The following is a 72,089-nucleotide window of genomic DNA, read 5'->3' as shown; positions in this document are numbered from 1 at the left end:
CATTTTTACTGAGAGGACGGACGGTAGCTATTGACAACGGTGATCCCCAACATACAGCTTGCAATAGAAAGGAGTGTGAATGATTGGATGAAGGCAATAGGAAAGAAGAGGTTCAGAAGGAACAATGCGTCTTCATACGCTTATCTGAAATCCCACCAATGAATTATATAAGTATTTCTATCTTATTTTCTGTTTTAATTATATTTTAATTATCAAAATCCCATAACCATTTGAATCCGCCTGACTGAGATTTACAAGGATGACCATAGCTTGCTCCAAATCGACAATCTCCGTGGGATCGACCCTTACTCACGTAAGGTATTACTTGGACAACCCAATGCACTTGCTGGTCAGCTGCACGGAGTTGTGTGAAAAGTCTGCAATCACGATTTCGTGTACCACCTGCTCAGGTCCTCCCTGCTCAGCCTCTGCACGTGCCTCCTCCTCGTGATTGTCCGCCTCCGCATCAGATGGCTCCGATGGTGTGTCAGGACTGCGTCCCAGTCAAATCTCATGAATCTCATATCCTCCTCAGCCTTTTGGTAACTGTCTGGCTGATCTGACTTAGGCTAAAGTTGGAGGATTTCTTCAATGGCTTCCTCAGTAATCAGAATTCGCTTTCCTCTAAGCTGTACTGCATCCAGGGACATTTTGAAGTAGTTACAGTAGAATTCTCTGACCCAGGATGAGTTGACTTCAATCAAGTTTCTTTCCAAGAAGAACCAGCCTCTCTGTTTAATTTGTTCTGAAGTGTATTGTTTGAGTTCTTCTGGAATTTTGAGGGTCCTTTCCAGGTATAGGTTCCTGGAAGTGGCAAAAACTGGATACTTTAGCTCACAGTATCTGTTGGAAAACTTGATAGGGTCTGTGGCAAGTAGTAGCTGATCGGCCTTTTCCTGCGGGGTAAAGTTCTTCTCTCGCCAGGAATCATCGTGGAGAATATCCAAAATAGAGGTAGAGGATTCTCCTCTTTTCCTTTTGCCAGTGGTTGCTTTACCCTTTCCTTTACTTTTAGGGTCAGACATCCTGAAAAGCAGAAATTCTAGGATACAGTTTAAGAATTAAAGCAGGAAAACAGGTAAGCAAATAGGAATATATCAATAGAAGCATAGAGGGGCAAAAGAGGAATAAAGTGGCAATATAAGCATGAATTGAGTTAAATTGATGTAAAATTTTGGATTGTAGGCAAGTTAAAAGTTGAAGAATAGAAATCACAATCTAAAATATATGATGTGCAGAATTGTTGTTAATCAGGAAAAATAGTAATCATGCCTTGAAGTGGTTTGAAAGTGGTTAGTTGAAAGCGAATAGGAAAGTTAGAAAGTTAAAGTAGTTAAGAGTTAAAAATGAAGTTAAAGTAAGTGGCATGGTGTTTTGGTTCCCAATTAACTAAAATTGCACAAATTTGAATAGCAAGTAACTCACGTTCAAGTCAATATTGCATATAATTGATGATCAATCATGGAAAAGAATTGCAAAATTAAAGTGAAATCATCAATAATTTGATTTAATCAAATAAGGGAATCAGAAAGAATAAGAAAGCTAGCTCGTGCATTCATGAATTGCTTTGGTTGAAAACAATTAGTGCAAACTTAAAATTTTCAAAACTAATTCATGAATGGTGGTTTAGTTGAAACAATTTGCTGAAAAAAATTGGGCAGCATTTTGTCTAAAAATTGGACATTCCCGGGTAATAAATAACCGCAAAAATAGTTCATATGATAATAAGGTAGTGCAGAAAAGAGTAACAAATAGTAATTCACATGAATTCAAATTAAACAAACTCAATCTGCATCAAAGAATAGTAAAGAGCAGCATATGAACATCATTAACATCACAGCAAATTCAAATTGCGAAACAGATTAAACAATTAACAAGAACGGCACAGTTATCAAGCCTAAATCCACTAACCACATCCTAGCTACCTAACCACCTAAAATCCACTACGATCATGCATCTCTAACTATCCTAATTCGAACATAATTTGAAAAAAAAATGTAACTAACTAACGGAAAGAGGAATCACTGTTTGGCGGAACCTGGTGTGCAGAGGAACAAGAATTGGGCTCAGGGAGATGGTGGTGGTGTGGTAGTAGCTGTGGTGATGCGGCGGCTGGGAGGAGAAGCGGCGGCAGTCCGTGGAGGCAGGGCGGCGGTTCTGAATGGTTGGGGTGGAAAGGGGTATGGGTGGGAAGGGAAGAAGGGGGGCGAGGAAGGAGGGGGTTTTGGGGGGTGGTGGTCGGCTAGAGGTCCTGGGAGGTGACGGCGCTGGGGTTTTGGGCGGCTCGGTGGTGGTCGTGGAGGGAGGAGGGGAGAGGGGAAGGAAGAAGAATGGGACGGAGGAGGGAGGTGCTGTGAGGGAGACGCGGTGGTAGGGGCACGGCACGGCGGGGGCGGCGTTCCTGGTCGGCGATGGTGGTGGTATGGTGATTGGGGAGTGGAGAAGACAGAGTGCAGAGGGGGATTGGGGGGAAGTGACGCGAAATGGGTTAGGGTTTCGCGTAGGTGGTGTTTAGTGGATTCGAATCCACGCGAATGCGTGGGTCACGCGATCGCATGATTGAGGCGAAAAGGGCTCTGACGCAAATGCGTTATTGACACGATCGCGTCATTGAGAAATAATAAAAGTGACGCGTACGCGTGGGGCACGCATACGCGTCGCTCAGAATTGTGCTAAACGCACAATTCCAGCGTCGTTTTGGCGCAACTCTCTGTTTCTAATTAGGGGGCAATAATATTAACGCGACGCGTATGCGTCGCCCACTCTTTCGCGTGGTGTGCGTGAAGTGAAGGTGATGCGTCTGCGTCACTGACGCGATCGCATGGTTGAGATATAATAAAGGTGACGCGTTCGCGTCACGGACGTGATCGCATGGCCCAAATTGTGCCTAACGCATACCAGCCGCACGATTCCAACCCAACTTTCTGAGCGTTGGATTTTTTTATGCCGATTTGCAATCGACGCCCACGCGTGGCCCATGCGCACGCGTGTGGTGCTTTTTTTTTTATGCAGGATGCGAAATGCAATGCCGATATGCATGTTATGAATAATTTCAGGTTCAATTAAAATAGAATAAAATAAAACTTAAAAACAAACAAAACGAAATAAAATTAAAAGTGAAAAAGGAACGATCATACCATGGTGGGTTGTCTCCCACCTAGCTCTTTTGGTTAAAGTCCTTAAGTTGGACATTCTGGTGAGCTTCTTGTTATGGTGGCTTGTGTTTGAATTCATCCAAAAATCTCTACCACTGTTTGGAATGCCAACAGCCTCCGGGGTCCCAAACTAGGCATGTAAAGCCTTTGAGTAGATAAAAATAGGTGTTCAGGTTCTTGGTGTGTTGAATGTCAGAATAGATTCCAGGATCCCAAACCTTGCTTTTATATCCGCCTTTGTTTCGATTTGCATTTGTCCAGCCGGGCGGTATAGAATTTGTATTCTCACTAAGATGACCAAACATCTTTCGAGACCCATTTAATTGAATTCTGTACCAATCCCTGCACCTTAAATTGAAGTGTGGAACTTCATGGAATCTTGCATACCAGCTCTGAGTGCGAACCATTTCTCTTTTACTCTTAAAGCCGCAAAGAGCTCTAAGCTGGCCATCTGTTTCAAGCAAACCATATTTAAGTGGAAAAGTAAAGATAAAGGCTAAGGATTTTACCCACTTGAAGTTTGTATTAGATGGTAATGGCCTCGGAAAAGGTGTTTCCATGGGTTTCGCAAGCTCTACTCCCTTGTATTCTTCTGTGAATTCTTCCACTTTCTTGCAAACTTCTTTAACTGCAACCACGTCTTGATCAAAGTCTTCGATATCCTCCTCATCACTCACGTCATAACTTGGAGGTTGAGAGAAGTCTACCTCTGCATCATCTTCGTATTCACTTGGGAAAGATTCTTCAGTCTCAAAGAATTCACTTGCGGATGCAAGTTCATTACTAGGAGAACTTGACTTGTGATTATCATTATCAAGGAAAGTCGCTTCTTGAGTTGTTCCGTCCGGTTCTTCATAAGATATCTGATTTGGGGGCTGTGTACCATCCTCCTTAGCATCAATTGCAAATTCCTTGATGGAATTCTCCACAATTCTGGATTCCCATGGAGGTTCAGCATCTCCTAAGTCTACAACCAATTCTTCTTCTTCGATAATTTTAGCTTCCTCCACTTGTTCCAGTACAAAGTCATGCTCCTTACTGTCCATTAGAGTTTCTAGTATCTCCTTCATGCTACGTTCTTCATTAGATTGCCCACAGGAAGCCATGGGGGTTCCTTGAGTGTCCGAACATCGGGAAGGTAATCGATTGATCGCTTGCTCCAGTTGGTGAAGGGTTGCATGAAATTTTTCCACTGTTTCCTTGAGACGCTCCCGTGATTCTTGGGTCGATGGATATGGACATAGTACATAGGGAAGTGGTGGTTCTTGGGGGTAATGGGATTGGAATTGGGGTAGATATGGGTTAGGGTCATATGGAGGTGAATGGTGGTAGGGGGCTTGTGAGTATGGTGGTTCAAAGCTATGCTGATGAGGTGGTTCATAGGCATATGATGGGGCTTGTTGGTAACTACAAGATGGTCCACCATATCTATCATCTTAGTACGCACCTCGGAATGGCTCTTGACCATAGTAATTTGGTGGAGGTTGGTTGTCACGAAGTGGTCCGTCGTAACTATTGTCTTGGCATGCATTGTAGAATGGTCGTTGTCCATGGCATCTTGGAAGGTGTTGTTGCCGAAAGGGTTGATCAGATCCTCGTCGCTCCGTCCATCTCTGATTGTTTTGACCTTGATGCATGTTCCTATTATAATTTCCATTCCCTGCAACAACATTGGAACCAAACTCAAAGCGATGGCGGTGAGAACTCATAATAGCTAATAAAAATTAAAAGCAAAAATAAAAACAAATAAACAGGTAAAAGCAAATATTTACAATAACCAATAATAAGGCACACGTTTGCAATACCCCGGCAACGGCGCCATTTTGACGAACGGGATTTCTGCCAGTAAAGAAATTTTATAAAATTAATCACGTTGTAATTATAGTTTCTAAACCAGCAAAGAATCCTTTCGTACAAAAACTTTGGTTGTCACAAGTAACAAAACCCAATAAAATTTATAACCAAAGTATTTAAACCTCGGGTCGTCTCTCAAGGAATTGCAGGGAGGTGTATTTATTATTGGTTATGGGTTTTTCTGAGAAGATTTTGAGTTTGAGAACAGAAAAATAAATAATTGTAATTTAAAGCGGTGGAAATTAAAAAGAGAATTTATATAATTAATTAAAAAGCCTTGACCGGGGATGTGATTAATTGGAAGTTCTATGCTTGTTGGAATCTTCTCAAGTGTAGTAAAAAGAGGTTGTTGTTTTTCACTTAGTTAACCTTTACTGAGTAAAGGAAAGTTAAGTGATTGAACTGACTCTTATCCACAAATCCTAGTCCTTTTCCTTGGGAAGGTCTAACATTAGTAGATACAGAATTAGCCAACAATGTCCAATTTAACTAAGCACTTGAGCATTCCAACTCAAGTATCTCCTCTTAATCAACCCCTATGTCAAGTGGAAAATCTACTCCATTGACATGGATGCCTGGTGCACGAAATTGTGATCATCAACAATGGCGCCAAAGACTTGGTGCTCTCAAACGTGAATCACACTTTGTCACAATTCTGCACAACTAACCAGCAAGTGCACTGGGTCGTCCAAGTAATACCTTACGTGAGTAAGGGTCGATCCCACGAAGATTGTCGGCTTGAAGCAAGCTATGGTCATCTTGTAAATCTCAGTCAGGCGGATTCAAATAGTTATAGAGAATGGATAATTAAAATATAAATAAAATATATAATAAAGATAGAGATAGAGATACTTATGTAATTCATTGGTAGGAATTTCAGATAAGCGTATAAAGATGCTTTGTTCCTCTTGAACCTCTGCTTTCCTATTGCCTTCTTCCAATCATTCATACTCCTTTCCATGGAAAGCTTTATGTTAGGCATCATCATTGTCAATGGCTACTTCCCGTCCTCTCAGTGAAAATGTTCTACGCACGCAGTCACCGCACGGCTAATCATCTATCGGTTCTCGATCATGTTGAAATAGGATCCATTGATCCTTTTGCGTCTGTCACACGCCCAACACTCGCGAGTTTGAAGCTCGTCACAGTCATCCCTTCCCAGATCCTACTCATAATACCACATACAGGGTTTAGACATTCCGGATCTCAGGAATGGCCGCCAATAATTCTAGCCTATACCACAAAGGTTTCAATCACATATTAGAAACCCAAGAGATACGCATTCAAGCTTGTTTGCATGTAGAACGGAAGTGGTTGTCAGGCACGCGTTCATAGGTGAGAATGGTGATGAGTGTCACATAATCATCACATTCATCATATTCTTGGGTGCGAATGAATATCTTGGAGAAGAAATAGACTTGAGTTGAATAGAAAAACAATAGTACTTGTAGTAATTCATGAAGAACAACAGAGCTCCACACCTTAATCTATGGTGTGTAGAAACTCCACCGTTGAAAATACAAAAGTAATGAAGGTTCATTGGCTTCGGCCCCAGAGGGGGAACCAGAATGACCAAGATGAAAATACAATTGCAAAAGGTCCTATTTATAGAAAACTAGTAGCCTAGGGTTACAGAAATAGGTAATTAATGCAGAAATCTTCTTCCGGGCCCACTTGGTGTGTGCTTGGGCTGAGCATTGAAGCTTCCATGTGTAGAGACTTTTCTTGGAGTTAAACGCCAGCTTTTGTGCCAGTTTGGGCGTTTAACTCCAGCTTTTGCGCCAGTTCTGGCGTTAAACGCCAAAATTCTTTAGCTGACTTGGAACGCCTGTTTGGGCCATCAAATCTCAGGCAAAGTATGGACCATTATATATTGCTGGAAAGCGCAGGATGTCTACTTTCCAACGCAATTTAGAGTGCACCAATTGGGTTTCTATAGCTCTAGAAAATCCACTTCGAGTGCAGGGAGGTCAAAATCCAACAGCATATGCAGTCCTTTTTCAGCCTCTGAATCAGATTTTTGCTCAGGTCCCTCAATTTCAGCCAGAAAATACTTGAAATCACAGAAAAACACACAAACTCATAGTAAAGTCCAGAAGAGTGATTTTTATTTAAAAACTAATAAAAACATAATAAAAACTAACTAAAATTACTAAAAACATACTAAAAATAATGCCAAAAAGCGTATAAATTATCCGCTCATCACAACACCGAACTTAAATTGTTGCTTGTCCCCAAGCAACTAAAAAAAATCAAATGGGATAAAAAGAAGAGAATATACAATAAATTCCAAAAACATCTATGAAGATCAGTATTAATTAGATGAGCGGGGCTCTTAGCTTTTTGCTTCTAAACAGTTTTGGCATCTCATTTTATCCCTTGAAGTTCAGAATGATTGGCTTCTATAGGAACTCAGAATCCAGATAGTGTTATTGATTCTCCTAGTTAAGTATGTTAATTCTTGAACATAGCTACTTTATGAGTCTTGGCCGTGACCCTAAGCATTTTGTTTTCCAGTATTACCACCGGATACATAAATGCCACAGACACATAACTGGGTGAACCTTTTCAGATTGTGACTCATCTTTGCTAGAGTCCCCAATTAGAGGTGTCCAGAGCTCTTAAGCACACTCCTTTTTTTGCTTTGGATCACGACTTTAACCGCTCAGTCTCAAGTTTTCACTTGACACCTTCACGCCACAAGCACATGGTTAGGGACAGCTTGGTTTAGCTGCTTAGGCCAGGATTTTATTCCTGTGGACCCTCCTATCCACTGATGCTCAAAGCCTTGGATCCCCTTTTTTATTTCACCCTTGCCTTTTGGTTTAAAGGGCTATTGGCTTTTTCTGCTTGCTTTTTCTTTTTCTTTCTCTTTTTTTTTCGCATATACTCTTTTTTTTTTCTGCAAGCTTCTCATTGCTTTTTCTTGCTTCAAGAATTAATTTTATGATTTTTCAGATTATCAAATAACATTTCTCCTTTTCCATCATTCTTTCAAGAGCCAACAATTTTAACATTCATGAATCAACATATCAAAAATATGCACTGTTCAAGCATTCATTCAGAAAGACAAAAGTATTGCCACCACATCAGAATAATTAAACTGTTTTAAAATTTGAAATTCATGCACTTCTTTTACTTTTCAATTAAAACACTCTTTATTTAAGAAAGGTGATGGATTTATTTTCATAGCTTTAAGGCATAGACACTTAGACACTAGTGATCATATAATAAAGACACAAACATAAATAGACATAATGCATAATTTTCAAAAAAATAGAAAATAAAGAACAAGGAAATTAATGAACGGGTCCACCTTAGTGCTGGCGGCTTGTAGGGGTGTGCATGGGCCGGGTGAAACCGGGTTTGATGTGACCCAGATCCGGCCCGAAATATATACCGAGCCTATTTGTTAGACCCGAACCCGACCCTAGACCCGATGAAACCTATACACTTTTGGGCCACGATTATACCGAGTAAAAATCGGGCCGTTAACATTATATTACCTTGATACTTGTAAGTTAGCATGTAAAAATATCCAAATTTTCAAGACTCCAACCATTATTTGACATGGTAAAATTCACTTAGAAAAATATAATAAGAACTAACTCTTCTCTAAAATTAAAGTATAACCATAATCAATACTAATATTGCCTAATAACACCAAATATTTAAATCAATACAAATAACACAATATTATGCATTAGTCTAAAGTCTTATGCATTTTAAACATAAAACATTAACTTATAGTCTTATATATAATGACTAATAACACAAAATATTAAGGTTTACAATACTTAAATTTCACATAATAATAGCCATCATCCATCACTAATAACACAAAATATTAATTGTGTATGATGACCCGGCCAATGGGCCGATTTCGGGTGACCCGAGCTATGGCCCAGACCTGACCCAAAATAATGACCGAGTCTACTTTTGAGACCCATACTCAGCCCTAGACCCGATGAAATCACATCAAATTAGCCCCTAAAGTGTTCGGAACCGGGCCGGGTCTTCGGGCCGAGCCGGGCCATGCACACCCCTAGCGGCTTGTTCTTCCTCTTGAAGATCTTATGGAGTGCTTGAGCTCCTCAATGTCTCTTCCTTGGCTTTGTTGCTCCTCTCTCATGGTTCTTTGGTCTTCTCTAATTTCACGGAGGAGGATGGAATGCTCTTGGTGCTCCACCCTTAGTTGTCCCATATTGGAACTTAATTCTCCTAGGGAGGTGTTGATTTGCTCCCAATAGTTTTGTGGAGAAAAATGCATCCCTTGAGGCATCTCAGGGATTTCATGATGAGGGTTTCCTCATGCTCTTGTCCATGAGTGGAATCTCTTGTTTGCTCCATCCTTTTCTTAGTGATGGGCTTGTCCTCATCAATGAGAATGTCTCCCTCTATGTCAATTCCAACTGAATTGCAGAGGTGACAAATGAGGTGAGGGAAGGCTAACCTTGCCAAAGTAGAAGACTTATCTGCCACCTTGTAGAGTTCTTGGGATATAACCTCATGAACTTCTACTTCCTCTCCAAACATGATGCTATGGATCATGATAGCCCGGTCTATAGTAACGTCAGACCGGTTGCTAGTGGGAATGATTGAGCGTTGGATGAACTCCAACCATCCCCTAGCCACGGGCTTGAGGTCATGCCTTCTTAGTTGAACCGGCTTCCCTATTGAATCTCTCTTCCATTGAGCGCCCTCTTCACAAATGTCTATGAGGACTTGGTCCAACCTTTGATCAAAGTTGACCCTTCTAGTGTAGGGGTGTGCATCTCCTTGCATCATGGGCAAGTTGAATGCCAACCTTACATTTTCTGGACTGAAATCTAAGTATTTCCCTCGGACCATTGTAAGCCAATTCTTGGGGTCCGGGTTCACACTTTGATCATGGTTCTTGGTGATCCATGCATTGGCATAGAACTCTTGAACCATTAAGATTCTGACTTGTTGAATGGGGCTGGTGAGAACTTCCCAACCTCTTCTTCAGATCTCATGTCGGATCTCCGGATACTCATTCTTTTTAAGCTTGAAAGGGACCTCGGGGATCACCTTCTTCTTGGCCATAACTTCATAGAAGTGGTCTTGATGCCCCCTTGAGAGGAATCTCTCCATCTTTCATGACTTGGAGGTGGAAGCTTTTGCCTTCCCTTTCCTATTTCTAGAGGTTTCTCCGGCCTTTGGTGCCATTAATGGTTATGGAAAAACAAAAAGCTTTAGCTTTTACCACACCAAACTTAGAAGGTTTGCTCGTCCTCGAGCAAAAGAAGAAAGAAGAGAGTAGAAGAAGAAGAAATAGAGGAGATGGAGGGGCTTAGTGTTCGGCTAAGGGGGAGAAGTAGTGTGTATGTTGAGTGAAAATGAAGGAGTGAAGATGGGTTTATATAGAAGTGGAGAGGGGGGTATGGTTCGGCCATTATGGGTGGGTTTGGGAGGGAAAGTGGTTTGAATTTGAATGGTGGGGTAGGTGGGGTTTTATGAAGGATGGAGGTGAGTGGTGAAGAGAATGGTGGGATTTGATAGGTGAGGGGTTTTTGGGGAAGAGGTATTGAGGTGATTGGTGAATGGGTGAAGAAGAGTGAGAGATGTGGGGTAGGTGAGGATCCTGTGGGGTCCATAGATCCTGAGGTGTCAAGGATTTCTCATCCCTACACCAAGTGGCGTGCAAAACGCCCCTTTCTGCCAATCCTGGCATTAAACGCCAGGCTGCTGCCCATTTCTGGCGTTAAACGCCAGTCTGGTGCCCATTTCTGGCGTTAAATGCCCAAAATGGTGCCAGATTGGGCGTTTAACGCCCATTCTGCTACCCTTACTGGCGTTTAAACGCCGATAAGTTTCTCCTCCACGGTGTTCTGTTTTTAATTCTGTTTTTCAATCTGTTTTTGCTTTTTCAATTATTTTTGTAACTTCACATGATCATCAACCTACAGTAAACATAAAATAACAAAAGAAAAGAGAAATTTAACATAGATAATTAAAGATTGGGTTGCCTCCCAACAAACGCTTCTTTAATGTCAATAGCTTGACAGTGGGCTATCATGGAGCGTCACAGATGTTCAGAACAATGTTGAAACCTCCCAACACCAAACTTAGAGTTTGAATGTGGGGGTTCAACACCAAAACTTAAAGTTTGGTTGTGGCCTCCCAACACCAAACTTAGAGTTTGACTGTGGGGGCTCTGTTTGACTCTGTATTGAGAGAAGCTCTTCATGCTTCCTCTCCATGGTTACAGAGGGATATCCTTGAGCTTTAAACACAAGGGAGCCTTCATTCACTTGAATGATCAATTCTCCTCTGTCAACATCAATCACAGCTTTTGCTGTGGCTAGGAAGGGTCTGCCAAGGATGATGGATTCATCCATACACTTCCCAGTCTCTAGGATTATGAAATTCGCAGGAATGTAGTGGCCTTCAACCTTTACCAAGACATCCTCTACAAGTCCATAAGCCTGTTTCTTTGAATTGTCTGCCATCTCTAGTGAGATTCTAGCAGCTTGTACCTCAATGATCCCCAGCTTCTCCATTACAAAGAGAGGCATGAGGTTTATGCTTGATCGTAGGTCACACAGAGCCTTTTCAAAGGTCATGGTGCCTATGGTACAAGGTATTGAGAATTTTCCAGGATCTTGTCTCTTTTGAGGTAATCTCTGCCTAGTCAAGTCATCCAGTTCTTTGATGAGCAATGGGGGTTCATCCTCCCAAGTCTCATTACCAAATAACTTGGTATTTAGCCTCATGATTGCTCCAAGATACTTAGTAACTTGCTCTTCAGTAACATCTTCATCCTCTTCAGAGGAAGAATACTCATCAGAGCTCATGAATGGTAGGAGAAAATTCAATGAAATCTCTATGGTCTCTGTGTGAGCCTCAGAATCCCATGGTTCCTCATCAGGGAACTCCATGGAGGCCAGTGGACGTCCATTGAGGTCTTCCTCAGTGGAGATCACTGCCTCTTCCTCCTCTCCAGGTTCGGCCATGTGAGACGTGTTTATGGCCTTGCACTCTCTCTTTGGATTCTCTTCTGTATTGCTTGGGAGAGTACTAGGAGGGAGTTCAGTAATTTTCTTACTCAGCTGACCCACTTGTGCCTCCAAATTTCTAATGGAGGACCTTATTTCAGTCATGAAACTTTGAGTGGTTTTAATTAGATCAGAGACAATGGTTGCTAAGTCAGAGTGTCTCTGCTTAGAATTCTCTGTCTGTTGCTGAGAAGATGATGGAAAAGGCTTGCTATTGCTAAACCTATTTCTTCCACCATCATTGTTGTTGAAACCTTGTTGAGGTCTTTGTTGATCCTTCCATGAGAGATTTGGATGATTTCTCCATGAAAGATTATAGGTGTTTCCATAGGATTCTCCGATGTAATTCACCTCTTCCATTGTAGGGTTCTCAGGGTCATAAGCTTCTTCTTCAGAGGAAGCTTCTTTAGTACTGCCTGTTGCTACTTGTATTCTAGACAGACTCTGAGAGATCATATTAACTTGTTGAGTTAATATCTTGTTCTGAGCCAATATGGCATTCAGAGTATCAATCTCAAGAACTCATTTCTTCTGATTTGTCCCATTATTCACAGGATTCCTTTCAGAAGTGTACATGAATTGGTTATTTGCAACCATTTCAATGAGTTCCTGAGCTTCTGCATGCGTCTTCTTCAGATGAAGAGATCCTCCAGCAGAGCAGTCCAATGACATCTTGGACAGTTCAGATAGACCATCATAGAAGATACCTATGATGCTCCATTCTGAAAGCATGTCAGAAGGACACCTTCTGATCAATTGCTTGTATCTTTCCCAAGCTTCATAGAGGGATTCACCTTCCTTCTGTCTGAAGGTTTGGACTTCCACTCTAAGCTTACTCAATTTTTGAGGTGGAAAGAACTTTGCCAAGAAGGCATTGACTAGCTTTTCCCAAGAGTTCAGGCTTTCTTTAGGTTGTTAGTCCAACCATATTCTAGCTCTGTCTCTTACAGCAAAGGGAAAAAGCATAAGTCTATAGACCTCGGGATCAACCCCATTGGTCTTGACAGTGTCACAGATTTGTAAAAATTCTGCTAAGAACTGATGAGGATCTTCCAATGGAAGTCCATGAAACTTGCAATTCTGTTGCATTAGAGAAACTAATTGAGGCTTAAGCTCAAAGTTATTTGCTCCAATGGTAGGGATTGAGATACTTCTCCCATAGAAGTCAGGAGTAGCTGCAGTAAAGTCACCAAGCACCTTCCTTGCATTTTTGCCATTATTGTTGTTTTCGGCTGCCATGTCTTTTTCTTGTTTGAAAAGTTCTGTTAGGTCCTCTATAGAGAGTTGTACTTTAGCTTCTCTTAGCTTTCTCTTCAAGGTCCTTTCAGGTTCAGGATCAGCTTCAACAAGAATGCCTTTGTCCTTGCTTCTGCTCATATGAAAGAGAAGAGAACAAGAAAGTATGGAATCCTCTATGTCACAGTATAGAGATTCTTTGAAGTGTCAGAGGAAAAGAAGAATAGAAGGAGAAGGTAGAAAGAGAAGAATTCGAACTTATCAAGAGGGATAGAGTTCGAATTGTTGATAGTGGAGGAGTGTTAGTCCTTTAAATAGAAGGATGTGAGAAGAGGAGAAGAATTTTCGAAATTAAAGTAAAAGATTTTGAAATAATTAAAAGAAATTTTGAAAATTTGATTGATGATTTTCGAGAATTAAAGTTGAGAAAGAAATTAAGTGATTTTTGAAAAAGATTTTTGAAATTAGAAATCAAAAAGATATGATTGAAAATTATTTTGAAAAAGATGTGATTAAGAAGATATGATTGAAAAGATATGGTTTTAAAAAGATATGATTGAAAGGATATAATTGAAAAACAATTTAAAAATATTTGATTTTAAAATTAATGACTTGGCTTAACAAGAAATTTAAAAGATATGATTCAGATATTAAACCTTTCTTAACAAGAAAGCAACATACTTGAAATTTTTGAATCAAATCATTAATTGTTAGCAAGTATTTTCGAAAATAGTAAAAAAATGGAAAGAAATTTATTTTGAAAAGATATGATTGAAAAGATATGATTTGAAAAAGATTTGATTTTGAAAACTTATGAAAACTTGAAAAAAATTTGAATTAAAAACAAAATCTTCCCTCTTATGTCATCCTGGCGTTAAACGCCCAGAATGGTATCCATTCTGGCGTTTAACGCCCAAAATGCTACCCTTTTGGGCGTTTAATGCCCAGCCAGGTACCCTGGCTGGCGTTTAAATGCCAGTTTTCCTTCTTCACTGGGCGTTTTGAACGCCCATCTTTTTCTGTGTAATTCCTCTGCTGCATGTTCTGAATCTTCAATTCTCTGTATTATTGACTTGAAAAGACATAATTTTGACAAATTTTTGGATTTTTAATGATGAGGAACAATCAAAATGCAATTAAACATGAAAAACTAAGATAAAATACATAATGCATGCAAGGCACCAAACTTAAAAGTTTGTATACTAAGGACTATAACAATTTGAAAAATGCATGTGAGAAACAACTAAACACACAAAACAAGAGAATTTAAAGATCAGAGCAAGGAAATCATCAAGAACATCTTGAAGATCAATGACGAACATAATGCATGTAATTTTCGAAAATTAGAAGAATAAAGATATGCAATTGACACCAAACTTAAAATTAGACACTAGACTCAAACTAGAAACATAGAATATTTTTGAATTTTATGGTTTTATAAAATTTTTTTGTGATTTTTCGAAAATTGAGTGGAAAAGAAAATAAAGGGATTCAAAATTTTTAATAAGAATTACAGGAATCATTGCAATGCTAGTCTAAGACTCCGGTCCATGAATTAGACATGGCTTACTAGCCAGCCAAGCTTTCAAAGAAAGCTCCGGTCCAAAACACTAGACATGGCCAATGGCCAGCCAAGCTTTAGCAGATCATTGCTCACAACAGCAAAATTGATAGAAATCAAAAAGCTCTTGTGATGATAAGTTGAAACCTCGGTCCAAAAGATTAGACATGGCTTCACAGCCAGCCAGACTTCAACAAATTATCATGAAACTCTAGAATTCATTCTTAAAAACTCTGAAGAACAAATAGAAAAATTTTTTGTATTTTTGAAAATTTTTTTTCGAAAATAAAAGGTAAAAAAAAAAGCTTAAACATAAAATAAAATTACCTAATCTAAGCAACAAGATGAGCCGTCAGTTGTCTAAACTCGAACAATCCCCGGCAACGGCGCCAAAAACTTGGTGCACGAAATTGTGATCATCAACAATGGCACCAAAGACTTGGTGCTCTCAAACGTGAATCACACTTTGTCACAATTCCGCACAACTAACCAGCAAGTGCACTGGGTCGTCCAAGTAATACCTTACGTGAGTAAGGGTCGATCCCACAGAGATTGTCGGCTTGAAGCAAGCTATGGTCATCTTGTAAATCTCAGTCAGGCGAATTCAAATGGTTATGGAGAATGGATAATTAAAATATAAATAAAATATATAATAAAGATAGAGATAGAGATACTTATGTAATTCATTGTTAGGAATTTCAAATAAGCATATGAAGATGCTTTGCTCTTCTTGAACCTCTGCTTTCCTATTGCCTTCTTCCAATCATTCATACTCCTTTCCATGGCAAGCTTTATGTTAGGCATCACCATTGTCAATGGCTACTTCCCGTCCTCTCAGTGAAAATGTTCTACGCAAGCAGTCACCGCACGGCTAATCATCTGTCGGTTCTCGATCATGTTGGAATAGGATCCATTGATCCTTTTGCGTCTGTCACACGCCCAACACTCGTGAGTTTGAAGCTCATCACAGTCATCCCTTCCCAGATCCTACTCAGAATACCACAGACAATATTTAGACGTTCCGGATCTCAGGAATGGCCGCCAATAATTCTAGCCTATACCACGAAGGTTCCAATCTCATATTAGAAATCCAAGAGATACGCATTCAAGCTTGTTTGCATGTAGAACGGAAGTGGTTGTCAGGCACGCGTTCATAGGTGAGAATGGTGATGAGTGTCACATTCATCATGTTCTTGGGTGCGAATGAATATCTTGGAGAAGAAATAGACTTGAGTTGAATAGAAAAATAATACTACTTGTATTAATTGCTTAAGAACAGCAGAGCTCCACACCTTAATCTATGGTGTGTAGAAACTCCACCGTTGAAAATATAAAAGTAATGAAGGTTCATTGGCTTCGGCCCCATAGGGGGAACCAGAATGACCAAGACAAAAATACAATAGCAAAAGGTCCTATTTATAGAAAACTAGTAGCCTAGGGTTACAGAAATAGGTAATTAATGCAGAAATCTTCTTCCGGGCCCACTTGGTATGTGCTTGGACTGAGCATTGAAGCTTCCATGTGTAGAGACTTTTCTTGGAGTTAAACGCCAGCTTTTGGGCCAGTTTGGGCGTTTAACTCCAGCTTTTGTGCCAGTTCTGGCGTTAAACGCCAGAATTCTTGAGCTGACTTGGAACATCTGTTTGGGCCATCCAATCTCGGGCAAAGTATAGACTATTATATATTGCTAGAAAGCCCAGGATATCTACTTTTCAACGCAATTGAGAGCGTGCCAATTGGGTTTCTGTAGCTCCATAAAATCCACTTCGAGTGCAGAGAGGTCAGAATCCAACAGCATCTGCAGTCCTTTTTCAGCCTCTGAATCAGATTTTTGCTCAGGTCCCTCAATTTCAGCCAGAAAATACCTGAAATCATAGAAAAATACACAAACTCATAGTAAAGTCCAGAAGAGTTATTTTTATTTAAAAATTAATAAAAACATAATAAAAACTAACTAAAATATACTAAAAATATACTAAAAACAATGCTAAAAAGCGTATAAATTATCTGCTCATCAATGCCAATTTCACATAATAAATGACTAAATAAATACTTGAAGATAATCAAACAAATAATGAGATAAATAAAAAAATATTCTTTGCATCAATAATGTCATAAAAGCTTTCCAATTGTAACTCTGAATAAGGATTAAAGATATAAAAGAGTAAAGATGATAATTGAAATAAAATTGGAAGCGAGTAAATAAACAATAAAATATAAATGGAAAAATATTATGGAATAAGTGAAAATATAAGAATCCTAATTTAAAGGAACATTGAACCTTAGAAGAAGTTTAAATCCTAATCCTAAAACTTAAGAGAGAGGAGAGAGCCTCTCTCTCTCTAAAAACTACATCTAAAACCTAAAATTATGAATTATGATTGTTGTATCAATTGTTCTAATCGTTCTAATTGTTCTAATCATTCTCTTTGATTCCCCCATTTTCTGGCTTATATTCTGTGTTTCTGGCATGGATTTGGGATGAAAAAGGGTCCAGAAATTGCTGAGGGCGTTTTCTACAGATTCCTGCACGTGGCATCCGTCACGCGTGCGCGTGGATCACGCGTTCGCGTGGTCTGGAGTTTTCCTTGTCACGCGTACGCATCAGTCACGCATACGCGTCATTTACATTTTTCTCAAGGCACGCGTTTGCGTCATCCACGCGTACGCGTCGCTGCCCTTTCTTCAAAATTCCATTTTTGTGCTTTCCTTCCATTTTTGTATGTTTCTTTTCTGTCCTCTAAGCCATTCCTGCCGTATGAAGCCTGAAAATACTCAACACACAGATCATGGCATCGAATGGTAATAAAGGACTATTAAAATTAGTATTTTTAAAGCATGGAAACATGTTTTCACATATATTATAAAATTAGGAAGGGAAAGTAAAACCATGCAATTCATATAAATAAGCGGGTGAAGAATTGATAAAAATACTCAATTTTAAGCACAAGATGAATCATAAAATAGGGGTTTATCAAGGATGGAAAGGAAGCATGCAAAAGTGGAAGGAATACAAGAAACTGAAGGAACTGCTAAAGTTGTCCAGCTTGACCTCTTCGCACTTAACTGACCATAACTTGAGCTACAGATATCCAAATGATGCAGTTCTAGTTGCGTTGGAAAGCTAACATCCGAGGCTTCGCAACAATATATAATTTGCCATAGCTGCCTTGAAGATAGGCAACGCGCACACGTGACCTGCCAAAAATTCAATCCACGCATACGCGTGGACGACGCGTACGCGTGACTTTGCAGTGTGCTGGACATATCGCGATTTCTGGGCTATTTTTGACCTAGTTTTCGGCCTAGAAAACACAGATTAGAGGCTATAAAGTAGGGGAATCAATCCATTCATTAAGACAACTTTCATATTCACAATTTTAGGTTTTAGATGTAGTTTTCTAGAGAGAGAGGCCCTCTCCTCTCTCTTAGATTTTAGGATTAGGATTTCTCTTAGTTTATGGTTCATTCCTTCTTAATTCCAGGTTCAATGTTTCTTTACTTTAGTTTCTCTTCTACTTTTAATTATTCTATTACATTAGTTTGTTTATTTTGCCAAATTGGTTCATGGATTCCTATGTTTAATTTGATTTCCTATTTAATATAAATTGAGGTATTTCAGATTTATAATTGCTTTCTTCCATTTATGATATAAATAATTTAGATTTTTTCCCTTTTGGCTTTAGTTGAGTAATTGGTGACACTTGAGTTGTCAAACTCAGCTGTTGATTGAAAATTGGGAATTGCTGATTGATTTGGATCCCTCTAAAGCTAGTCTTTCCATAGGAGTTGACTAGGACTTGAGGAATTGATGAGCGGATAATTTATACGCTTTTTGGCATTGTTTTTAGATAGTTTTTAGTATAATTTAATTAGTTTTTACTATGTTTTTATTAGTTTTTGTTCAAAATTCACATTTCTAGACTTTACTATGAGTTTGTGTGTTTTTCTGTGATTTCAGATATTTTCTGGCTGAAATTGAGGGACCTAAGCAAAAATCTGATTCAGAGGCTGAACAAGAGACTGCAGATGCTGTTGGATTCTGACCTTCCTGCACTCGAAATGGATTTTCTGGAGCTACAGAAACCCAAATGGCGCTCTCTCAATTGCGTTGGAAAGTAGACATCCAGGGATTTCCAGAAATATATAATAGTCCATACTTTGTCCGAGTTTTGATGATGCAAAATGGCATTCAAACGCCAACTTCCTTCCCTATTCTGAAGTTAAATGCCAGAAACAGGTTACAAACCAGAGTTAAACGCCAGAAACAGGCTGCAACCTGGTGTTTAACTCCAAGAGAAGTCTCTACAAGTGTATAGCTCAATGCTCAGCCCAAGCACACACCAAGTGGGCCCCGAAAGTGGATTTCTGCATCATTTACTTATCTCTGTAAACGCTAGTAACTAGTGTATTATAAATAGGACCTTTTACTATTGTATTTTCATCTTTGGATGTTTAGTCCCTAAACCTTTGGGGCTGGCCATTCAGCCATGCCTGGACCTTCATCACTTATGTATTTTCAACGTTAGAGTTTCTACACCCCATAGATTAAGGTGTAGAGCTCTGCTATTCCTTATAAATTAATGCAAAGTACTATTGTTTTTCTATTCAATTCTAGCTTATTCTTATTCTAAGATATTCATTCGCACCTAAGAACATGATGAATGTGATGATTATGTGACACTCATCACCATTCTCACCTATGAACGCGTGTCTGACAACCATTTCCATTCTACATGAAAACAAGCTTGAATGCGTATCTCTTAGCCTCCATTCCGAAAGATCGGAGTCTTCGTGGTATAAGCTAGAATTATTGGCGGCCATTTCTGAGATTCGGAAAGTCTAAACCTTGTCTTTGGTATTCTGAGTAGGATCTAGGAAGGGATGACTGTGACGAGCTTCAAACTCGCGAGTGTTGGGCACAGTGACAAACGCAAAAGGATCAATGGATCCTATTCCAACATGATCGAGAACCGACAGATGATTAGCCGTGCGGTGACAGCGCATTTGGACCATTTTCACTAAGAGGACGGGAAGTAGCCATTGACAACGGTGATGCCAAACATACAGCTTGCCATGGAAAGGAGTAAGAATGATTGAATGAAGGCAGTAGGAAAGTAGAGATCCAGAGGGAGCAAAGCATCCCCATACGCTTATCTGAAATTCTCACCAATGAATTACATAAGTATTTCTATCTTATTTTATATTTTATTTATATTTTAATTATCTTAAATCCCATAACCATTTGAATCTGCCTGACTGAGATTTGCAAGATGACCATAGCTTGCTTCAAGCCGACAATCTCCGTGGGATCGACCCTTACTCACGTAAGGTTTATTACTTGGACGACCCAGTGCACTTGCTGGTTAGTTGTGCGAAGTTGTGAAAAAGAAGTGAGATTACAATTATGCATACCAAGTTGTTAGCGCCATTGAGATCACAATTTCGTGCACCAAGTTTTTGGCGCCGTTGCCGGGGATTATTCGAGTTTGGACAACTGACGGCTCATCTTGTTGCTCAGATTAGGTAATTTTATTTTATTTTTAACCTTTTTATTTCTTATTTTCGAAAATAATACAAAAAAATTTCTTCTTTTTCGTTTTTCCCAAAATAATTTTCGAAAAAAACCAAAAAAATTAATAAAATCATAAAAACCAAAAATTTTGTATTTCTTGTTTGAGTCTTGTGTCAAATTTTTAGTTTGGTGTCAATTGCATGCCTTTAATTTTCTTTAAATTTTCGAAAACTCATGCATTGTTCTTCATGATCTTCAAGTTGTTCTTGATGATCTTCTTTGTTTGATCTTTGCATTTTTATGTTTTGTGTCTTTTCTTGTTTTTCATATGCATTTTTGAATTACTAGTGTCTAAAGTTTAAAAATTTTTAAGTTTGGTGTCTTGCATGCTTTTCTTTTCTTAAAAATTTTCAAAAAATAAGTCTTGAGGTTCATCTTGATCCTCAAAGTGTTCTTGGTGTTCATCTTGACATTCAAAGTGTTCTTGCATGCATCATGTGTTTTGATCTTGAATTTTTTTATTTTGCATCATTTTTATGTTTTTCTCTTCCCTCATTTAAATTCAAAAATCAAAAAATATCTTTTCCTTATTTTTCTCATAATTTTCGAAAATTTGAATTGAGTTAGTCATAAAGTTTTAAAATTCAATTGTTTCTTATTAGTCAAGTCAATTTTCAATTTAAAAATTATATCTTTTTCAAATCTTTTTCAAAAATCAAATCTTTTTCATTTTTTTCCAATATTTTCGAAAATTTTAAATTTTGATTTTCAAAATCTTTTTCTTATCTTTATTTCATATTTTCGAAAATCTCACTTACATTTAATGTTTTAATTCAAAAATTTTTCAGGTTGTTACTTGCCTATTAAGAAAGGTTCAATCTTTAAATTCTAGAATCATATCTTTTAATTTCTTATTAGTCAAGTAATCAACTTTAATTTCAAAAATCAAATCTTTTTAAATTTCTTTTCAAATTTTTTTTCAAATTAAATTTTTAATCATATCTTTTTCAAAATCAATTTCAAAATCCTTTCTAACTTCTTATCTTTTCAAAAATTGATTTTCAAATCTTTTTCAATTAACTACTTGACTTTTTGTTTGATTTTAAAAGTTTTCTAGTTCAATCATATCTTTTTCAAAACTCCTCACTACTTTTCTCTCTCCAATTTTTGAATATCACTAACTTTTTTTTTCAAAATTCTTTTTAATTAACTAATTGTTTTAAATTTCAATTCTATTTTATTTCTTTTTATATTTTCGAATTCTAATTAATTAATTTAATAAAAACAAAAATATTTTCCTTTTATTTTAATTTGAAATTCGAATTCTTCATCTTCTCTCTTCTCCATTCTACTCTCCTATTATTCTCCTCTTCTACTCACATAAAGGAATCTCTATATTGTGACATAGAGGATTCCTCTTCTTTTTATTCTCTTCTTTTTCATATGAGTAGGAACAGGGATAAAGACACTCTTATTGAAGTTGATCCTGAACCTGAAAGGACTCTAAAGAGGAAACTAAGAGAAGTTAAGGCACAACCCTCTGGAGAGGACCTGACAGAAATTTTCAAAAAACAAGGAGACATGGCCGAACCCAATAACAATGGTGGAGATGCAAGGAAGTTACTTGGTGACTTTATTGCACCCTCTTCTGACTTCTATGGAAGAAGCATCTCAATTCCTGCCATTGGAGCAAACAACTTTGAGTTTAAGCCTCAATTAGTTTCTCTAATGCAACAGAATTGCAAGTTTTATGGACTTCCATTAGAAGATCCTCATCAGTTCTTAGCTAAGTTCTTCCAAATCTGTGACACTGTCAAGACCAATGGAGTTGATCCCGAGGTCTACAGGCTTATGCTTTTCCCTTTTGCTGTAAGAGACAGAGCTAGAACATGGTTGGATTCACAACCTAAGGAAAGCCTGAACTCTTGGAAAAAACTGGTCAGTGCTTTCCTGGCCAAATTCTTTCCACCTCAAAAGATGAGCAAGCTTAGAGTGGAAATCCAAATCTTCAGACAGAAGGAAGGTGAGTCCTTCTATGAAGCTTGGGAAAGATATAAGCAATTGATCAAAAGGTGTCCTACTGACATGCTTCCAGAATGGAGCATCATAAGTATATTCTATGATGGTCTGTCTGAGTTGTCAAAAATGTGATTGGACTATTCTGCAGGAGGATCTCTTCATCTGAAAACCCCTGCAGAAGCTCAGGAACTCATTGAAATGGTTGCAAATAACCAGTTCATGTATACTTCTGAAAGAAATCCTGTGAACAATGGGACGCCTCAGAAGAAGGGAGTTCTTAAAATTAATACTCTGAATGCCATATTGGCTCAGAACAAAATATTGACTCAGCAAGTCAATATGATTTCTCAGAGTCTGAATGGATTGCAAGCTGCATCTTACAGTACTAAAGAAGCATCTTCTGAAGAAGAAGCTTATGATCCTGAGAACCCTATAGAAACACCCATGATCCATCATGGAGAAATTATCCAAATTTCTCATGGAAGGACCAACAAAAGCCTCAACAAGGCTTCAATAATAATGGTGGAAGAAATAGGTTTAGCAATAACAAGTCTTTTCCATCATCTTCTCAGCAACAGACAGAGAATCCTGAACAGAGCTATTCTGGCCTGGCAACCATAGTCACTGATCTATCCAAGACCACACTAAGTTTCATGAATGAAACAAGGTCCTCCATTAGAAATTTGGAGGCACAGGTGGGTCAGCTGAGTAAGAAGATTACTAAAACTCCTCCCAGTACTCTCCCAAGCAATACAGAAGAAAATCCCAAGAGAGAGTGCAAGGCCATAACCTTACTTGGTATGGCTGAATGCCCAGAGGAGGAGGAGGACGTGAATCCCAGTGAGGAAGACCTCATGGGACGTCCTTTGGACAGAAAGGAGTTTCCCTTTGAGGAACCAAAGGAATCTAAGGCTCATACAGAGACCATAGAGATTCCATTGAACTTCCTTCTTCCATTCATGAGCACTGATGAATATTCTTCCTCTGAAGAGGATGAAGACATCACTGAAAAGCAAGTTGCTAAGTATCTTAGAGCAATCATGAAGCTGTGATTGATGTTGACAGAGGAGAGTTAGTCCTTTAGTTGAATGAGGACTACCTTGTATTCAAGACTCAAGGTTCTCCTTCTATAACCATGGAGACGAAGCATGAAAAGCTTCTCTCAATCCAGAGTCAAACAAAACCCCCACATTCAAACTCTAAGTTTGGTGTTGGGAGGCCACAGCTGAACTCTAAGTTTGGTGTTGCGAGGCCACAACCAAACTCTAAGTTTGGTGTTGAGAGGCCCCAATCATGCTCTGATTATCTGTGAGGCTTCATGAGAGCTCACTGTCAAGCTATTGACGTTAAAGAAGTGCTTATTGGGAGGCAACCCAATGTTATTTAATTATGTCTATTTATTTTCTATTGTTATTTTATGTTTTCTATAGGTTGATGATCATGTGAAGTCACAAAAACAACTAAAAAATCAAAAAAAGAATAAAAAATAGCATTAAAAATAGCTCACCCTGGAGGAAGAGCTTACTGGCGTTTAAACGCCAGTAAGAAGCATCAGACGGGCGTTTAACGCCGGAAAGAAGCATCAAGCTGGCGTTAAACGCCAGAAACAAGCTACAGACTGGCATTTAACGCCAGAAACAAGCATCAAGTTGGCGTTTAACGCCAAGAAAGGGAGAAAAGCTGGTGTTAAACGCCAGAAACAAGCAGTAATCTAGTGTTAAACGCCAGGATTGCACTCTAAGGGCGTTTACACCCCTAAATGGAGCAGGGATGATAAGTCCTTGACCCCTCAGGATCTGTGGACCCCACAGGATCCCCACCTACCCCACCTTTCTTCTTCTCTCCTCCTCACACATTTCCATAACACTCTTCCCCAAAATAACCTCCACCAATCACCTCCATTACTCCTCCATAATCACCTACAACCCCCTTGGCTGAACCACTCACACCTCTCCATCTCGTCTATTTTCTTCTTCTCTTACTCCCTCTTCTCTTCTTTTGCTCGAGGACGAGCAAACCTTCTAAGTTTGGTGTGGTAAAAGCGTTGCTTTTTGTTTTTCCATAATCATTTATGACACCTAAGGCCAGAGAAACCTCTAGAAAGAGGAAGGGAAGGCAAAAGCTTCCACCTCTAAGTCATGGGAGATGGAGAGATTCATCTCAAAAGCTCATCACTAAGAAAAGGATGGAGCAAATAAGAGAACCCACTTATGGACCTCAACAAGAGCATGAGGAAATTCCTCATCATGAAATCCCTGAGATACGTCAAGGGATGCACTTTCCTCCCCAACACTATTGGGAGCAAATTAACACCTCCCTAGGAGAACTAAGTTCCAACATGGGACAACTAAGGGTGGAGCACCAAGAGCATTCCATCCTCCTTCATGAAATTAGAGAAGACCAAAGAGCCATGAGGGAGGAGCAACAAAGGCAAGGAAGAGACATAGAGAAGCTCAAGCGTTCCATTGGATCTTCAAGAGGAAGAACTAGCCGCCATCACTAAGGTGGACCCGTTCCTTAATCTCCTTGTCTATTTACTTTTCTGTTTTTCGAAAATTATGCTTTATGTTTTATTTATGTTTGTGTTTTATTACATGATCATTATTGTCTAGTGTCTATGCCTTAAAGCTATGAATGTCCTATGAATCCATCACCTTTCTTAAATGAAAAATGTTTTAACCACAAAAGAATAAGAAGTACATGATTTCGAATTCATCCTTGAAATTAGTTTAATTATTTTGATGTGGTGGCAATACTTTTTGTTTTCTGAATGAATGCTTGAATAGTGCATATGTCTTTTGAATTTGTTGTTTATGAATGTTAAAATTGTTGGCTCTTGAAAGAATAAAGAAAAAGGAGAAATGTTATTGATAATCTAAAAAATCATAAAATTGATTCTTGAAGCAAGAAAAAACAGTGAATATAAAGCTTGCAAAAAAAAAGGGCAAAAATAAAAGAAAAAAAGAAAGAAAAAGAAAAAGCAAGCAGAAAAAGCCAAGAGCTCTTTAAACCAAAAGGCAAGAGCAAAAAGCCAGTAACCCTTTAAACTATAAGGCAAGGGTAAAAAGGATCCAAGGCTCTGAGCATTAATGGATAGGAGGGCCCAAAGGAATAAAATCCTGGCCTAAGCGGCTAAACCAAGCTGTCACTAACCATGTGCTTGTGGCGTGAAGGTGTCAAGCCAAAAGCGTGAGACTGAGCGGTTAAAGTCATGGTCCAAAGCAAAAAGAGTGTGCTTAAGAACCCTAGACACCTCTAATTGGGGACTCTAGCAAAGCTGAGTCACAATCTGAAAAGGTTCACCCAGTTATGTGTCTGTGACATTTATGTATCCGGTAGTAATACTGGAAAATAAAGTGCTTAGGGCCACGGCCAAGACTCATAAAGTAGCTGTGTTCAAGAATCAACATACTGAACTAGGAGAATCAATAACACTATCTGAATTCTGAGTTCCTACAGATGCCAATCATTCTGAACTTCAAAGGATAAAGTGAGATGCCAAAACTGTTCAGAGGCAAAAAGCTACTAGTCCCGCTCATCTAATTGGAGCTAAGTTTCATTGATATTTTGGAATTTATAGTATATTCTCTTCTTTTTATCCTATTTGATTTTCAATTGGTTGGGGACAAGCAACAATTTAAGTTTGGTGTTGTGATGAGCGGATAATTTATACGCTTTTTGGCATTGTTTTTAGATAGTTTTTAGTATAATTTAATTAGTTTTTACTATGTTTTTGTTAGTTTTTATTCAAAATTCACATTTATGGACTTTGCTATGAGTTTGTGTATTTTTCTGTGATTTCAGGTATTTTCTGGCTGAAATTGAGGGACCTTAGCAAAAATCTGATTCAAAGGCTGAAAAAGGACTGTAGATGTTGTTGGATTCTGACCTCCCTGCACTCGAAATGGATTTTCTGGAGCTACAAAAACCTAAATGGCGCGCTCTCAATTGCATTGGAAAGCAGACATCCAGGGATTTCCAGCAATATATAATAGTCCATACTTTGTCCGAGTTTTGACGATGCAAACTGGCGTTCAAACGCCAACTTCCTGCCCTATTCTGAAGTTAAACGCCAGAAACAGGTTACAAACCAGAGTTAAACGCCAGAAACAGGCTGCAACCTGGTATTTAACTCCAAGAGAAATCTCTACACGTGTAAAGCTCAATGCTCAGCCCAAGCACACACCAAGTGGGCCCCGGAAGTGGATTTCTGCATCATTTACTTATTTCTGTAAACCCTAGTAACTAGTTCATTATAAATAGGACCTTTTACTATTGTATTTTCATCTTTGGACGTTTAGTCCCTAGACCTTTGGGGCTGGCCATTCGGCCATGCCTGGACCTTCATCACTTATGTATTTTCAACGGTAGAGTTTCTACACCCCATAGATTAAGGTGTGGAGCTCTGCTGTTCCTCATGCAAAGTACTATTGTTTTTCTATTCAATTCAAGCTTATTCTTATTCTAAGATATTCATTCGCACCCAAGAACATGATGAATGTGATGATTATGTGACACTCATCACGATTCTCACCTATGAACGCGTGCCTAACAACCATTTCCGTTCTACATGAAAACAAGCTTGAATGCGTATCTCTTAGCCTCCATTCCGAAAGATCGGAGTCTTCGTGGTATAAGCTTGAATTATTGGCGGCCATTCCTAAGATTCGGAAAGTCTAAACCTTGTCTGTGGTATTCTGAGTAGGATCTGGGAAGGGATGACTGTGACGAGCTTCAAAATCACGAGTGTTGGGCATAGTGACAGACGCAAAAGGATCAATGGATCCTATTCTAACATGATCGAGAACCGACAGATGATTAGCCATGCGGTGACAGCGCATTTGGACTATTTTCACTGAGAGAACGGGAAGTAGCCATTGACAACGGTGATGCCCAACATACAGCTTGCCATGGAAAGGAGTAAGAATGATTGAATGAAGGCAGTAGGAAAGCAGAGATCCAGAGGGAGCAAAGCATCTCCATACGCTTATCTGAAATTCTCACCAATGAATTACATAAGTATTTCTATCTTATTTTATATTTTATTTATATTTTAATTATCTTAAATCCCATAACCATTTGAATCTGCCTGACTGATATTTCCAAGATGACCATAACTTGCTTCAAGCCGATAATCTCCATGGGATTGACCCTTACTCACGTAAGGTTTATTACTTGGACGACCCAGTGCACTTGCTGGTTAGTTGTGCGAAGTTGTGAAAAAGAAGTGAGATTTCAATTGTGCGTACCAAGTTGTTGGCGCCATTGAGATCACAATTTCGTGCACCAGAAATCAAATTGATTAGTCCACTTGACTTTCCTTTATTTAGTAAGGGTTAACTAAGTGGGAGCAATAACAATTCTCATCACACCTGATAAGGATAACTAGGATGGGATTTCCAGTTCTCATACCTTGCCAAGAGTTTTTCTAGTTATTAATTTAATTTCCTGCCAATTTATTTTCCTGTTCCCTATTTCAAAAACCCAAAAATATACCCTTTTTCATAACTAATAATAAATCATACTTCCCTGCAATTCCTTGAGAGACGACCCGAGGTTTAAATACTTCAGTTATAAATTTTATTGGGTTTGCTTAAGTGACAACCAAAACTTTTGTACGAAACGATTCTCTGTTGGTTTAGAAAATATACCTACAATGGGATTATTTTTATAAAATTCTTTACTAGCAAGAATCCGATCGTCAAAAATGGCGCCGTTGCCGGGGAATTGCAAACATGTGCCTTATTATTGGTTATTGTAAATATTTGCTTTTGCTTGTTTATTTGTTTTTGTTTTTGTTTTTAATTTTTTTATTATTAGCTACTATGAATTCTCACCCCTCTGGTTTCAAGTTTGGTTCCAATGTTGTTGTAAGGAATGGAAACTATAATGAAAATAGGCATCAAGGTTGGAAGAATCAAAGATGGGAGGAGCCACAAGGATTTGATCAACCCTCTTGGCAACAACCCCCTCCAATGCACTATAACCAACAACCATTCTATGATGCATACCAAGACAATAGTTATGGTGGACCTTTTTGTGACAGTCAACCTCCACCAAATTACTATGGTTAAGATCCATTCCAGGGTGCATACCAAGATGATGAATATGGTGGACCACCTTGTGGTTACCAACAAGCCCCACCATATGCTTATGAACCCCTTCCTCAACATAACTCTGAACCACCATACTCACAAGCCCCTTTCCACCATTCACCTCCATATGAGCCTAATCCTTATCCACCACACCAACCACCATATGAACCACACCCAAAACCACCACCTCAATATTCACCATCTCCATATCCTTATCAAGATGAACCACCTCCGTATTATGAGCCCTCTCTCCCAACAAATGAACCCTCCTATCCAACCCAACCTCTATTGGATAACAACACACTCATCTCTAACATCATTGGTATCACCTCTACACTCCAAAATCTTATATCCCGCATGAACCAACCCTCTACCTCCAATATTCAACCCTCAAACTCTAGTGCACTTCCTTTTCAACCACATAATGATCTTTTCATCCCATCACCATCCTCCATGGAAGAGCACCTACATCCATCAATCCACGAGCAAGATGGTCTCAATTATGCTATTGATATGGAACAAGAAAGAAGGAATCATCTTTGCGAATCCATACTTCATAAGAAGCTAGAGGAGGCCCTAAAGGTAGCGGCAGGAGAGACCCTTGAAGATGAAAGAATAGTTGAAAGGAGTTATCATAGAAAGGAAGACATCAAGGAGGAGTCTGATTTTGTACTAGAGTAAGTGGAGAAAGCCAAAATTACTGAAGAGGAAGAAGTGGTTGAAGACTTAGGAGATGCTGAACCTCCATGGGAAAGTCAAGTTATAGAGCCTCCTTCAAAGACGTTTGAAATTGATGTTGAAGAGGGTGTACAACCTCCAAGGCATATCATGGCTAAAGACTTTGAAGAGGTAGATCAAGAGATGGAGATTAAAGAAGAAGAAGCACAACCTCCCATGCCCTTGGTAAGCAATGAAGAAGAGACTGAATTGAAAGAAAGCTACCAAGAGGAAAAGGTTGAAATTGAAGAAGCTTGCAAAGAGGTGGAAGTTGTCAAGGAAGAGCTCAAGCGAATGGAGCTTGAAATCACCTTGCCAAAGTTGTTGGAGACCTCTCTGCCTAAGTCACCATTATCCTTCACAACATTCAAGTGGGTAAAATTCATATCCCTTAGCTTTCTCATCCCACTTGAATATGGTTTACTTGAGACAGATGGTCAACTTAGAGCTCTGTGTGGCTTTAAGAGTAAGAGGGAGATGGTTAGTGGTAGGAAATGTCATGCAAGGTTCAATATGGTTACATGCTCCAAATTAAAGTACAAAGGTTGGTATAATTCTCAATTGAATGGGTCTAGGAAGCTGTTTGGATGGCTTAGTGAGAATTTAAATTGCGTGCCACCCGGTTGGAACAATGATGATCACGGCAAAGATGGTTGCAAAAGCAAGGTTTGGAACCCCGGAATTCATTCTAGCAATCAACACTCCCAGAGCAATGTCACTTGCTTTAACTTGCTTGAAGGCTTTGTGCAACTAGTGTGGGATCCTGGAGGCTATTGGAATTACAAACACTGGTGGGGATTCCTGGATGAGTTCAAGCATAAGCCACCATGACAGGGAGCCCACCAAATGTCCAACTTAAGGACCTTAACTAAAAGTGCTAGGTGGGAGATTATCTTCTATTTTTATCCTTAGTTTTATTTTATTATATTTTTATTCTTAGTTTTATTTTGTTTTGTTTTATTTTTAGTTTTATTTTATTCTATGTTTCTTAGTGTTCATTCATAATGTCTGCATCAGCATCTGCATTTTGCATTCTGCATACTGCATATATAAAAAAAAAGGGACGCAACCCACGCGTGCGCGTAGGCCACGCGTGGGCGTCGATAGCACTTTTTGCTATCCCATCCAACGAATAGAAAGTTATGATGGAATCGTGCTGATGGTGTGCTCTGCGCGTAATTCGAGCCACACGTACGCGTCAAGCACGCACACACGTGGAAGGGAAATCGGCATAAATGGGTGCTAACCCGAGAGTTGTGCTGCCCTCGTGCTGGAATGGTGCTATAGGCACAAAATGACCCACGCGTACGTGTCCCTGACGCGTGCGCGTCCTTTTGCATCCAGACCATCCACGCGTATGCGTGGGCGACGCTTACGCGTCGCATGACTGTCTCTATTTTCACGCGTGAGCGTGATGCCCGCGCGCGCGTTGCGTCCCGTTTTCTTCATTCCCTTCTCCATTCTTCTCTCTTTTCTACTTCTTTTTTCCTTCTTTCTTACTTTTTTTTTCTTCATCTCTTTAACTTCTCATCCTTCTTTTCTTTCATTCTATTTTACTTAATTTATTTGCATACTTTCATTCATTGCATTTTAATTTTGTGCATATTTTTATTTTCTTTCCTACGTTCATTATTTTTCCATTGGTGTTAAATGTCCTTATTCAACTGTTGTATCTTTTCTGGTATTATTTTGGTGCTTAGTGACTTGTTTTACACTGTTGGGTGATATTCTTTATCTGTCACTGCCAATGCTAATCTTTTATGATACATGTATTCCTTTTGCATTGATATGAACTTACACTATCTTTCATTACCCACTCCCTCTCCCCCATTGCTGCAATTTTTGCACTATTGTTATGCCATTTGCTTCTGCTTTTTTCTCACTTGCATGTTGTAGCTACCATGTAATTGAGACCCTCATTATTTGGCATTAACTCACCCATACTTTATTTATTTTCTTATCTTTATTTCTGGGTTACTTTTCTTTCCTTTTTCTTTCAGGATGGCCACCAGGAAGGGTACCGGAAGACTTTTACATTGGGCAACAGACAAGTCCTTCTGCACAACTTTTGGAGACAAGAAACAGTTGAAGCCACCGTCCATTTGCACATCTTAGCATGCACCGAGGACAGTGCAATCTTTAAGTGTGGGGAGGTCGATACCGACTTTCGTGGGTTAGTTATTTTCTTCTCAACACCAATGTTTTATTTTCTTTGTTAGTCATTGTTGCATTTGCATGTTTAATTGCATGTTTGCTTGATTTTGTGCATATTTTACCACTACTTGGTTGAAGTAATATTTTCTTTTTCAAGAAACTTTTTATAGCATTTCACTAATTTGAATCAAAATTTTTATTGAACTTGTTTGAAGTAATATTATACTGGAACATGGTTTAGAGCTCGAACACACAAAACTAGTAAGATTTTGAGCCTACTTGATTGGTAGCATTTTATCAACCAATATTTTATTTTTGGTGTGTGTTGTTCTCTCTAAAATTGTGATCTTTGTCTTGCTTGATTCTATATTTTCATGGTTTGATGTATGCATGCACTTATATGATTGAGGCCTTTGTTTCACTGAGCTTACATACCCATATGGCCTTACCCTTTCATTATCATTTGCAAACCAATGTTGAGCCTATTATACCCCTTTGTTCTTTACTTTATCACATTATTAACTCTAAGCGGAAAATAATAATGTCCTTAATTTGAATCCTTGGTTAGCTTAGACTAGTGAGAGTGCTTATAATTTAAGTGTGGGAAAATTGGGTTTGAAAACATTTGGTTTGAGAATTGAGTATGTTAGAATTTTCTGAAAATGTGAAAGAATGTTGAGAATATGTTCATGCGTTCAATACCTTAATCATATGCCTTGAGAAAAGAAAAAGAAATAAAAAATATAAAAAAAAAGAAAAAAAAAAGAAAAGAAAAAGAGCAAATAATAAAAGGGGACAAAATGCCCCAAAGTAAATGGTGATAGCAATGCATATGTACTGTACTAGAATAAGGATGCATGAATATGTGGAAAACATGGTTAATGGATAGTTAGGTTTTGTATTTTTATTACATGGATTGTCCTAAGTTAGGTGGAAAGTTTAAGTTAATTAAGGATTCAGATTTTAGTCCACTTGACCAAATACATTCCTACCTTGACGCTAACCCCATTACAACCCTTAAAAGACCTCTTGATATGTGTATTTATGCATTAAATTTTTGTTGATTGGTAGAAGAAAATCAAGCATTAGAAAGCAAGGTTAGTAGATAATTGAGAGAGTCAAACCTTAAACACTTGAGTGATTAGAGTGTATACACTTCCGGTGAGGGTTCGATGCTCGATTCTTTGTTCCTGGCTTTCATGAGCTACCTTCTTCTTGCAAGTCTATTTGTACTTTATTTTTATGATTTGAATTAGTGAAATCCAGTTCATATTTGTTCTTGAAAGATTTATCTACTTTTCACCAAGTAGGTAAAAGCATTTTGCATTTAGCTGCATTGATATAGATAGGTTGCATTTCATACAATCTACCATTCCTCTTCACTCTTATAGTTTCTCTTGAACTTAGCATGAGGACATGCTAATGTTTAAGTGTGGGGAGATTGATAAACCACTCTTTTATGGTTTATCTTGTGCTCAATTGAGTGGTTTTTATCAAGTTTTTGCACACTTATTCATACTAATTGCATGGTTTTACATTTTCTTTCCTAAATTCTGTGCTATAATTGAAAACATGCTTCTTTGACCTTATATTTGCTAATATTAATCCTCTCTTATTACCATTTGATGCTGTGATATGTGCGTTAAGTGATTTCATGGATTATAAGGCAGGAATAGCGTAGAGGATGGAAAGGAAGCATGCAAAAGTGGAAGGAATACAAGAAACTGAAGAAACTGCTAAAGCTGTCCAGCTTGACCTCTTCGCACTTAACTGACCATAACTTGAGCTACAGAGGTCCAAATGACGCGGTTCTAGTTGCGTTAGAAAGCTAACATCCGGGGATTCACAAAGATATATAATTTACCATAGCTGCTCCAAAGATAGGTGACGCGCATGTGTGGATCACGCGCATGCGTGACCTGGCAAAAATTCAATCCACGCATACGCGTGACTTTGCAGTGTGCTGGACGTATCAGAAATCGCTGGGGGTGATTTCTGGGCCATTTTTGACCCAGTTTTTGACCCAGAAAACACAGATTAGAGGCTATAAAGTGGGGGAATCAATCCATTCATTAAGATAACTTTCATATTCACAATTTTAGGTTTTAGATGTAGTTTTCTAGAGAGAGAGGCCCTCTCCTCTCTCTTAGATTTTAGGATTAGGATTTCTCTTAGTTTATGGTTCATTCCTTCTCAATTCCAGGTTCAATGTTTCTTTACTTTAGTTTCTCTTCTACTTTTAATTATTCTATTACTTTAGTTTGTTTATTTTGCCAAATTGGTTCATGGATTCCTATGTTTAATTTGATTTCCTATTTAATATAAATTGAGGTATTTCAGATTTATGATTGCTTTCTTCCATTTATGATATAAATAATTTATATTTTTACACTTTTGGATTTAGTTGAGTAATTGGTGACACTTGAGTTGTCAAACTCAGCTGTTGATTGAAAATTGGAAATTGCTGATTGATTTGGATCCCTCTAAAGCTAGTCTTTCCATAGGAGTTAACTAGGACTTGAGGAATCAAATTGATTAGTCCACTTGACTTTCCTTTATTTAGTAAGGATTAACTAAGTGGGAGCAATAATAGTTCTCATCACACCTGATAAGGATAACTAGGATGGGGTTTCCAGTTCTCATACTTTGCCAAGAGTTTTTCTAGTTGTTAATTTAATTTCCTGCCAATTTATTTTCCTGTTTCCTATTTCAAAAACCCAAAAATATACCCTTTTCCATAACCAATAATAAATCATATTTCCCTGCAATTCCTTGAGAGACGACCCGAGGTTTAAATACTTCGGTTATAAATTTTATTGGGTTTGCTTAAGTGACAACCAAAACTTTTGTACGAAAGGATTCTCTGTTGGTTTAGAAACTATACCTACAACGGGATTATTTTTATAAAATTATTTACTGACATTAAATCCTCTCATCAGTCGCCACAGATGAAACTTGCATACCTCCCAAGTGTTGAGTGATGGCATTAATCTGCTGAGACATGGCTTTGTTTTGAGTAAGAATGGCATCTAAGGTATCTAACTCCTTGACTCATTTCCTCATGGTTCTTTCTGAAGAGTAAAAATACTGATTATTGGCCACCATCTCTATCAAATCCAAGGCCTCATCAATGGTCTTCAAGTGAAAGGATCCTCCTTCAGAATTATCCAAAGAAAGTATCGAAGCCGAAGTGATCCTATAATAAAAAATATGCAACTATACCTGAAACGTGAGCATCTTTCCTATCTTTTTCTAGTGAATTTGCATTTGAATTGAAAAGTTTAATCAAGATTTAAGTATTTTTGAACCACTATGAATGCTACTTTGAGTTGTGTGCAATGTGATTTATTTCAGGTAGCATTCGGACGGATTTAACAAAATTCGCATAGAGAAAACGGAAGAAAGTAAATGATGCTGTCAACCCTGACCTCCTGTAACTCCAATGAGCATAACTTGAGCTACAGAGGTTCAATTGATGCAGTTCTAATAGCATTAGAAAGTTTCCAACGATATATAATAGTCTATACTTCACATCTGGAATCACTGCCTTGGTGTCGCCAAACTTGGGATTTTCCAAGTTTGGTGCCATAATCATATAATCTTCCAAAGCATTCGGCTAAACTTGAAATTTTCCAATTTTGGCTCCAAGATCACCACACTCTTAAGATTGCATGCGGGCATTGTGGCGCCAAACTTGGCCCAGCTCAAGTTTGGCACCACAACTAATTCTAAGGTGGTCCCCATTCGTCCTTTAGGGCAGCTCGAAGATTTTATTTATGTTTTATTAAACTTTATTTTATTTTACAATAGGAAAATAAATTATTTAGTTTTAGAAAATATATTTTATGTTAATTAGGATTAGATATAAAAGGGAAAAGATTCAGCCCTCCAGGCTCTTCTCTTCTCTCGTACCTCATTCCGCACCTTACAGTTTTTCAGAATTTTTGTTTTCTCTCTGAACCATGAGCAGCTAAACCTCTACTGTTAAGGTTAGGAGATCTGTTTATTCTATAGATTAATACTATTACTTTTTTATTTTAATTCATATATTGATTTTAATTTCAAGAGTTGTTTTCATTCTTCATCTTATGAATCTGGGTGGAACGGAAGTATGACCCCTATTCTAATTGAGTTCTTGTAAAACTTGGAAAAGCAATTTACCTGAACAACAGCTTGAAAATAATTTCTCCTAAATTTCTAATTATCTGGACTTAACGGGATACGTGACATATAATCCTCTTATATTTTGATAATTAGGGTTTCTGTGGCATATAAACTAGAATTGAACTTAACCCTCTAATCGAAATCAAGTGACCAAAGAATTGGCGGTTAATGAAGGTTAGAGGAGACTAAAAAGGTTTAAGGAATTAGGGTTTAGTCACATATAGTTTGCCATGAATTAAATCTTGCATGATTAAAATAGTTAGTAAGAAATATAAATCTGGAAGATAAACAACTCCAAATCCTTAACTGTTTTCTCATATATATTTCACAACCCATTCACTGCTTGCTTTCTAATTCTCTGAATTTACTGTTTAATGTTATTAAACTCTCAAACACCATTTTTTGTTTGTCTGACTAAGTAAATCACTCAACCATTGTTGCTTAATCCATCAATCCTCGTAGGATCGACCCTCACTCACCTGAGGTATTACTTGGTACAACCCGGTGCACTTGCCGGTTAGTTTGTGGACATTCAAATTCCGCACCAAGTTTTTGGCGCCGTTGCCAGGGATTGACTGTGATTGACAACTACCAGTTGTTTGATTGCTTAGATGAGGCATTTTTGCTTTTAGTTTTGCTTGATTTATTTCTATAAATTTTTTAATTTAACCTAGTTTTTTTTCTTAATTTTTGAAATTAAGTTTGGTGTTGCCTTCATTATTTGATTACTTGGATTAGATAATTTTTCTTTTTCAATTAGTTTTCTTTTATTAAAAAATTCTATTTTTATTTTCTTTTTCTTTTCCTTTCCGTTTCATCCCCCCTCCCCTGTTTTCTTTTTTTTTTCTTTTTATTTTATTATTTAGTTTTAATTTTAATTTTCCTTAAAAAAACTAAAACTTTTGTTCTTTTTTTTATTTTTTTTTAATTTTCGTTTTTTTCAATAATTCAATTTATTCTCTATTTTATTTTTTTATTTTGTTTTTCTTTATATGTTATTTTATTTTTGTTTTTTATTTTTATTTTTCTTTATCTTATTTCTTTTGAATATATATATATATAAATGAAAACAAAATTATTTCTGTTCTTTTTTCTTTGCTTTTCTGTTTACCACATGGTGCGTTTAATTTTATTTGGTATTTTGTGCTAAGAAAAAAAAATAATGGAGAGAGATCACATGGGTAACTACTCACACCTAATGAGTGATTCATATTATTGTGGAGGGAGGAACTACCCGAATTTTGGTTGGGAAAGTCAAGACCAAAGAAACTTCAGTGCTCCATGTTCCATCTACTAAGAACCACCGCCTCTCTATCCATATCAAGAACCAACATCTTTCTATTCATATCAAGAGCCACCATCACCCTATTCATACCAAGAACCATCCTCTTTTTACTCTTATCGAGAATCATCATCTCCTTTATATTCATATCAAGAGTCATCAGCTCTTGAGCTTGTCATGAAAGAATGCATATATGATATAAGGATAAGTTTCAAAAATATAAAGAAATATGTGGAGTTGATTATCAAGCCCCAGGAAGAGGAACAAGCAAATTCCTTTCCAAGAGATACAATGCAAGATTCTATGGAAGAACGTGAGGAAATCAATCAAAGGAGTTCATATTCCAGTGAATTAGAGAACTCTCTACCCTCACACATGGAAGAAGATGAAGATGCAAAAACAAAGGAGGAAGATGCACAAACAAAGGAGGAAGATGCACGAACAAAGGAGGAAGCCATGCACACTCCATGCTTGCACATTCCAATAATTCCGGAGGAAGCCATACAAGTCCCTTTAATTCTATGCATGCAAGCTCCTGAGAAGAAAAATCTAAATGCGCTGCCCACATTTGAATTGAAGTCTTTTCCCCCAACACTTGAATATGCTTTCCTTGGTCCTAATGAATCAGAGAGTTGTATGGGAGTTACTTTTTGGTGGGTATCATTTTTCTCCTCATGTCTGGTACGCGGAATCGTGATTACACTTTAATTATGTAAAATTCATTGCTCTTTCTTTCCCTGGAAATGGCGCCAAAAACTTGATGCCAAGACCATGGTTCACAACTCAGTGTAACTAACCAGCAAGTGCACTGGGTCGTCCAAGTAATACCTTACGTGAGTAAGGGTCGAATCCCACGGAGATTGTTGGTATGAAGCAAGCTATGGTCACCTTGCAAATCTCAGTTAGGCAGATATAAATTGATAATGGTGTTTTCGAATTTAATATAATAAAATAGGGATAGAAATACTTATGTAATTCATTGGTAGGAATTTCAGATAAGCGAATGGAGATGCTTTCGTTCCTCTGAACCTCTGCTTTCCTGCTATCTTCATCCAATCAGTCTTACTCCTTTCCATGGCTGGCTTTATGTGATACATCACCACTGTCAATGGCTACTTTCGGTCATCTCTCGGGAAAATGATCCAATGCCCTGTCACGGCACGGCTAATCGTCTGGAGGCATCACCCTTGTCAATGGCTTCATCTTATCCTCTCAGTAAAAATGGTCAACGCACCCTGTCACGGCACGGCTATTCATCTGTCGGTTCTCGATCATGCTGGAATAGGATTTACTATCCTTTTGCGTCTGTCACTAACGCCCCGCAATCGCGAGTTTGGAGCTCGTCACAGTTATTCATTCATTGAATCCTACTCGGAATACCACAGACAAGGTTTAGACCTTCCGGATTCTCTTGAATGCCGCCATCATTCTAGCTTACACCACGAAGATTCTGGTTAGGAGATCTAAGAGATACCCATTTAGTCTCAGGTAGAACGGAAGTGGTTGTCAGGCACGCGTTCATAGGGAATGATGATGATTGTCACGTTCATCACACTCAGATTGAAGTACGAATGAATATCTTAGAAGCGAAACAAGATGAATTGAATAGAAAACAGTAGTACTTTGCATTAATCTTTGAGGAACAGCAGAGCTCCACACCTTAATCTATGGAGTGTAGAAACTCTACCGTTAAAAATACATAAGTGAAAGTCCAGGCATGGCCGAGAGGCCAACCCTCAAACGTGATCTAAGATAGCATACAACTGATCAAAAGATGTCTAATACAATAGTAAAAGGTCCTATTTATAATAAACTAGCTACTAGGGTTTACAGAAGTAAGTAATTGATGCATAAATCCACTTCCGGGGCTCACTTGGTGTGTGTTTGGGCTGAGCTTGAGTGTTGCACGTGTAGAGGTCCTTCTTGGAGTTGAATGCCAGCTTTTGTGCCAGTTTGGGCGTTCAACTCTGGTTTTGGCTCCTTTTCTGGCGCTGGACGCCAGATTTGGGCAGAAAGCTGGCGTTGAACGCCAGTTTACGTCGTCTATTCTTGGCCAAAGTATGGACTATTATATATTGCTGGAAAGCCCTGGATGTCTACTTTCCAAAGCAATTGGAAGCGCGCCATTTTGAGTTCTGTAGCTCCAGAAAATCTACTTTGAGTGCAGGGAGGTCAGAATCCAACAGCATCAGCAGTCCTTCTTCAACCTCTGAATCTGATTTTTGCTCAAGTCCCTCAATTTTAGCCAGAAAATACCTGAAATCACAGAAAAACACACAAACTCATAGTAAAGTCCAGAAATGTGAATTTAACATAAAAACTAATGAAAACATCCCTAAAAGTAACTAGATCCTACTAAAAACATACTAAAAACAATGCCAAAAAGCGTATAAATTATCCGCTCATCACAACACCAAACTTAAATTGTTGCTTGTCCCCAAGCAACTGAAAATCAAATAGGATAAAAAGAAGAGAATATACTATAAATTCCAAACTATCAATGAAACATAGCTCTAATCAGATGAGCGGGACTTGTAGCTTTTTGCCTCTTGAATAGTTTTGGCATCTCACTCTATCCATTGAGGTTCAGAATGATTGGCATCTATAGGAACTAAGAGTTCAGATAGTGTTATTGATTTTCCTAGTTCAGTATGATGATTCTTGAACACAGCTATTTTATGAGTCTTGGCCGTGGCCCTAAGCACTTTGTTTTCCAGTATTACCACCGGATACATAAATGCCACAGACACATAATTAGGTGAACCTTTTCAGATTGTGACTCAGCTTTGCTAAAGTCCCCAATTAGAGATGTCCAGGGTTCTTAAGCACACTCTTTTTTTGCTATGGACCTTGACTTTAACCGCTCAGTCTCAAGTTTTCACTTGACACCTACACGCCACAAGCACATGGTTAGGGACAGCTTGGTTTAGCCGCTTAGGCCAGGATTTTATTCCTTTAGGCCCTCCAATCCACTGATGCTCAAAGCCTTGGGATCCTTTTTATTACCCTTGCCTTTTGGTTTTAAGGGTTACTGGCTTTTTGCTCTTGCCTCTTGGTTTTAAGAGCTTTTGGCTTTTTCTACTTGCTTTTTCTTTTTCTTTCTATTTTTTTCGCCTATATATAGATATATATTTTTTTTGCAAGCTTTGTTCTTTGCTGCTTTTTCTTGCTTCAAGAATCATTTTTATGATTTTTTAGATTATCAAATAACATGTCTCCTAGTCATCATTCTTTCAAGAGCCAACATATTTAACATTCTTAAACAACAACTTCAAAAGACATATGCACTGTTCAAGCATTCATTCAGAAAACAAGAAGCATTGTCACCACATCAATATAATTAAACTAAGTTCAAGGATAAATTCGAAACTCATGTACTTCTTGTTCTTTTGAATTAAAACATTTTTCATTTAAGAGAGGTGATGGATTCATAGGACATTCATAACTTTAAGACATAGTTACTACTTACTAATGATCATGTAATGAAGACACAAACATAGATAAGCACACAACATAGAAAACGAAAAACAGAAGAAGTAAGAACAAGGAATGAATCCACCTTAGTGATGGTGGCGCTTCCTTCTTGAGGAACCAATGATGTCCTTGAGCTCTTCTATGTCTCTTCCTTGTCTTTGTTGCTCCTCCCTCATTGCCTTTTGATCTTCTCTTATTTCATGAAGCATGATGGAGTGCTCTTGATGTTCCACCCTTAGTTGTCCCATATTGGAACTCAATTCTTCTAGGGAGGTGTTGATTTGCTCCTAATAGTTTTGTAGAGGAAAGTGCATTTGAGGCATCTCCGGGATCTCATGGTGATGAGCTTCATACGCCTCTTGAGCTCCATGAATGGGCTCTCTTGCTTGCTCCATCTTTTTCTTAGTGATGGGCTTGTCCTCTTTGATGAGGATATCTCCCTCTATGTCAATCCCAGCCGAATTGCATAGGTGGCATATGAGGTGAGGAAAGGCTAACCTTGCCATAGTGGAGGACTTGTCAGCCACCTTGTAGAGTTCTTGAGGTATAATCTCATGAACTTCCACCTCTTCTCCAATCATGATGCTATGGATCATGATGGCCCGGTCTATAGTAACTTTAGACCGGTTGCTAGTGGGAATGATTGAGCATTGAATAAACTCCAACCATCCTCTAGCTACAGGCTTGAGGTCCAATCTTCTTAGTTGAACCGGCTTGCCTTTGGAGTCAATCTTCTATTGAGCTCCTTCTACACATATATCCATAAGGACTTGGTCCAACTTTTGATTAAAGTTGACCCTTCTAGTGTAGGGGCGTTCATCTCCTTGCATCATGGGCAAGTTAAACGCCAACCTCACATTCTCCGGACTAAAATCTAAGTATTTCCCCCGAACCATTGTAACATAGTTCTTTGGATCTGGGTTCTTACTTTGATCATGGTTCTTGGTGATCCATGCATTAGCATAGAACTCTTGAACCATTAGGATGCCGACTTGTTGGATGGGATTTGTTAGAACTTCCCAACCTCTTCTTTGAATTTCATGTCGGATCTCCGGATACTCATTTCTTTTGAGTTTGAAAGGGACCTCAGGGATCACCTTTTTCTTGGCCACAACATCATAGAAGTGGTCTTGATGGGCTTTGGAGATGAACCTTTCCATCTCCCATGACTCGGATGTGGAAGCTTTTGTCTTCCCTTTCCCCTTTCTAGAGGATTCTCCGGTCTTAGGTGCCATCAATGGTAATGGAAAAACAAAAAGCTTATGCTTTTACCACACCAAACTTAGAATTTTGCTCGCCCTCGAGCAATAAAAGAAAGAATAGATGAAGAAGAAGAAGAAATGGAGGAGAGGGAGAGTGGGAAGTGTTTCGGCCAAGAAGGGTGTAGAGGGGTGTATTGTGTAAATTTGATGAAGAATGGAGGGCTTTATATAGGGGAGGGAGGGGGGAAAGGTTTCGGCCATATGGGTGGGTTTGGGTAGGAAATTGGTTTTGAATTTTTGAAGGTAGGTGGAGTTTATGAGGTAGGTTTATGGGGAAGAGTGGATGGATGTGAGTGGTGAAGAGGTGATGGGGAAGAGAGTTTGAGGTGATTGGTGAAGGGTTTTTGGGGAAGAGTGTTTATGGGGTTGTGTGAAAGAGAGTGGTGAGAAGAAGTGAGTGGAGGTAGGTGGGGATCCTGTGGGGTCCACAGATCCTGAGTGGATCCTGTGGGGTCCACAGATCCTGAGTAGATCCTGTGGGGTCCACAGATCCTGAGGTGTTCAAGGATTTACATCCCTGCACCCATTAGGCATGTAAAAATGCCTTTGCACACAACTCTGGGCGTTCAGCGCCAGGTTGGTGGCCATTTTGGGCGTTCAACGCCCATTTGTGTGCCATTTCTGGCGTTGAACGCCAGAACCATGCCTGTTCTGGCATTCAGCGCCCAGAAGCTGCCCATTTTGGGCGTTCAGCGCCAGAACCATGCTCTGTTCTAGCGCTGAACGCCAAACAGATGCTCCTCCAGGGTGTGATTTTTCTTCTGCTGTTTTTGATTCTGTTTTCAATTTTTCTATTTATTTTGTGACTCCACATGATCATGAACCTATAAAGACATGAAAAACAATGAAAATAAAAATTAGATAAATAAACATTGGGTTGCCTCCCAACAAGCGCTTCTTTAATGTCAATAGCTTGACAGTGGGCTCTTCATGGAGCCTCACAGGTGTGCAGAGCTTTGTTGAGACTCCCCAACACCAAACTTAGAGTTTGACTGTGGGGGCTTTGGTTGACTCTGCTTTGAGAGAAGATTTTCATGCTTCCTCTCCATGGTTGCAGAGAGAGATCCTTGAGTTTTAAACACAAGGGAGTCCTCATTCATTTGGAGGACTAATTCTCCTCTGTCAACATCAATCACAGCTCTTGCTGTGGCCAGGAAAGGTCTTCCTAGGATAATGGATTCATCCTCTTCCTTTCCAGTATCCAGGACTATGAAATCAACAGGGATGTAAAGGCCCTCAACCTTTACTAACACGTCCTCTACTTGTCCATAAGCCTGTTTTCTTGAATTGTCTGCCATCTCTAATGAGATTTTAGCAGCTTGCACCCCATAGATTCCCAGTTTCTCTATTACAGAGAGGGGCATGAGGTTTATTCCTGAACCAAGGTCACACAGAGCCTTAAAGATCATGGTGCCTATAGTACAAGGTATTATGAACTTTCCAGGATCCTGTCTCTTCTGAGGCAATGTCAGTTGATCCAGATCACTTAGTTCATTGATGAACAAGGGAGGTTCAACTTCCCAAGTATCAATGCCAAATAATTTGGCATTTAGCTTCATGATTGCACCAAGAAACTTGGCTGTTTGCTCTTCAGTAACATCCTCATTCTCTTCAGAAGAGGAATACTCATCAGAGCTCATGAATGGAATAAGGAGGTTTAATGGGATCTCTATGGTCTCTAGATGAGTCTCAGAGTCCTTTGGTTCCTCAGAGGGAAGCTCCTTATTGATCACTGGACGTCCCAGGAGGTCTTCCTCCTTGGGATTCACGTCCTTTCCTCTCCTCACAGGTTTGGCCATGGTGCTTATGTCAATGGCCTTGCACTCTCCTTTTGGATTCTCTTCTGTATTGCTTGGGAGAGTACTAGGAGGGATTTCAGTGATCCTTTTACTCAGCTGGCCCATTTGTGCTTCCAGATTTCTAATGGAAGACCTTGTTTCACTCATGAAACTTACAGTGGCCTTAGATAGATCAGAGACTAAGTTTGCTAAATTAGAAGTATTTTGTTCAGAGTTCTCTGTCTGTTGCTGAGTGGATAATGGAAAAGGTTTATTATTGTTAAACCTGTTTCTTCCACCATTATTAAAGCCTTGTTAAGGCTTTTGATCCTTCCATGAGAAATTTGGATGATTTCTCCATGATGAGTTATAGGTGTTTCCATAAGGTTCACCTAAGTAATTCACCTCTGCTATTGCAGGGTTCTCAAGATCATAAGCTTCTTCTTCATAAGAAGCCTCTTGAGTACTGTTGGATGCAGTTTGCATTCCATTCAGACTCTGAGAGATCATATTGACTTGCTGAGTCAATATTTTATTCTGAGCCAATATGGCATTCAGAGTATCAATTTCAAGAACTCCCTTCTTCATAGGCGTCCCATTACTCACAGGATTTCTTACAGAAGTGTACATGAACTGGTTATTAGCAACCATGTCAATGAGTTCTTGAGCTTCTGCAGGCGTTTTCTTTAGGTGAATGGATCCACCTGCAGAAGTGTCCAGTGACATCTTTGATAGCTCAGATAAACCATCATAGAACATATCTAGGATGGTCCATTCTGGAAGCATGTCAGAAGGACACTTTTTGGTCAACTGTTTGTATCTTTTCCAAGCTTCATAGAGGGATTCACCTTCTTTCTGTCTGAAGGTTTGAACATCAGCTCTAAGCTTGCTCAGCTTTTGAGGAGGAAAGTACTTGGCTAAGAAAGCCGTGACCAGCTTATCCCAAGAGTTCAGGCTGTCTTTGGGTTGAGAATCCAACCATAATCTAGCTCTGTCTCTTACAGCAAAAGGGAAAAGCATGAGCCTGTAGACTTCAGGATCTACTCCATTAGTCTTAACAGTATCACATATCTGCAAGAATTCAGTTAAGAACTGAAAAGGATCTTCAGATGGAAGTCCATGAAACTTGCAGTTCTGCTGCATCAGAGAAACTAATTGAGGTTTCAGCTCAAAGTTGTTTGCTCCAATGGCAGGAATGGAGATGCTTCTTCCATGTAAATTGGAATTAGGTGCAGTAAAGTCACCAAGCATCTTCCTTGCATTATTATTATTTTCGGCTGCCATATCCTTTTCCTGTTCGAAAATTTCTGAAAGGTTATCTCTGGATTGTTGTAATTTAGCTTCTCTTAATTTTCTCTTCAGAGTCCTTTCAGGTTCTGGATCTGCTTCAACAAGAATGTTCTTGTCCTTGCTCCTGCTCATATGACAAAGAAGAGGGCACACAAAAATAATAATAATAATAATATGGGTCCTTTATACCACAGTATAGGGATCCCTGTATGAGTAGAAGAAGAGGGGGAGACAAAGAATGTAATATAATGGAAGAAATACAACTGTGAGGAGGGTTGAGATGTGAGATGAGATGTTAGTAGATGAATAAATAAATAAAATAAGATGAGAGAGAAGGAATTTTCGAAAATAATTTTTGAAAAAGAGTTAGTGATTTTTGAAAATAGTTTTTGAAAAATGTTAGTAATTTTCGAAAATTAAAATAATTAATAAATTAAAAAGAAATTTTGAAAAAGGGGGAAGATATTTTCGAAAATGAGAGAGAGAGAGTTAGTTAGCTAGTTTTGAAAAAGTTAAGAAACAAACAAAAAGTTAGTTAGTTAGTTGAAACAAATTTGAAAATCAATTTTGAAAAGATAAGAAGTTAGGAAGTTAGAGAAGATATTTTGAAATCAAATTTTTGAAAAAGATAAGAAGATATTTTTGAAAAGATATGATTGAAATTAGTTTTGAAAAATATTTGATTTTTAAAATCACAATTAATGACTTGATTCACAAGAAATCTCAAGATATGATTCTAGAACTTAAAGTTTGAATCTTTCTTAACAAGCAAGTAACAAACTTGAAATTTTTGAATCAAAACATTAATTGTTATTGTTATTTTCGAAAATTTGGTATAAAAATAAGAAAAAGATTTTTGAAAAATATTTTTGAAATTTTCGAAAATAACTAAGAATTTTGAAAGATTTGATTTTTGAAAAAGATTTTGAAAAAGATAAGAATTTCAAATTGAAAATTTGATTTGACTCATAAGAAACAACTTGATTTTAAAATTTTTTGAAAAAGTCAACTCAAATTTTCGAATTTGATGAGAGAAAAAGGGAAAGATATTTTTTTTATTTTTGAATTTTTATGATGCAAGAGAAAAATTAAAAACATCATTTTCATGTTTTTCTCTTTTATTTTTGAATCAAAACAAGGAATGCATGCAAGAACACTATGAATGTCAAGATGAACACCAAGAATATTATGAAGATCATGATGAACATCAATAACACATTTTTGAAAAATTTTTAATGCAAAGAAAACATGCAAGACACCAAACTTAGAATTCTTTAATGCTTAGACACTAAGAATTCAAGAATGCATATGAAAAACAAGAAAAGACACAAAACATGAAAACATCAAGATCAAACAAGAAGACTTACCAAGAACAACTTGAAGATCATGAAGAACACTATGAATGCATGATATTTTCAAAAAATGCAAGATGCATATGCAAGTGACACCAAACTTATGATATGACTCAAGACTCAAACAAGAAACACAAAATAATTTTTTTTTTTGATTTTCTAATTTTTTTGGATTTTTTTTTTCGAAAATTATATAAAAAAGAAAAAATAAGGATTCCGAAATTTTTAACATGAATTCCAGGAATCTTGCATTCTTAGTCTAAAGCTTCAGTCCAGGAATTAGACATGGCTCACTAGCCAGCCAAGCTTTCAATGAAAGCTCCGGTCCAAAACACTAGACATGGCCAATGGCCAGCCAAGCTTCAGCATGTAATTCAGACATGACATGCCTGACATACCCTACAGTCGTGTAACAGCTGATGGTTGGAAGCCTCAGTCCAAAAGAATTTAGACATGACTTTACAGCCAGCCAGGCTTCACATGCTTCATGAAACACTAGAATTCATTCTTAAAAATTTTGAATCTAAAATTTTTTTCGAAAACAGGTGAGAAAATTTTTGAAATATTTTTTGAAAAACTTCTGAAAATAAAATAAAAAGAAAATTACCTAATCTGAGCAACAAGATGAACCGTTACTTGTCCAAACTCGAACAATCCCCGGCAACGGCGCCAAAAACTTGGTACGCGGAATCGTGATTACACTTTAATTATGTAAAATTCATTGCTCTTTCTTTCCCTGGAAATGGCGCCAAAAACTTGATGCCAAGACCATGGTTCACAACTCCGTGTAACTAACCAGCAACTGCACTGGGTCGTCCAAGTAATACCTTACGTGAGTAAGGGTCGAATCCCACGGAGATTGTTGGTATGAAGCAAGCTATGGTCACCTTGTAAATCTCAGTTAGGCAGATATAAATTGATAATGGTGTTTTCGAATTTAATATAATAAAATAGGGATAGAAATACTTATGTAATTCATTGGTAGGAATTTCAGATAAGCGAATGGAGATGCTTTCGTTCTTCTGAACCTCTGCTTTCCTGCTATCTTCATCCAATCAGTCTTACTCCTTTCCATGGCTGGCTTTATGTGATACATCACCACTGTCAATGGCTACTTTTGGTCATCTCTCGGGAAAATGATCCAATGCCCTGTCACGGCACGGCTAATCGTCTGGAGGCATCACCCTTGTCAATGGCTTCATCTTATCCTCTCAGTGAAAATGGTCAACGCACCCTGTCACGGCACGGCTATTCATCTGTCGGTTCTCGATCATGCTGGAATAGGATTTACTATCCTTTTGCGTCTTTCACTAACGCCCCGCAATCGCGAGTTTGGAGCTCGTCACAGTCATTCATTCATTGAATCCTACTCGGAATACCACAGACAAGGTTTAGACCTTCCGGATTCTCTTGAATGTCGCCATCATTCTAGCTTACACCACGAAGATTCTGGTTAGGAGATCTAAGAGATACCCATTTAGTCTCAGGTAGAACGGAAGTGGTTGTCAGGCACGCGTTCATAGGGAATGATGATGATTGTCACGTTTATCACATTCAGATTGAAGTACGAATGAATATCTTAGAAGCGAAACAAGATGAATTGAATAGAAAATAGTAGTACTTTGCATTAATCTTTGAGGAACAGCAGAGCTCCACACCTTAATCTATGGAGTGTAGAAACTCTACCGTTAAAAATACATAAGTGAAAGTCCAGGCATGGCCGAGAGGCCAACCCTCAAACGTGATCTAAGATAGCATACAACTGATCAAAAGATGTCTAATACAATAGTAAAAGGTCCTATTTATAATAAACTAGCTACTAGGGTTTACAGAAGTAAGTAATTGATGCATAAATCCACTTCCGGGGCTCACTTGGTGTGTGTTTGGGCTGAGCTTGAGTGTTGCACGTGTAGAGGTCCTTCTTGGAGTTGAACGCCAGCTTTTGTGCCAGTTTGGGCGTTCAACTCTGGTTTTGGCTCCTTTTCTGGCGCTGGACGCCAGATTTGGGCAGAAAGCTGGCGTTGAACGCCAGTTTACATCGTCTATTCTTGGCCAAAGTATGGACTATTATATATTTCTGGAAAGCCCTGGATGTCTACTTTCCAACGCAATTGGAAGCGCGCCATTTTGAGTTCTGTAGCTCCAGAAAATCCACTTTGAGTGCAGGGAGGTCAGAATCCAACAGCATCAGCAGTCCTTCTTCAACCTCTGAATCTGATTTTTGCTCAAGTCCCTCAATTTCAGCCAGAAAATACCTGAAATCATAGAAAAACACACAAACTCATAGTAAAGTCCAGAAATGTGAATTTAACATAAAAACTAATGAAAACATCCCTAAAAGTAACTAGATCCTACTAAAAACTTACTAAAAACAATGCCAAAAAGCGTATAAATTATCCGCTCATCAATGTCCACTAAAGTCATTTCTCTTAACTAACTAGAAAAAGAGGAAGAAAAAACAACAATCAACCGTCAAGCTAGTGACGTTAAAGAAGCGCTTGTTGTGAGGCAATCCAACTACTAGTATCCTTGGTTTTGCAGTTACTTTGGTTTTAATTTTATAGTTATTTTGATTTTAGCATTATAGTTATTTTAGTTGTGGTTTTAAATTACTTTATCTCAATTTTTTTTATAATTTTTCTTATTTTACATGTATTTTGGTCATGCAGAGTGATTAGAACAGAAACAGGAGCAATTAAAAGGAATTTTTGACACCCTGGAGTTTTTCTTTGCTTGGGGACAAGCAAACTTTTAAGTTTGGTGTTGTAGAGTGCGCTCTCTATTTATTTTATCATCTATGGCACCAAAGGAAGGCGAATCATCTTCACGGGGGAGCACAGCCTGAGGAATGAGATGACCACCAGGATAACTGAGGTGGTTGAGTTCCTTTCATTTTATACCCCCTTCCGCTATTATTATGTTATATTTATGCTTTCTGCTATTTTGTTTGAGTATCTGCATGATCTTTAGTAATTTTAATTCCTAGGTTCCAATTTAAATCTGTTATTTTTAATTCTGTTGTTTGTTTTTAGTTTGAAAAAAAAAGATATCCCATGTACCGCTCACTGAGTTTGAATCTAAAAAGAAAAAGAAAGAAGTGAGGTATTGCATGAGAAATTGAGTTTATATTTAAGAGTAGTCTTATTTACTTAAATGTGGTAGTATTATCTGTGATTTTGAATGCATGATATGAACAATTCAAATTTGAATTTGAATCAAAGGATGTTGATGTATGACGAATAGGAATTTAGAGATTGAGAACTATTATGAATTCTCTAAATTAAACAAAAGCTTAATCCTTAAAGCAAAAGAAACAGCAAAAAGAAAATAAAGAAGAGCAATGTCCAAGGCTCTAAGCATCAATGGCTAGGAAGGTCAAATATGATTAAAAGCTCAAAGAGTTGTTTTCCTAGCCATATGCTTGTGGTGTGAATGTGTCAAGTAAGTCTTGAGACAGAGCACTAAGACTCAAGGCCAACTGCAATTACAAAGTATGCTAAAGGCTTTGAGCACCACTGTCTGGGAGTAATTGAAAGAAAAATCAGCACTCAAAGAGAGTTCCCCAGTTAAATGCTTGTAGTATTTTTGTGTCAAGTGAAGCTTGAGACAAAACATTTAAAGTCACGGCTAGGCTCAAGGTGCAAAGCACCAAAGAAAAGAGAATGAAAGAAAACTTGCTGTGTTCAACGATTAATCCGAAATAAAAAGGCCAGAGAATTCATAATATTATCTGGATTCTAATTCCAAATGACAGTGACATTCCTCAAATTCAAAGGATGGTGAGATGCCAAAACTATTCAGAGCTTCAATGTATAAACCCCACTTTGAGAAACGACAGGAGCTTAATTGAACTTCTCATGCAAATTTACATCCTAAGTTTATATTAGTTTTGGTTGCTTGAGGACAAGCAACAATTCAAGTTTGGTGTTGTGATGCGTGAGCATCTTTCCTATCTTTTCCTAGTGAATTTGTATTTGAATTGCAAAGTTTAATCAAGAGTTAAGGATTTTTTAGCCACTATGAATGCTACTTTGAGTTGTGTGCAATGTGATTTATTTTAGGTAGCATTCAGATGGATTTGACAGAATTCGTATAGAAGAAACGGAAGAAAGTGGATGATGCTATCAACCCTGACCACCTTTCACTCTAATGCGTATAACATGAGCTACAAAAGTCCAATTGATGCAGTTTTAATGGCATTGAAAAGTTAACTTCCATATCTTTCTAACAATATTTAATAGTCTATGCTTCTCGTCTAGAATTACTGCCTTGATGGCACCAAACTTGGAATTTTCCAAGTTTGGCGCCATAATCATATAATCTTCCAAAGCATTCGGTTTCAGTGAAGCCAAACTTGGAATTTCCCAAGTGTGGCGCCACACTCACCCACCTCTAGGAATTGCATGGCATTGAAGAGAAGTCAAACTTGGAATTTTCCAAGTTTGGCTCCAAGATCACCACACTCTCAAGATTGCATGCGGGCATTGTGGCGTCAAACTTGGTCCAACTCAAGTTTGGCGCCACAACTAATTCTAAGGTGGTTCCCAATTCGTCCTTTAGAGTAGCTCAAAGATTTTATTTATTTTTTAGTAAACTTTATTTTATTTTACAATAGGAAAAGATATTATTTAGTTTTAGAAAATATATTTTATATTAATTAGGATTAGATATAAAAGGGAAAAGATTCAGCCCTTCGGCTTCTCTTCTCTCGGACCTCATTTCGCACTTTACAGTATTTCAGAATCCTTGTTTTCTCTCTGAACCATGACCAACTAAACCTCTACTGTTAAGGTTAGGAGCTCTGTTCATTCTATGAATTAATACTATTATTTTTCTATTTTAATTCATGTATTGATTTCAATTTCAAGAATTTTTTTCATTCTTTATCTTATGAATTTGGGTGGAACATAAATATGACCCTTATTCTAATTGAGTTCTTGTAAAACTTGGAAAAGCAATTTACCTGAATAACAGCTTGAAAAAATTTCTCTTAAATTTCTAATTATCTGGACTTAACAGGATACGCGACATATAATCCTCTTATATTTGGATAATTAGGATTTTTGTGGCATATAAACTAGAATTGAACTTAATCCTCTAATCGGAATCAAGTGACCAAGGAATTGGCAGTTGATGAAGGTTAGAGGACATTAAAAAGGTCTAAGGAATTAGGGTTTAGTCACATATAGTTTGCCATGAATTGAATCTTGCATGATTAAAATAGTTGGTAAAAAATAGAAATCCAGAAGATAAACAACTCTGAAACCTTAACTGTTTTCTCATATATATTTCACAACTCATTCACTGCTTGCTTTCTAATTCTCTGAATTTACTGTTTAATGTTATTGAACTCTCAAACACCATTTTCTGTTTGTCTGACTAAGTAAATCACTCAACCATTGTTGCTTAATCCATCAATTCTTGTGTAATCAACCCTCACTCACCTGAGGTATTACTTGGTACGACTCGGTGCACTTGCCGGTTAGTTTGTGGACATTCAAATTCTGCACTAGTACCCAATCTGCGAACATGTCTGGGGGGCACTTTCTCACGATAGCCTTGTACCTCTCCCAAGCTTCATAGAGAGACTCGCCATCAAGCTGTTTGAAAGTATCTATCCTCAACTTAGTCAACCTCTAAAGGGGGAAAAATTTGGTTAAGAACTTACTAACCAAATCCTCCCAAGTTGCTATACTCTCCTTGGATTGTGTCTCAAGCCACTAACTTGCCTGGTCCCTTACAGTAAACAGAAAAAGCAACAACCTATAGACATCAGCGGGTACCCCATTGGCCTTAACTGTATCATAAATCCTCAAAAAATTGGAGATAAATATGTTGGGGTCCTCTTGAGGGCTTCTACTAAATTGACAATTCTGCTAGACCAAAGTAATGAGTTAAGACTTCAACTCGAAGTTGTTGGCATCCACAACTGGTGTCACAATCATTGTCAACTACCTTGATCATAAAAAGATTTAGTTCATGACAAATCCTAAGTGATTGAATTCTAATTCCTTGGCAATTCAATCTCTTCTAACCCAACCAATTGTCAATTTCTCGATCAATCAATTGTGTTAAAAGGTTAAGTTCAAATTCTGATTTATAAACCACACAATCCCTAAGAATCTAGAATTAATCCGATTATATATCACGTATCACATTAAAATTAGATAATCAAAGAATTGTGAAAAAAGGGTTTCAAGCTTTAATTCCAGTTATTTAATTTTTTTAAGATTCAAAGGGATTCAATTTAGATTAAGGTTATTTTCCAATATACTCTAATCCTTAGGATGAAGAACGAAACCAATTCTTAGACAGAAATCAATGCAATAATCAAGAGTAGAACAAATAGTATTAACCATTAAAGTAAGCAGAGCTCCTAACCTTAACAATGGAGGTTTAGTGGCTCATGATGCAGAGAAAATCCTAAAGTGTAAAAATGTGTAAAACCGAAAAATGTCAAAGTGGAGAAGAAAAAGCCTGTAGGGAAAATCTTTTCCCTTTTTATATAAAATCCTCATTAATACCAAAAACTAACTAAACCTAATAATATTTTTTCTGTTGATTTATTTGAATTTAAAACAAATAATATGCCTTCCGTGTGATTTGGTTGCGTGCGTGGAGACCACTTTATATTTCGCTCCCGGCGCTAAACGCTGGTGATGTGGCGTTTAGCGCTACCTATCCCACGAGGGTTGCACTCGAATTCAAGGGCTCGGTGCTAAATGCTGGTGATGTGCCATTTAGCGCGATCTATCCATAGAAGAATTGGCTTGTTTATCTTGTTCATACGTGCGTACGTGGAATAAATGCTTACACATGAGGTTTCTTATCGTGCCAGTTGTGCGTACGCATGAAGCCTTCTTTTGCTTCTTCATGAATTTTGCCAAATCTTCATCCGAATGCTGCCTAAAATCAATAAATGGCCACAAAAACTCAAAGTATCATCTGCTAGGGTGTAATTCACAAAATCCTCTAGCAAATCATCAAAATACCATATAAATCATATAGAAAAGATACCTATTATGCTCATACATCAAATTTATGAATAACATATTAGTATCACAAAATGGAGTATAAAAATTAGAGATTTATTTTGGCTGCTCACCTCATTGTTACCCTTTGGTTTAAACTCAAACATCATATCCATCCACTTCATTAACCAAGTTGTAGAGTTTCAGTTTGAACCTCATTAACGTATATATTCTGGCCTTTTGATTTTATAGTCATGAAACTATTTATTATATGCTTGAACGCCATCATCCTTGTAAAAACTTGACCTGGTAATTTGCTCAAACACTTTTGCCTGTTTCCAATTAAATAGTTAAAGATTAAAAACAAAATATTAGCAAATACAACAAGCATAAAAAAAAGTTTTGTTTGCCTTACTAGTGTATTAATAACACTTTATGATGAAAATTTTTTTCATCATCAAAATGGGTGTCCAAGTGATACATTGTGCGATTGTCAACAGAAATTACCATTAGATACCAATTGTCATCCTCTTGAATGGGAATATATATCTAAACCATAAAATTTTAACGTGAGTGTTATGTATATTGCTAAGGAAAAACTATATATCCTAAAGCGTAGACAAAAAATTTCAAATCAGCAGTAGGTTGCATAAATTTATAAACATACAGCTACATCTTCTTGTTTAAATCTACCTCGCTGTAGACATCTATCTACAAACATTAATGGATTCATATAACTATTAGTATATAATAAAACATAGCACTTATTAGCATTACATTTACAACTTATAATGAGTAAAGTTATTTCGTTAGGTGTTATTGAGCATATCACAAATCTCGATGGAAGTTTTTATGTTGTCTTGAAACTTATATCAGATTGCTCATCAGTGCACCTTAATGCCACTAATTCAAGAATTTGAAAGATAATCCAAATATATTAATAGATTGTCCAAAAAATCAATTACAAGTTAATTAATACATGACTTGCTTACTTTATCAGTAATGGGTCTGCCAAGTAATCTCAGTAATGGGTCTTGCACGGAATCAATGGCATATGCAGCTTCAAGGATATTCTCTTACGGATCAATTTCAGAAAAATACTCCCCTCAATAAAATTATCTCCTAAATCTTGTTTGGATTCATACTGCTCATCCATCTCAGGGCCTATAAATATATTTGACATCTTAAAACTGTCCAATAAAAAAAATTATTCAATAAACTAGATCATATAACACTAAAAAAATTAAAATGAATCTTTAAATAAATCTTCTCAAATAATTGGTTGTTTGTATAATAAAAAATTTCTGAGTATGTATAATTATTTTCTCCAACCAATTAATTGGATAATTTAATCAATCAATTGTTTTTCTCAACCAATCAATTAAATAACTCATGAAATCGATTGTTTTAAAGAAAACACATATTTTTCACTAATCAATCGATTGTTTTAAAGAAAAAAATATATATTTTCAGTCATTGTTGTAGTAAAACAATCGATTATTTTATGACCATGAAAAGGGACTTTCACAAACCAATCAATTACTATAATGAAGAAATCGATTGAATCTCTGTAGATTACAATTTTTGTAACTGCGAAGTTTGATTAATGATAAACAAATTGAAAATCAACGAGATGGATAAGATGATGAACAAAAATGGTGAACAAATTGATAATCAAGGATATTTGATAGATGATCACAATTATAGAATTGGGAAATTGAAATACAAATGACTATAGATTATGCACCAATTATTAATTTTAATATTAAAAAGATAAGATTAGAGTACCTAAATTGAAATAAAATTGAAAAAAAATTAAGATAGAATTCTAAAGACAAGATAGATGAATAATAAAATAATAAAAAATAAATTTTAAATTAAATAATAGATAAAGAATTAATTTGTAGATAAAATTAAATAAAAACTATTTAATAATTATTAAAAAGTTAAAAAATATATTTTATTATTAGACTATTTAATGGTCCAACCATTTTAGGACCATCGAATTTTTTGCCTATATATAATAGAAAAACCAAAGCCAAGTGAAGAAAGTTAAATATCGAGGTATTTCATAAGGCAATCTCCAACCATGGCCAAGCTCCACACTGAACATGACCTTGCCGGAATTAACTTCATGGATGAGGAGATATGTTGTCATATCAAAAATGCGAGTTGGGTCCTTACATGCTAGAAGCGAGCTTTTTGAACAAGTCCACACAATAACGAGTGAGTACAAGATTCTTTGAAAGTGACTAACTTTAATCTCATGCTATTAAACCGCTTATGTTGGTTTCATAATTGTCAAAACCGAATTGATAATTGAACCGATCAAGTTATTAATTTATTAGTTTAATCGATAAATTACTAGTTGAATTGATAAAATTGATTTCACGTAAATAAGAAATATAAAATAATTAAAAATCTAAAATTAAAATACATATCTTCACTAACAATTTAATATATAAATCTTTAAAATGTTTAATACTTATTTTAATAATTGTATAAATTCTTAAGAATTGTAAATTAAAAAAAGTGAGTATAAAATTAAAATTAAATTAAATAAATATAAAATAATTATATATATATATATATGTTTTTTTTAGAACTGCTCTCCGAGGAATAGCTCGGCAATACCGGATGTAACCTTCAATTCCAGAGCTCCAGTGACGATCTATTTGTTCCTCAAAGTTCTGACCCAAGTGTCTGACCTGCAAAAAGGACTCCGACACTCAAGTCAGTTCTTTATACTCAAGAATATTTAGAAAACTATTATCTTTTTTGTTAGCTTTGGTATCTGATGCCCTCTATAGCTGTGATGGCCCAATTTATCGTTGCATGGTGAGAACTGAATTATACAGGGTCTTTCCGAATTGTTCGTGATCCATTTGATAGTAATCCAAATTGACCTGTATTGTGGCCAAGATATATGCGGATACTATAGAGGTGCTTATAACGGTTTTTCTTTAGGAAGTTATTTCTGATATTTAAAATTTGGTTCCAAGATATAGTGTATTTGACCGAGTTATTTGAGTATGGACCATAACCTCCAAGCTTGACTTGCGGTTGTTGAGAGCAAGTTGAGGTTTTTACGACACTTATATCTCGGAGCGTTGTAAGTTTAGTAGCTCCCAAGCTCAACGTGCAACCATTTGAATGCATCAACGTGTAATTATTTTTACACTTATTACATTAATTCATGCCAAGTGCTCTCCTTGTCTGTTGCCCCTCTTCCTCCAAAGCATTGAATAAATGAGGAGAGTGACCCTAGAAGACCTCTGACATTCTACTCATACTTTACTCTAAACTCTGAGAATCTCAACTCATATTGGAGCAGGGAAAGAAGAGATGCTGGTAATTGTAGTAATGAATGCCCGACCTCTCTAGTGGAGCAATCCTATGGTTAGGAACATGACACATCAATCCTCTGTACCGAAGTAAGGTTGACTGCGGACGATAGTTGTACGCACTATAAAACAAGCAGCAGTCAGGATTGAGAAATTGTACAGATCCAATTCGACGACTCACGTCTTCATTGGTAACTAACCACCTTAGGGCACACATCAGTGGCACGTTGCGCGAGAAATAGCTTTCCTTTGCTTAGCTTTATGCCCTTTCTTCTTATCCTTCTGTGGTTTCGGCTTATTCGGTTGAGGTTGTTTTGTCAGTCCTATACCCTTCTAGAAAGACATTCTCAGAATTGGAATTTGGTATATCACACCTAGTTGAATGATCGAAAGGAAAGGCGCCGTTGGGGCGCAGAAAGCTATGGAGGCTTGCTTACCTAAACCATTAGGGGGCTACACAAGCTAGGTTTGATTCCTGCCACCTTTCTTGTGGATCATTCGGCGGTTACCAGATGATGGGACAAAAAACGAAAAGAGCGCTATCGGCAATATGGTTGTAATGTTCCAAATCTTGAGACTAGAATGGAGTGTTGTTAATTGGTCGCGTTCGAGTCTACGGAATCTGGTTTTTTTTCGAATAAGTATTTTTTGTCCGTAACCCAGCAGCTTTTTCTTTCCCGTGTTAGGAGGCGCTATCTAGGTACCAATAAGTCTATTGTCTTCCAAGGCGCGAGCTTAGGTTTTTCTTGATGTTCCCGACTCGTACTCTGCTAATGGGAAGGGATTTTCTTTTTTTTTATGTAGTCCCAAGTTCGGGGCTTAGCCCAGGTGAGAAGTCAGATAATGAAGCTGGTGAAATGGCATCTGATATGCCAGGAAAGCTCGCCTTTTTAGTACTAAAGAAAAAAAAGTACGAGAGATTTCTTTCGATCCTTCGTTTTAGGAGTAAAAAGGGGAATCCACCCGAGGAGGGGCGACTGCTACTACTACTCCTTTTATTAGTTAGTTGGTAAGGCAATAGCTTACCAAAGCTACTTAGAGAAAAAAAGCCAAAAGGACCTCTTTCTGGTTGTTAGCGATTCTTCTTGTTCCCATTCCCAGCCCTATGAAATAAGGGTCAAGATTCTCTTTTTCGAACAGGTAAGGTTTTTCTGTACCCCTTGTACACTCAAAGGCTTCCGACCCAGCGGAGAAGTTTTTAGCCCAACTAAACTAAAGGATGTGCAAAAGAGGATTTTCCTCCCCCACGCCAATTAGTTATTTGCTTAACTTCTCTATTTCCGTTTCGTGCCCACAATTAGTAAGTAAGCCAAAGATCAACTGTCATCACGCTGCCTTTCGCATGTGTTTTCTTTGAATTCCAACCTAGTTCCCATCCCAAAGCGGGAACAAGTTGGTGCGACCGATTAAAGAAGAAGGACTTTTTAACTAGAAAGATCTTAAGAGAAGAAAGGATGGGATCAGGGGCTAATAAGAAGATTCAATCCATGCCCCTCTACCCGAAAAACTTCAATAAAGGAACTGCCTGAACCTGAAAGTAGAGGTGCTTGAACCTATTTGATTGCTTGCTGGAAAGTCTTTCTTCATTGAGATTAGGAAGGTGTTCTTTCTAGGTTTCCAGTTTTGCAGTGGTGCCATTCGATTAAGGATGTTGTGTGAGTTCCCAAATCGCGATGGGGGTGAGCTTCTCAAAAACCCAAGAGTTGGGCACGGGATTGGCTATAAGGAAAGCTGGGCAGCCGCAGCTATGAGCTTTTAAGCTAGGAGTTCCCCTTTCTTCCTGCTATGAGGATCGAATTTTCGGATACCGGATAACCTGAGGTAGGAGTGGCAAGAGTTGACTTCCTAAAATGGTAACAACCAGGGATGTCTAGAGAACTTCTCCTCGATTAGCTACAGAAAGAGCTAGAGAGTAGTTTCGTGCTGTCCGGTCTGAGACCGGGTACAGCGTAAGACGGTATCCTAGTGAGCGGAGCAGTCTTAAGAGCTAATCCGCGTTGGTAATAAGTTTCTAATTTCCTTCTGGCTGAAGGTAGAGTTGCATTTGAGTTGAGTTACTAAATGTAGTAAGGTAATCTACTACACTGCCTTAACTTAAAAAGGACTAGACCGAACCTTAGCCCGGGTGGGAGGGCAAGACCCACTAGATCTGAAAAGAGTAAAGAAGTAATGAACTCTGGCGGATCTCTGAAGACTGTACCGAGTTGATATGAAGTCCTAGCTTGGCAAGTCCATCTACGCAGAAATTCCCCTCTCTCCCAGTCTCTAGCTAAGAGGTCACGAGATTCATCAATAAGAAGTCCATTGGGCTCAAGCTCTCTATCCGCCGAGTTGCTGATCTTAAGAACTGCCTGGCCATCTCTCTCGCAAACTACCTTTCTCTAAGCCTCGTCCCAAGCTAGACTCAGCCCATATCTTTTGCCTTGTCATTCTGATACAATATGAAAGGAGCTCCCCATCCCTAATTTTGTTGCTAAACCTAAGCTATCAACCATCTCCCCTCTGCCGATCTTATTAGGTTAGGCCCCTGCATCCGACTTATGGCGCTCTATCAGCAAAGGAGGGAGCCAAGGTAGTGGTATTCGCCTTTGCTGCTCTTAGTGAGAAAGGAGCTCTGCCATCTCTATCAGCTAGTTAGCTAGCCGCTCTTTCCCTAGTCTTAGCGAGTCTCATTTTCCTTCGGCTTCTGGCTTTCGGACTAGTAGCTAAGCCTCCTGCCTTTTTAGGCTTTTTAGGTGAGGCAAGCAGGGAGAGAAAGGGACAAGGGCTTAGACTCTCTATTTCCTTTAGCTGGAAATAGAGGACCTTGAGATGGTCTTAGAGAAGAGCGAGCTCTAATGTATCTATGCTTTATATTGATAATAGCAGTCTTAGTCTTCTGGGAGTAGCTCTCCCCATTCGAGAATCCTAGCTTAAGATCTACTGGATGGAGGCTTTACTGCCAGTAATGGTAGATGCAAAAGCGGAAAAGTCATTGCACAGGGTATAGTCTCCCTTAATCCAGGAGATACTATATTAAGTAAGTGAGTTGACCGCCCCACCCGGAGTTTCCCGCCAATTGTATCACAGCCAGACATGACGGATAAACTTGATCAATCGAAAAGGCCTGACACTTCGACAGTAACTCACTACCCTTTTAGATAGAGAGAGCCTTTATCTAGAGCTAGAGATAGGCCCAAAGTCTTATGTATGATGGTCGTAGATGGTGTGGTCTCAAGGGCTGCCCCCGGAAAGACAAGACCACTCCCTGCTCGAGGAACGTAGTCACTAGAGCGAAGCGAAAGGTTTCAGCTCTGGTTCAAATGGTATCTGGGGTATATCTATTATATGTTGTTAACGAATCCGTTTCAGGTTTTCAGACATACCCGGTCTTTTTTCAGTTGCTCCAGGGAAAGAAGTTTCATTGGGAAAGGTCAACTAGTTGTTAACTTAGCCCGAGTCAGGCCGACTTAAATAAAGATAACTAGGTGCCAAACCTTTATATGATATGAAACCTTTTCTCTGGGAAGAATAGCCTACTTTCGTAGCAAAGGGTTGAGACTTTCCTTCTGAGATGCTGCTTATCCAGCTTATCCGGAACGTAGGGCCGGACGGCTTTCTAGCCATCAAGATAGAAAAGTAAATCGTTCCACTCTAGCTTATGTTAGCCTTTCGTTCACTTACAAAACAGAGGAAAAAAAGAATAATAAATTTTTCGAAGAAAGCAGCCAAGTCACACTATTCCCCCAACTGAGCATGAATTCTTACATATACCAAGTTGGACTACAAAGAAGATCTGGGAGAAGAGATTCGATGGGAATGATTCCTCTCCTTGTCAGCCCTAACGACGAGCCCGATGAGCGTATCAATGGAATGACCCGAGCAGACCAAAGGATCAAGGCAATAGCTAGATTTCTTTCTGTTATGCGCTATAGGCCATTCTAAGGCCTAAACCATATCATCAATCAGGCTCGCTTTCAGCTCAACAAGTCTGTGTAAACCTTCATTCCTGCGGCATCCACTATTACAGGAATTTCTTTATGAATATTTTAATAAAAGGAGTTAGTGCCTTCCACAAGAGGGAATCTCTTTCCATTCCAGGCTCAGCCTTTGATTCGTATGAGAGCACCAAGGAAATAGCGTAAATAAGATAGGTGAACCTGTCATCACACGTAATTTCCCTCCTTCTTTTCCTCGCTCGAAAGCCCACGATAAAGGAAGTCTAAATAGAATAGTGAGTGGAGTCTTTATTAGGAACTCCAAAGAAGATTCATAAGAATAAGAAGAGGAAGAATGCACGCAAAATCCTATCCTAATAGGTAGGGCTCGCCTCCCGTTGTTCTCTTTTGTGCTATCGGTTGTAAAGTGCTGCTCAAGCTGAGCTAACTACAGGTCCGAATGAACTGGGACACCAGACCATTCTTATCTTATGCGGAAGCAAGCCCTTTGTTTCTATACGAGTTTTATTAAGTTGCTTAGGGTGAGCAAACCATACCATTCACCTTCTAGCCTAGGAGTCTGTGGACATCCATAGACATCATTTCTTTGAAAAGCTCCGACTTCCTTTCCCACTTCACGGAAGAACCGGGAAAAGTAGTAGCCTAACAAAATTACATCTAATAAGTAGGTGACCAAATCAATAAGCTTTTATTCAGCCCTCCTTCTTAGAACCCATTGAGGGGGGCCTCGGCCCAGGAAGGGGAGAGTGCCCGAGTGGTTAATGGGGACGGACTGTAAATTCGTTGGCAATATGTCTACGCTGGTTCGAATCCTGCCTCTCCCACTTGTTTGTTGTAGACTGAAGAGTTTCGCATTTCAGGGGGAGGATTGCCTTCAAAGGAGAAAGCAAGAAGGCGTGTTACAAGAAGGACAGGAAACTTCGACTTTGCTTTGAGTCACCTCTTCTGGGGAATGCAGGTTATCAAAGGCATACCAGGAGTAGGAGTGAAACCTATGACTGCTTGCCCCCGATCTAATTGGAAGTTAAGGTAGTAGGGGAAACAGAAAATTGGGATTGAGAGACAGCGCCTGTTCCTATATGGGATCATTTGCCGCTCACTCGCTTCTTTCTGCACTGGATCGAATCAATTAGATGGGTCACTGGGAACGGATTGGCTTATTGGCAGCTCCGATGCCGCCACGGAGCCTTCATTCGCTGGTTCTTTACCCGGGAGAAGAATCATAATTGAAAGGCTGAAATACCTCGGTAGGTAGATTGAGGATACATCGTAGGTTTCTTTGATCCCTTTCTTTCTCTGCGGAGAATTCAAGCAAGCCATGCTTTTGAGGATCCATATGATGGTTAGTTCGAGTTAGCTAGCTGCTCATTCCCTTCAGGGTTGAAAAACACTAGGAGAGGTATGCCTGGTAATACTACGCAGGCTAGTCTTTCTCTTTCCTTTGCTTCGCCTGTCTTTGGTATCTTATAGAAAGCTTTGACTCATCTCCCCGAGTGGTCCTCTCTTTCAGAAATTGTATAGTATAGAATAACCTGTGGGAAGAAAGTCCCGAAAACCTGGACGTAGGATTGGCTTTTACCTTTCTTTCCGTTTTGGAAGCAAAAGTCAAATCTTAAGCAGCAGATACCACTAGAGAAAATGAAGATGAAAGAGATGCTTAATTAAAGATAATAATCCGATCTTTCATCCACTGAATCATACATAACATACGGATTTGAATCTGCAGAATCATAGGAATTAGAAGAAGATGCCACTAACACATCTATCTTGCTTAATCTTAATATAGAGAGCCAGTTCTCGTAGGGGCACCACCTTTGCCCTTTGCCTAGCCTTTGAATCAGTCTTTCCTGCCCTCTTGTCTTGACTTTTGTAAGAATGTTTCAATTCCATTTCAATCTCTTATCGGATCGGTACTCGGTACTGAGACTAAGGGAGCGAGCGTAATAAAAGAGTGGTTTACCTGGAACTCTAGAAAGATGTAGCGAGTCTAATCGAAAGTTATATGAGTGAGTATAGTTCCTTACCCACAGGAATGTCCGCTAGTCAACTTCAATCTTCAATAAAAAGAAAGCATTCTAAAATGTCTTGTGCTCAAAGTCAAAGTAAACGGCTATATGCATCAAGTCCTAATGCTAAAAGGGAAACGACTGACTTCCATCACTACCTTCACGAGGTTAGTAATACACTGAATAGTAAGTAAAGAGAAAGATGGAAGGGTATTATCTTAATTCCACTTCCAAGTATATGTGTTACGCACAGTGACATTTGCCAATCCTGTTAGGAATCAATTCAAAAAGAAATTAACAGATATTGAAATGGAAAGTCTTTCACGAGCTCTCTCTGTAAAGGTAAAGTAATTCGATATAACCAAGCCTTTCTAATAGTCAAGAATTAAACCTTTGAAAAGACCCTACTTGTTAAACATCTAGGGACTGCTTGAATGGCTAAGGCTGATACGAAGGCTGGCTATTTAGAGTAAATAAAATCTATGCTTTTCTTGTTCCTCTAACAATTTCTTTTATCGCTCGGGAACCCCACCCTCACTTGACTACATGACATTCCCTGCGGGGCTTTCCCTGCGGGGCCATTACACCCCCTCTGGGAGGGATTCTTGGCTGTTGTGGAGAATCCATTGTTTGTTCATTTATGAAAAATAATCTTGTCCGAAGGCTTAGAAAATGAGTCTTTTGGGCGGGCCCGCCCGGAGGAGAGCTGGCGATGGGCAACTTTCAAAACAGCATATTCTGTAAGAAGGCCCTCTTCATTGGCATTCTCCGACTTAGAATCTAATTCATACCCGGCAATCTACGATCTACCCAGCGCCTTAGTTTATGTTGAATAGGCATACCCGACTTCCACTAATTGTCAAATAAAGCTATCCGTGCTTAGCTTGAAAGCATTCTTTGAAGCAAAAATTCCGGTAAATAAAGCCTGCGTAGAATACTTAACTTTTCCATGTGCAAGACCACAAAAAAAAGTATTCCCCCCGCTCTGCGAAGGCCTTTCAGAGATTTACCTTTCTTTCGAATTCGTATCCGTTGGCTAAGTACTTAGAAGCTTGGCCTAAGGGATGGAGAAGACAGGTTTCTTCTAGTCTTATCTTAGAAGTTCGTTTTGTCTTTAGTAGTACTTATCATATATGGGACTAGCTGTGAGCTTTGAGGAAAACCTGTAAGTTCTCTTTCGACTTCCCCTGGATTCTCTTCTCTTCCTGGGGAGAGTAACTAAGTAAGGCCAGTCTATTAGGTGATCTGGAAGACAAAGAGTGCTAATCTAATCACAACTCTTCTCTTATCCGCAGGGTCTTGTTCAGCTGTCTTTCTCCTTGGCTTGTACTCGAGATTGCCTTTTTGTTCGAAATCGATATCTTCCTATTGCCTTTGAGAAAGGGAACGAAGGAATTCCGTCTGTTGTCACAAGAATTGTTCAAGTTGAATGCGAATAATCGATTGAATCCGATCTTAGAAGACTTGAAGGACTTTTTTCCAATCCCGGCCGATGTAGACTAGTCCCTTTTTGTTTGGCAGCACTTCCTCGTAGGGAACTACCAATTGTCCTTCTTTCTTGTGGTGGAACCTGGGATTCAACCTCCCAGAAGTGATTATCGCCAAAACAAAAAAAGTAGAATTTCCCACAAGAGTCAAACTATAATAGTCTCCGACTCATATGGCAGCGGGGGCTGCATTCCCCTCTCTTTCGTCGGTTAAGTGCTGGATGGGGACTGCATCGAGATGCTAAATCAACTGCTTCTAAATCATAGGACAGAACGGATACTAAGCCCACTTTATTAATAAAAAAAAGGGCGTGATTCCTTAGTTTACTGGCTTTCCTACAGGGGGAGTTCCAAAAAAGACACTTGTTTGTTGTAGACTGAAGAGTTTCCCTTTAAGGGGGTTAGCGTAAAATCGAGTGAAACGAGAGGAGCGAATAAGGAGAACTTCAAAACTCTTTCACTATTCCTAGGAAATGTCAACCATTTACATAATTTTTTATGTAATTAATGTAATAATTATTTTTATGTGGTTAAGCTAAGCGAATCAGAGCCGCTCGTTTGTTTTTGAAGTAGGTGAACAGTTTTCACAATCCAACGGTTGATAGTTGTTAGTGGTGCAGATTATGTGTTTAGTGGGCTTGTGATGATTTGTATTACCCTTCTTTTGGTTCACACGTTGGGAACATACATTTGGGCAAGTCAGTCATATCTGTACCAAGTGAAAAAAAAAAGATGACTTCCAAAAGTTAGTGTTGTTTTACCATCATTGTTGTCTGTCCTTTTCTTCTTCTTTACTATGGCAAAAGACAAAAAGGATAAGGTGGTGGAAGTGAAAGATGACCTCTATGCATGGGTGCATGCGGATGTCAAGTGTCGTGCCTCTCTGTATCATAATGTGGAAAAAATTTCTAAACTTTCTTCTTCTAGTTATGTTAGGGTTGACGTACCAGTAAATGTAGAGTTCCTTCCCTGTGGTGGTGAGGATAGAGTAGGCGAGAAAAGGGGAAATTGGTCCTATTTCTATTTTTACATATGTTTTTTTTCAGAATTAGGTGTTAAAGTCCCATTTACTGATTTTGAATGCAAAATGCTAACACAGTTGAACTGTGCTCCGTCACAGTTTCACCCAAATTCATGGGATTTCCTTCGGGCTTATGAGTGTTTGATGGAGTTCCTGGAGACTCCTCCGTCTCTGAATGTATTTTTTTTTTGTTTCAGTCAAAAGGAGTACGTAGGGGGTTTTGGGTAAATATTAGTAGTTACCCTGGTCGAGCTCTCTTCCTGCTAGACAAATAGTCTTTTAAAAGTTTTAAAGAGATGTTTGTAAAAGTACGATCTGCTGAATCTGTTTATCCATTTTACCTGGATGACAAGGTGGTAGAAAAGTTTCTTTTATATTGGTGTCTCGAACCCATGCAAATTTTAGATGTGCCCAGGAGAAACGAGGAAGAGAATTTGGTGTTGGAATACCTGATAGAATATTTCTCGTCAGGAAAATTGTTGTGTATTTCTAAACTGTTAAAATTTGATGGTGAAAAAGAAGCTTTGGGAAGTTATATTGGTAAATTTTTTACACAAAGTGGTTTTGAACGATGGTTGTATTTCTAGATTGTCATCGATTGTCATTTGTTGTAGGTGGAAAGGTTTTGAGCTTATCATCGGCACAGATGAGGTCATTTTTGGACCAAAAGAAGAAAGGTGATAAAGAGATTCCAAGTACGGTTGTGGGAAAGGGCACAGGTATCAATGCTGTCCAATCAAGTGCTCGTCCATTAAAAAGGAAAAATCTGGGTTCAAAGACATCTCTGGAAGTTCTTTCTGCTACTGAGTTGGACTTTGGGATAGATAATAAGTTGGAAAAAACAGTTGCGCCTTCATGGTTTTTCCAGGGGTGTTAGTGCCCGTTCTGTGTGGAGTGAGCATTTTCCATTTCCTGAGCTTGCCAACAAAGTGGGTCATCATCATGCCGATGTTTCTATACTGAAAGAGGTCGGGCAAGAGGCGATTGGGCAGTATATGTAGGTATTGATTGATTATTTGTTTTTACATAATGCAATCATTAAGATAGTTATTTACAGAACCCTTTTGGCTACGTCTTAGGTTATAGGTGCCAGGATGCTGTGTTTAGGTCAAGCAACTGAGATGTGTGTAGATGAGGAAAGAAAAAATGCAAGTAGAGTTCTGGAGTTAGAGGAATCGCTGAAAAAGAGAGATGGGGTTACTGTCGAGGTTATGGCAAAGATGAAAAATATGGAGCTAGACATGGCTAAGCTTCATGAGCAAATCCGAGTATTACAAAGTCAAGTTAAGAGCGTTGACAACGAAAAGGGACAACTGACGTCCATGGTACATGAATTGGAAGAGGAAGTGCTGTAAATATTTGCAGCAGGCTTTGACCGAGCAGTAAGTCAAGTGACGGCTTTATCTCCTGGCTTTGATGTTGGGAGTCTTCATGTTACAAAAATAGTAGTTGATGGAAAACTAGTAGATGATGAGGCTGGTGAGAAAGCGGAAGATGAGAATGGTGGGCCTGTTCAGAAAAATAATTGACATAGAAAGTTGTAGTGTTTATAGTATGTAACTTGTTTGGTAGCACTTTTGACAATGCTATTTGGTTTGTACATTTTGAATGATTGTTGTGGTGTTTTGTACACCTTCATTTTGAGAAACATTGATATTTGCCTGATGGATATATGTTTGCATATGTAATTGTGGCAAATTGTGGGATAGATAACGTTAGTGCTTTATTGGACATGGATAATTGTGACAATACCTTCCAGTGTGGAAGGTGTGAAGTGAATGGCCTCATTAAAATCTCCCCGAGTAAAACCCTTATTTTTTATGTGGGAAAAAACCTTGACGGTAGGAAAAAGAGTACCTTTCAACTTCGTCTTTTACATGTAATAAAAACATAGAGAGGATATGTTCCAGGTGTTTGGAAGCTCAGTTCCTTTTAGTATTTGTATGGATATGCTCCTCATCCGTGTACTTTTAATACTCGGAATGGTCCCTGCCATGAGGCGGCAAGCTTTTCCAGGCAAGGAAGTTTATGAACATCTTCTATATTTTTTAGAACAAGGTCTCCCAGTTGCAATGTTCTCGGTTGAACTCTTTTGTTGTATTTTCAGCTAACGATGATTTGCATTGCCTATTGCCGAAGTCTTGCTAAAGTGCGTTCTTCATCTAAAGTGTCCAGCTCAGCTCTTCTTGTCTGGTCATTGTCCTCAACAGTTGTTAGTTCAGTTCTTAGTGATCCTTGTGAAATTTCCATGGGAATGATTGACTCTGCTCCATGCATGAGCCGGAATGGAATCTCTTTAGTTGTTGAATGTGGTGTGGTGTTATAGCTCCACAAGATTTCTGAGATTAGCTCGGCCCAGAGTCCCTTGGCATTGGTTAGTTTTTTTCAGAAGGCCTGCAAAATAACTTTGTTAGCAGCCTCGGCGAGACAATTTGTTTGTGGGTGTTCAACAGAAGAAAAATGGTGTTTTATATTGAGGTTATTTAGAAAGGATGATATGCTTTTATCAGTAAATTGTCTGTCATTATCAGTAACAATATCACCTGGCAAGCCGTATCTACATATGTCGGACTTCCATATGAAGATTGTACCTTATCCGAGGTTATCTTTGCTAGCGGCTGGGCTTTTATCCATTTTGTGAAGTAATCCATAGCGACTAGTAATTACTTGACCTCTGGATACCAGAAAAGGCCTAAGAATGTCAAGTCCTTACTTGTAAAAAGGCCATGCTACCTCGAAGGTGTGTAACAGTTTGGCTGGAGTATGAATAGTTGGTGCACATTTCTGACAGTAGTCGCAATGTTGCACCTTCCTCATGCATTTAGTCTTTACATGGGACAATAATAGCCTGTGTGTAGTAGTTTTGCTGCTAGATTTCGCCTTCTGACGTGTGTTCTGCAGATTCCTTCATATGCTTTTGCCATGGCGAGGTGGGAATCTTCCGCTCCGACACACTTTAACAATGGCCTAGAAAACCCTCTTCTGTATAGGTCATCACCAAATAATGGTGAAATCGCTTGCTTTCTTTTTGAACAGCTTTGGGTTCTCCTCGATTGCTGGGATGTCTCCTATTTTTAAATATTAGACATATGGTGTCCGCCAATCTGGTTCGGCTATCAAGGAAAAGACATGGATACTACATATTCTTGGTTCCCCAAGCGTTACTTGTGATAAAATTGGTGTTGTGTCTGTGATTTTAGAAGTAGCTAGTTTGGATAAGATATCTACCCTATTATTGTCCTCTCGAGGTATATGATTAATCTTGAAAGTTTGAAAAAGATGTATTAGGTTTTTTACCATGGTCAAATATTGTTCGAGAAGGGGATCTCGTACTGAAAATTGTTGTTTACCTGTTCTATGACTAATAGTGAATCACAATAAACCTGCAGGTGCTTAATGCTTGTGTCTTTGGCTAAGAGCAACTCAGCTAGAAGGGCCTCATACTTAGATTAATTGTTACTTGTTTTGAAAAGCAAAGTGATAGACTGTTCGGTGCATATTCTAGTATTGTCTTTAAGAATGATTCCGGCTCTGCATCCATCCCATTTGTAGCTCCATCGACGTACAATTCCCAAATGGGGTGAATGTCATCGGTTGTGGTGAACTCATCAATGAAATCAGCTAATATCTGAGACTTGAGTGTTCCACGTGTTTGATATGTGATATCATATTTGGATAGCTCTACTGATCATTTGATAAGCCGGCTTGCCAGATCTGGCCGTGTTAATATTTGCCATAGTGGTTAATTCGTCCGAACTATAATCCTGTGACTTTGAAAGTAATGTCTGAGCCGTCGTGATGTGATGATTAAGGCAAATGCAAGTTTCTCTATTGTTGGGTACTGAGCTTTTGCGTTCTATAATACTTTGCAGACAAAATATACTGGATGTTGTTCTGCCCCTATTTCTGTGACAAAGGACAAAGCTAATAGCATGAGTAGAAACTGAAAGATATAAATAAAGTGGATTACCGTGTATGGGTTTACGCAGTATGGGAGGGGAGGCGAGGATGCCTTTGAAATCATTTTATGCATGCTCACAGGCGTCGGTCTATGTGAAGTTGTGTGCTTTCCGTAAACTATGGAAGAGATGATAAGATTTTTCGACTGCTGCTGGCAAAAACCGCGATAAAGCTGCTAGTCGTCCAATGAGTTATTGTACTTCCTTTATAGTACTTGGCGATGTCATTTCAGTTACTGCTCGATATTTTTCTGGGTTTACTTTTATTCCCCTGTGAGTTAACATGAATTCAAGAAATTTGTCTCCTTGGACTCTAAAGGCACATTTTTCGGGGTTTAACCTCATGTTATACCGCCTTATTTGTTTAAAAATTTCCTCAAGGTTGGAATGATAGCTTCCTTCATCGGCTGACTTGGCAACTAAATTGTTGACATATACTTCCATGTTGCACCCTATTTGGCTTTAGAAGACTTTGTCCATCAACCTCTAATATGTTGCTCCTGCATTTTTGAGGCCGAAAGGCATTACCTTATAACAAAAATTACCATGGTCTGTGATGAATGTTGTTTTGTCTTGATCTTCGGGGTGCATTAGTATTTGGTTGTATTCTGAATAAGCATCCATAAAGCTAAGCATTTTGAATCCGGATGTATCATCTACCAACTTATTGATGCTTGGTAATGGATAAGAATCTTTTGGACAAGCTTTATTTAGATCAGTAAAATCTACGCACATGCGCCGCTTGCCCGAATTCTTCTTTACCATAACTATATTTGCCAGCCATGAGGTGAATCAAATCTCTTTGATAAAACCTGCATTTAACAATATTTGAGTTTCTTGAATTACTGCGTTGTTCCATTCCTTTCTGAGGTTGTGCTTCTTCTGACGAACTAGACTTGCTGTTGGATCCAAGGCAAGATTATGGAATACGACATTTTGATCTATTCCGGGCAAGTTTGTAGGGGTCCATGCAAATACGTAGGCATTTGCCCGAAGCAAGGTGATGAGGCATTCTACTTTACTTACCGTCAAAGCATGTCCGATGTTAGTGTATCGTGATTCATTGTCAGTGAGGATTACCTTGCGAAGGTCGTCAACAGGTGTTGGTCGGCATTCTCTATCTGATCTTGGGTCTAGTTCTGCCAACATTGGCAAATCATCAGCATTGTATACCAAGTTGACTCGTTGGATTATGTCTAGATTAGTCGTGAGACCTTCAACCCTGCATTATAGCATTGCCGTGCTTCTTTGTAGTCGGAATGTACGGTTACGATGATGTTATCTGGCACATGGAACTTAACACATAGGTGAATAGTAGAAACAATAGCTCCAAATAAATTTAAAGATGGGCACCCTAATATAATGTTATAGGGGCTAACACTATCAACTACTAGATATTGTATATCTAGCATTTTTTAATGGGGGTATTCCCCTAACGTGGTCCTCAACCATACATAACCTGTTATGGGTACTCTTTCACCAAAGAAACCGACTAGTTCTCCTGATGAAAGCTGCATACTATTCGAATTTAACTACATCTTTCTGAATGTTGATAAGAATAGCACATCGGCACTGCTGTCTAGATCCATTAGCATCTTCCTGACTATGGCTTCTCCGATGGTGACGGAAATGACCACGGCATCATCCAAGTTCTGAATTTTGGATTGGAAGTCGGAATCATTGAAAGTTATATTCGGCACCGAGCTTGCTGGATTCCGAGGTTCTGTATGCTCTTCTGTTAGAGTCAGCATGGTCATGTAGCTCCTTTTTCTTACAGCGTTTGTTAGTCCTCTGCATGCAAATCCTCCCGGGATATAGTTTATGACATTTCTTGCCGGCGAAGGTGGATCTGTGTTCGACCATCTAGCGTTATTCTTTGTAATTGTGCCTGAGTTTGCATGATCTTCGGTTGTTGGGTAGTCCTACCAGTTCTTTGCATTTTCCCGGTGGCATATTTATCTAACAGTCCCTGTCTTGCCAACCGCTCCAATAAGTCTTTTGCCACTACACACTCGTCTGTCGTGTGTCCGTTCTTTTGATGGAATGCGTAGTGCTTATTTTTGTCAACATACTTTTGATCTTGATACGTCCCTGCTCTACTGGGGGTCTTGATGATTTTGGCATGCAAGATTTCCTTGATGATGTCTTCTTTTTTTTGTTGAATTGGGTGTAGGAATCGAATTTCGGTGTCAGCTTGAACGACTTCTTTCCTTCTCGGGTATTCTACCTATCATCTTTCTTGAGGGATTTTGGTTTTTCCATCATTCTGGCCTCTCTTAATTCCTTGATCTCGATTTGGCTTGTTGCTTTGTCTCTGAATTTAGCCAGTGTTTCCAAATCATGCAAATGCACCTCCGGATTGAGATCTGGAATCTCCATAGTTGCTGTTGCAAACCGTGTCATGTACTCCTTCAAGTTTTTGTGTTGTCCTTGTTTAATTATATTGAGGTAGTCTGAGTCTCGCACGTAGATTTTGGATGCTGCAAATTTGTTTATAAAGAAATCGGCAAACTCATCGAAACTTGAAATTGATCTATAGGCAAATTAGAAAACCAAAGTAAAGCAGCTTAGTCCAAGAAAGTAGGGAAAGATCGGCATAAAATAGGGTCAGAGGCACCGTTAAGAAACATCATGGATTCAAACTTAATGATGTGCACTTTAGAGTCTCCAATTCCCTTATAGGGTGTCAATGTCGTTGGAAGTGTGAAAGTTTTCGGCATCTCGAAATTCATTATTTCTTCGGAGAAGGGACAACCTGATCCTCCGTCTTTCTGTTTTGTGGGGTATTCTGCCCGTCTTTATGTTTCACTCAGAATGATGTTCTTCATTGGGATCATCGTTGTTGGCCTTTTTGTGGTCATCCTTCTCAGTGCCATTGTTCTGCTTGGTCGCCAAAAGCTCGGCCATTCCTGGACTTCCGCTTGTAGGGCAGTGTTCATGGTCAGGAGTTCGGCATGGGTCAGAGGTGGTTGTGGAGCCATAGAGTGGTCTGTCATGATTCAGTTTCTTGCAAAGAAAAGAATTACAAAAAAGAACTTGCAAGATGTGAGTTTAGATTGAAAACGGATCTTCGGGCCCCACGGTGGATGCCAAAATGTTCTTTTCTGGAACTACTCTTAGAAGAATAGCTCGGCAATACCAGATGTAACCTTCAATCCCAGAGCTCCAGTGATGATCTATTTGTTCCTCAAAGTTCTGACCCAGGCATCCGACCTGCAAAAAGGACTCCGACGCTCAAGTCAGTTCTTTATACTCAAGAATATTCAGAAAACTATTATCTTTTTTGTTAACTTTGGTATATGATGCCCTCTATAGCTGTAATGGCGCTATTTATCGTTGCATGGTGAGAAAGAAATTATACAGGATCTTTTCGAATTGTTTGTGATCCATTTGATAGGAACCTGAACTGACCTGTATTATGGCCGAGATATACGTG

The 72,089-nt window shown here is 38.4% G+C and overlaps 3 non-coding genes across 3 annotated transcripts; 2 read left to right on the top strand and 1 right to left on the bottom strand.

Annotated features, from left to right (window-relative positions):
• Positions 1-12,754: 12,754 nt before the first annotated feature.
• On the top strand, positions 12,755-12,862 carry LOC148571569 (small nucleolar RNA R71). Its single transcript, XR_015908493.1, has one exon. It is a non-coding gene; the product is annotated as a small nucleolar RNA R71 (small nucleolar RNA).
• Positions 12,863-22,323: 9,461 nt separating this feature from the next.
• LOC148571568 (small nucleolar RNA R71) lies at positions 22,324-22,431 on the bottom strand. The gene has a single exon (XR_015880508.1). It is a non-coding gene; the product is annotated as a small nucleolar RNA R71 (small nucleolar RNA).
• A 21,634-nt stretch (positions 22,432-44,065) lies between these two features.
• Positions 44,066-44,173, top strand: LOC148571567 (small nucleolar RNA R71). Its single transcript, XR_015908762.1, has one exon. It is a non-coding gene; the product is annotated as a small nucleolar RNA R71 (small nucleolar RNA).
• The last annotated feature ends 27,916 nt before the right edge of the window (positions 44,174-72,089 follow it).

This window comes from Arachis ipaensis, chromosome B3, assembly GCF_059453495.1.
Source record: "Arachis ipaensis isolate K30076 ecotype BB chromosome B3, ASM5945349v1, whole genome shotgun sequence".
Taxonomy (NCBI): Eukaryota; Viridiplantae; Streptophyta; class Magnoliopsida; order Fabales; family Fabaceae; genus Arachis; species Arachis ipaensis.
The sequence above is the reverse complement of the archived record's forward strand: the minus strand, read 5'-3'. Positions and strand labels throughout refer to the sequence as shown.